Genomic DNA, 59887 nt, shown 5'->3' with positions numbered 1-59887 from the left:
CTCATCTTCTTCGAGGGTTTGCTTTGAACTGCTTTGTCTTCATTCATTTGAGCCTTTGAAACTGCAAGGTCCTTGCTTTGACCTTTTGATACTTGAGCCTCCTTACTTTGAGATTTAGAAACCATGTTTAGAGAGGAATAAAACCTGCAAGTGAAAAAAACGATGGTTAAATAAAAAGAACGACATAATATTATATGGAAGATGTCGATAGAAAAACACAACCGTCGTGCTATTTCTTTTAGCACGGCCGTTGTAAACCATCGTCGTGGTATTCTTAATAAAATGATGTAAACAAGAAAAAACAATTGTCTTATTAAGACTGAATACCCAAAAAAAAAAAAAGGCTCAAATCTCTCTCTCCCACGATCGTTTCTGTATTTACTCGTAATAAGACGACGGCTTTATCTTGTTTATGTCGTATTAATTATCACACCACGATGATGATTAACTACCGTTGTGCTATTTGCAATAGCACGAAGTTAATTACCATCGTGGGGAGTCAATTAAAATGATGTAAACAAGACAAAACCGTCGTCCTAATACGACGTGAGAGTGAGAGACTAGTGAAATTATTCAAACCAATGAAAGATTTCATCATTTTGTAAACGGAGTCTTGTTTCCAGACTCTTTCTTTCATGGTATCTAAATTAGAAAAACCTTTGACAAAAAAAAACTTGAAATGATTTTGACCAAAAAAAAAGTGTGAGAAAAAACCTTTGGCGTGCAGAGAAAGTTTGCTTCCGACGTAAACTTTGGAGATTTGGAGACGAAGACGAGGAAGATGACGAGATTCAATCACGTTGCTTTTGGGAACTGAGATGAAACTGAAATATTTTATCGGTTAGAGAAAGCGTAAAAATTTAGGTCAGGTGATGAAAAAGTTAATATACAATCGCAAAGTTCCATAACACGACGGTTTTTATAAAAACCGGCCTAGTATGTCGTTAAAACGACTCAAAAGTAGTAGAAACCAACGTGTTATTTACAGTTTTACACGACAAAAGTTTACTTTCGTTGACGTGATATTATTAGTTAATATGTCACTTAAACCGACGTGGTTATTTACAATTTTACACGACCAAAGTTTACTTTGGCTGACGTGGTATTATTAGTTAATACGTCGCTTGTTTATAATAAACCGCCGTGGTTATTTACAATTTTATAGGACGAATGAATATTTTTGTCGATGTGGTATATGTGTTAATACGGCACTCTTTACAAAAAAAACCGCCATGGTTAGTGTGAATAACATGCGCTCTTTACGAATAAATCAATGGATGTAAAATTAAATTGGGGCTTTTCTTCAGTTTTACTTTTCTATTAGGGTTCCAACTCTAACTCAAGTAGCATATGCCCTTGGCTCTCTCTACCTCTCTGAATGTCCGGATTTGATTGGGAGGCAATAATTTGGAAGTTAATGTGTTTGTGACTCTCTCACCTCTCTGAAGGTCCAACATATTGATGACACAAGCATCATCTACTTCTAAAATATTGTCTTTCTCATGTTGGTGGTTTGATTGTGATGAGGAACATAGCTCCCACTTGTAAGATTTCATATCTCTTGGGTTTGCATAGAAAACCGTCGTGGTTTTACTCCACACTTGTCATTTTGTTGATCTACCGTCGTAGGCTACTAAAATTCAAAAATTAAATCTAAAAAAGCGATACAAATTTAAGATGACGGTATTCAGAAATAACAGTCGTATAAAAAAAAATTGATGACAATATATTTCACGTAATGATATGGGAATATAATTTTAACAACGCTATAACTAAAGAAATTGACGTGGTTAGTAGACACAACCCACCTAGTATGTCTTTAAAATGATGCTAGGATAGTAGAAACTGACATGGTTGATTACGATTTTACACAACAAAAGTTTACTTCTACTGCCGTGGTAAATTAGGTTAATACAGCGCTTAATAAAAAAATAAGTGCCGCGGATTTTTTTAATATTAGACGATACAATTTATAAAGGGACCGCCATGGTTAGTAAAGATTATTGGTTTAAATTGGGGCTTTTCACGCGTTCTTTCACTTTCAGTTTTCACTTAGGGTTCCAACTTGACATAAAGTCGCATTCTTCTGGCCCTTGGTGGCCAAATTTTCAGTTCAGACCCTTGCCTGCCGTCCTCACTTCAGGCCTTGGCTCCCTCTCACCTCTCTGGAGGCAATAATTTGGATGTTAACGATGTATGTGTTTTGGTGTATCTCAAAGATACCAAAACACACACATCGTTAACTTTCAAAAAATTGTCTTTCTCAAAAAATTATCTTTCTCAAAGCTTGTTGTCGTCAGTTCATTCCTTGGCTCTCTCTCACCTCTCTAAAGGTCCGGGTTTAGTTTATAGGCAAATAGTTTGGATTTTGATGTGTATGTGGCTTTGTGTATCTCAAAGACACATACGTCATCAATGTCTAAAATATTGTCTTTCTCATATTCGTGGTTCGATTATGATGAGGAACATAGCTCCCACTGGTAAGATTTCATATCTCTTGGGATCTCATTTTAATTTCTCTGTGACGACAGTTTTCTATATAAACCATCGAGGTTTTTCTCAATTCTTGTCATTTTGTTGATCTACCATCGTAGGCTACCAAAATCCAAAAATAAAATCTTAAAAAGCAATAAAAATTAAGATGATGGTTTACAGATAAGAGCAGTTGTATAAATTGAATAAATACGACGGTACTTTTCAGTTAATGACGTGGTAAAATAATATTATACGATGCTCATTGAACAAACCAACGTGGTAAAATGATTTAGACGTTGTTATCTACTCTTCTAGTGTCGTGGTTCACTACTACTCTATACGACAGTAGTGTTATAGATATCGTCGTAGTACATTGGGGCGTAATACGCCGATAAATTTATTTTTACCATCGTGGTACATGGCTTTAATGCGGCGCTAATTAGTAATATACCGACGTGGATTCCATTAAAATTATACTACGCTGATTAAGAACAATTGGTCATATTTATCTAGGAGTTAACACGGCGGCTATTTTGGTAAATCTTTGTCTTTACTTTCTACGTCGGTTATGGATGGCAAAAATCCATGCGGGGGCAGGTCCCCGTCAGATCCCCAACCCTAACGATTTCGAGACCAAATGGGTATTGGGTACAAGGAGGGGATGGTATTGGCATCCCCATCCCCGAACCCGACCCGAAAATATATATGTTTATATTTAAATAAATAAATAAATATATATATATATATATATATATATATATATGTATGTATAATTGTAATATTTATGTTTAACCTTAAGTTAACCTTCCTCTCCTAATTCTTCCTAATCTTCTCTGGAATTTCATATTGATGTGATTTTGAATAGTGAGTTGAACTTTATAGTTAATTTGGATGTGTTGAATGATAATTTAATATGAAATTTAATGTTAAAATGTATGATAAATATTTTTTTATGCAAAAAAAAGGGATTCGGGGTGGGTATGGGGGATAGTCCCCCGACGGGGATGGGGACGAGGATTCCCCGAACCTATTAAACGGGGATGGGTTTGAGGACAGAGGCGGGGACGAAAAGCGGGGATGGGGATGGTATTGTCATACTCAGCACCTACTCGACCCGTTGTCATCCCTAATGTCGGTGGCTTCATACCTGCTGTCATTGTTTTTAAGGTGAGAGTTTAAGTCTGAAGAAAACCTATTTAATAAGATGATGCTTTTTAAGTTGGGTGCGTCGTGTTTTAGAAATACCCAAGCGAATCTCAATTTTTTAGGTGTTTAAGTTACTTATCCACGACGGTTTTCTATTACCGTCGTCTTTCTAAACACAACGACGGTATTTTGTTCTACCGTCGTTGTTTTCTGGTCATCTTTTTCCCTTTTTGTAGTAGTGTTGGTACATTAGTTGTTATTTAATTTTCATATTTCCTTTTTATTTTACATTTTAAAATACATATTGACCCTAATAATAGGATATAACTCTAATGATATACTACACCATTAGTTGATCAAAGGTTACAAAATTTTATGTCTTCTGATTCTTTATATCTTCTTTTTTTTTCAATTTGTTTTTTTTTTTAAATATCATCGGCATCGTTCAACAATCAATTTTAATTTCATTTACTTTCTTTAGTATTCTTCCAAAATATTTTCAAATAATAAAGAAAACAATGGTAAGCCACTTAAGATTGAGTATAACAATGGTTAGAGCTAGAGAGATATACAGCTGAGAGGAGAGAAAAATTGATCTGGAAAAAGAAAAATAATAAAAAATATTCAAAGTAACAGCCAAAACGCACAACTTTATCAAAGCCCAACGCTAACCCCACAAATAAAACGACATTTTCTAAGGAAATCAAGGGTTGAGGAAATCTTCTGTCCAAAAAAGAAGGGTTGAGGGAATCAGAGATTGGTTTTTTTAATTTCTTTTTTGGGTAAAAGATGGGTTCTATTTTTAATTTCAAGGTAGTGGTGGTTTTGTTTTGTGAACATTTTTTTTTTAAAATTTGTTTTGTAAAAAGATGAGTTTGCGGAAGGGTAGGGGGTGTTTGTGGATTGATGTCGTTTGGGTTTCGTTTTGGGTTTTGGTGTTTTTGTTTGCACAAGGGTAAAACAGGAAATCTTTTTTTTTTTTGGGTGAAGGGGGGCTAAATGCTCTAGACAGCAAACACTGTTTGGTTCATGGAATGAGTTTGAGGGGAAATCATTTCCCATGTTATTTTCCAAGGGACGGGAAATTGAAGATTTCTTTCTCACGTTTGGTAACACTGGGAAAGTAACCAAGAGATATCACTTTATTTTCTTTCCCATATTTGTTTTGAGTATGAATGGAAAACAAAGTTTGTATAAATTTTCAATTATAACCATATTAAATTAAATAAAAAATAATGCATTTAATGATATATTGTAATTCTAAATTGTTCATGAGGACAAAATGGTCATGAAAAATATTTATTTAATATTGGCTCATTTTCCCAAACTTTCCCATGATGAGGGAAAACAAAACCCAAGTAGGAGGATGGCTTCACTTTCCCCTTACTTTCCCATGGGCTAGACAACAATTTCCCATTCTTGAACTTACCAAACATGAGAAAGCAATTGATTTCTCATCCCTAAATCTCATTTCCCATGAACCAAATGGGGCCAAGTGAATCAGAATACAAAAGAGCTCTGCTAAAGCAACTCATATTTCCAGCACCCCATATTCCATCACAAAACCAACGATAACATGGATTTTTGTGTAAAGATGTGTGTTTTGTTTTTTGCTCTGTTATACCAAATTCAATATTATTTGTTAGCATATTTATAGTTTTGGAAGCAGGAAAAGGCATTTTCTCATTACTTTGGGTTTCTCATTTTCAGTTTCCCATGGTTGCTTCTTGAGAGATTGTAGTGTTCAACGCTCTCTGAGGTGTAGCTTTGAGTACTCTTAATGATCTTGTGATTTATCAGAGCTACAGTAGGTATGTTTCAAAGTATTTGGGACTTTTAGCTTTTATATCTTAAACATATGAACAATCTGTGTTTTTGTTATGTAATTGGTCTTCTTAATGTTATGATGTTTTGTGTGCGTGTGCGTGCGCTATTCTAGCTTAAAATCCAAGTTCTACCCTAAACATGTTAATGATGCTCTGATAATTGAGAGAACATAGAGAAAGTATGAGACATAGAAATGGGATGGACAAATTATGGGAGGTAGAAGGAATTTTTTTTTTTTGTCTGTCACGAGACTCATTTGTGAATAGTAATCCTTACACTACTTATGTATTGCATATCAGATGTCTATTGTCACTCTATTGCTGATATATCTCTTGGATATTGCTTTGATGTTGTTCATTTGGAATTTCCCTATTTTCATAGGTTTAATGTTTTAAATTTTCAATTATTTCAAAATTTTACCTAAATTCCACTTTTGCCAATTTCCCAGCAAGGTATTTTTCCAATTTTCCAATTTTACTGCCTATGAATTGGATGCGATATTTTGGTGTCATGGTGAGCTTAAGAAGAAGAAAACGCTAGATTGTGTTTGATGTCCACCACTTACTTTAATTACACTTATGTACAATGTAGAACACTTTTTGCAAAGTTATATTGTGCTTGTAGAGGAATTGGATAATGGGTTCACCAATTACAAGACTGCTGTGTTCATTCCACTTTAGAATTTCTCTCCAATTCTTATAACCATCCTTGTTTCTCTTTCTAAAATTATGTTTCATTGCTGCAGGTGGTTGCAGGCAAATGCCATAAACCATATCAGTTACCTCTTTTGCAGGGTTCACTTGCAGGCACCTGGAATTTTTTTGTTTTGCTATCTCTTTTGCAGGGTTCACTGTCAGGGTTCATTTTTTTTCATGACAGTTGGACCTAGATTTTTGGCTTTTGGAAGATTGTTGTGATTGAGAACCATCATCAATTTGGCGTGGGACAACATTCCATTGAGTTAAAGGCATGGTCTAAAATATCGGTGATATCGGAAATATCGGTAGTCCAAAAACACGGAAATTTCGATGGAAATATCGGGATATTATCGATATCAATAAAAATTGAATAAAAACCACGGAAATTGTAAGAAAAACTTGGAAATTTTTATTGAAACTTTGGAGGATGCTTATTTAGTCAATTATCTATTAGTTTATCACAAAAAATTGGAAGGAAATGCATTGCATGATGGATTTAACTAATTTAAGTTGATTATATAGCGAGCTGACAAACACCGTGAGTGTAGAAAATATGTAGTAATTAATGAAAAAAGATTAAACACACCACAATCATTTATATATAATGATTTACTACAATATTTTACATTTTATACATTGCATGATAAGATACATAAGTGACTTAGTACCACATAGAGTTCCTATGAGATTCAAATTTTTCACTATCTTCATCATCTCTATGTGTAGAGTAAGTGTATTGTGAAGAGTAGTTATCAAATGATAAATCCCCAAAATAGTTTTGCATGTAATTGTTAACATGCCACCCAAGTATTATATATACTAGATTCCATAGTTTATAATCACAAATTCATGAGCAGCGTGATGGTTAAGTGGCTGCAAAAATTCAGAGTTGGGAGAGGTTCGAACCCCACTGTGAGCTGAGTTTAAATTGTTTAATTTTTTAAAGTTCAAGTCGCGATATTATATATACTAGATTCCATAGTTTATAATCACAAAATCATGAGCAGTGTGGTGGTTAAGTGGCTGCAAAAATTCGGAGTTGGGAGAGGTTCGAACCCCACTGTGCGCTGAGTTTAAATTGTTTAATTTTTGAAAGTTCAAGTCGCGATATATCGCGATATTATGACCATTTAAAGCTCCGAATTGAACGAAAATATCTTACCCGAAATATCGACGAAAATATCGATAAAATGACGATATATACCTGGTACTGTGCTAAAATTTCGCAGCCCCAAAAAAACGATAATTTCGCCGAAATATCGGCAAAATTATCGATTTTTTATACCATGGTTACAGGAAATGTACTGTAATTATGAGGAACTATATATTTCACTCATGTAATTTAGTCCTCATTCAATGAAATTGAGTTCAATTTAGTTGAAATTTTCAGTCTTGAATTTGTTCTTTTTATATATTCGCAAGTTTGTGCAATGGAAAAAAAACCTTTTACTTATATTATACATTGAAGAGAGAATATTATATACGTTGTGTTTTGCTCTGCGTTGCTTGCATAAGATGGACTTTTAGAGTTTTTGTATTGCTACTGTATAGCCTCATATTGTGTTAGTATTGCCACTATATAGCCTCCTATTGTGTTCTTATTGCCACGGTATTGCTCCTAATTGCCTTCGTATAACCTTTTTTTTATTTGCCTTGTTTTTTTTTTTTTTTTTGGCCATTGATAGCCCATTTATTGCCCATGTATCACCTTTTTTTTATTTGTTCAAATGAAATTATAGTGGGAATGTGGAGTTTTGTATTGTCATTGTATTGTTGGCCTATTGCTCTTGTATTGTCATGGTATTGACATTGTAGTGTTGTGGTATTGCATGATTTTTTCTACATATTTTTTACATTAATTGGTTTGAGAGTCCTTGTTTTTGCACAATAAGTAGGCAATACAAGCCATCTATGGGGGCAATACCTACACAATATAAGTCATCTATGGGGGCAATACCTACACAATATAAGCCATATACAGGGGCAATACAAGCACATATATGAGGCCTTGATGGAATCACATCCTTACACCCTTGTACTGTCAAAATTAAGAGTTTATATTAATTTTTCCTCAAAAAATGATAGAAGCTATAATTCGGCAATAAACATACAATACAATGGTAATAAAAGAAAATAAATGGCTATACACAGACAATGAACAAGCAATATACAAACAATAAACAGACAATATACATACAATATACATGCAATATACACTGAATGTGACAAGACCCGACCCAAATTCCACTTTGGAATCCGAGCCAAACCCTGTGTGTGTCCGACACCTGGCGGATGCTGGGCACAAATGACTAAATTGCCCTTCTAGCTAAAATTCAAAGTTTATTACAAGTTCGACTTCTGCCAAAAATTCGGCAGAGTCTCTCTTGTAATTTGATCATTTCCCAAAATTTTCACCTATTAAACAAGCATATATATACATATCCCAACTCCCAGCATGCATTCAATTTACGTCCAAACAGTTCAACCAAACTAAATAGCCTCAGGCCAAATAGAAACCTAGGGCAATATCAGAGCAACTAGTTTAGAATTTACAATAAAACAGTATAATTACAAAGAAATCCTATGTAGTGGAAAGGATGGATGAAGCGGGATATCTGCCCTGTGGTGACTCTCTAATGCACATCTAATGCCCGGGGGTGCAAAACATTGAAAAATGTGAGTAGACAAAAATAAAGTTTTAGGAAATAGTACATGAACATACTAACCCCTCACTACTACAAAAAAGGCAAAAGACGACGGGAATTCACCGTCGTGAATTTGGTTTTCAAACCGTCGTAAAATCGATCGACGTCTTTTGCAAAGTAAAACCACGACGCGAAATCACCGTCATTGTTATAACAAACAACGTCATTAACAAAAAAACAACCGACGTCTGTATACTGAAAAATGAACCAAAAAATTGTCTTGGAGAAGAATAGACGACCTATTTTATACAACCTCCGTCGTGTAAAAGAATACAATACGTCTTTAACTAAATAAAATATGACGTTATTAAATCATACGACGTCCAATGTATTTATATAACCGTCGTGCAATAGTAATGCCACTTCGTTTTTTCCATTAATATTGACGTGGAAATAGCGGTTAGGGTAAATCACCGTCGTTGTTGTAACAAATAACGTCATTTACAAAAACAACCGACGTCTGTACACTGAAAAATGAACCAAAAAATTGTCATGGAGAAGAATAGACGACTTAATTTATACAACATTCGTCGTGTAAAAGAAAACACTACGTCTTTAAATAAATAAAATATGACGTTATTAAATCATACGACGTCGAATATATTTATATAACTGTCGTGAAATAGTATTGTTACTTCAGTTTTTCCATTAATATTGACGTGGAAATAGCGGTTAAGGTAAATCACCGTCGTTGTTGTAATAAACGTCATTTACAAAAACAACCGACGTCTGTATACTGAAAAATGAACCAAAAAATTTTCATTTAGAAGAATAGACGACCTATTTTATACAAACACAGTCGTGTGTATGTATATACTACGTCTTTAAATAAATAAAATACGACGTTATTAATATTTACTACATCTTATATATTTACATAACCGACGTGGAAAATATGTTAGGCTCATGACTTACAACATATTTATTTCTATAAACGACGTAGTATGTGATATACAACGTCGTGATCATGTAAAAGACAGCCGTGTTTCTCTATTTATACGTCGTCTTTAGTAAAATAATAGTCGTCTAATCCATCCAAGACGTCGTCTTTTGTAACGTTCAGGTTCGATATCTGTCCTTTTAGACGTCGGTATTATTGTACTGAAGTCGTGTTATTTGTAATTACATGTCGGCTCTTTATCCTTCTCCGACGTGATATCGTTAATAACTGTTTCACAATAACGTCGTCTTTTTTCACTTTTAGTTCGCTTTTAGACGTCGGTAAATTCAATGCCGTCGTTGAATGCTCCAAAACGTCGTTTTTGATTGACAATTTTATGGCAACAGACGTCTGTTTTTCACAGTTTTATAAGGACCGTCGTTTTATAATACTGAACCAGTATTTTATGTACTGATTGTTTTGTGTCCAAAACCTGCATAATGAAAGTGAAGAAAACACATTACAATTTATTGCAAAATTAATGTCATACAGTAGTGCTATTTAGGGCATAAATAATTTCATAAATTACAAGAGCATCATTCAATCCATATATCTTCACACCCATCTCGAATATTTTGACTCCCAAACTCACCCACTAGTTCATCAAATGTGTCAACATTTGGCATCCCTCTAGTAAATGGCTCACACTCAATTCTCACATCACCTAAGACATCATCACCAATAACATCATCATTATATTCTCTATTAGGCGCTGATAACACTACCGACCAACCATGATGCATCGGGTCGTCAACAAAAAATACTTGTTTGACTTGAGAAGCCAAAACAAATTGGTCATTCCTATGTCCAATTTTACTCAAATCTACAAGGGTAAATCCAAGTTCGTCGACTACAAGACCGGAAGTACTATCTATCCAATCGCACCTAAAGACTGGGATTGTAAACTTTTGGTAGTCAAGGTCCCAAATTTCTTGAATGACACCATAAAAACCCATATTTGAGAGAATTGGGTTTTTATCCTTGGCACTAGCAACTTGCATGGTATGTGCAAGTAAATAAACTCCACTATTTTGAACTGTCCGCACATCATCTTGTGCCTTGATGTTAAATTTAACACCTTTAATAAGATAGCTCCTATATAATGGCACTGCCATGTTTGGACCAGCTGCTAGCCACCTTAAATTTTCTGATACCCCATGATTGCCTCCCTCATCAAGTTCACTTTGAACCTGCAAATTAATCATATCTTAATTCAATCTAACATAGAAAGAAGAAAATTAAAAGTCCAATATGTTATTGAATAACATATACCTTGAAGTGTAGCCATTGAATGAAAGTGCTATTGTGCCTAAACCATAAAATATAAACCATAAATTATATATATATTTTTAAATAATTATAGAAAAGGATTTATGGTTTTAGGGCCTAATATATATTAACCATAAACCCTAAACCCCAAAAATAAACCTTCATCCCCCTAAACCCTAAACCCTAAACCATTAAAGTATAAGTGATGTTGTGACTCATGAAAACATTTTTCTTTTTGGTGGTAATTTTAAATTTGTATAACTCAAACTTAATCTTTTAAAGCTTAAGGGGGAAGAAAATATCTCAATGACTTCATAGGAGTTGACGTTGCATTTTTTGAATTTATTTTAAATTTATTATGAATATTTGAATGAAATGGAATAAAATATTATGAATAAAACCCACAAACCACGTCGGCGTTAATAAATTAACGACGTTTTGAATTATTATAAACGACTTAATTTTAAAACAAAACGTCGTTTAAATTCTAAACCATGACCATTTTTGCACATAAAACGACGTACAAAATATTTTCCACGACCACAACTCTTAACTTCTCGCCGTCTAATATCAAAAAAACAACGTCGTCTATAGAACCAAGAGCGTCGTTTGAACAACCTTTTACGTCGCTTTTTTAAAAACTGTGACGTTGTTATGTGTCTACAACGTCTTTTTGAACAAACTACGGTTTTTCACAACATGAAAACCTCAACAAATTTACAGGGACGTTGATTTCAACAAAAACTTGCGAATTCTAACCAATTTTGTACAAAAACTTGTCTAATTCTAACAAAATTTGTACATTTTATAAAAATGTTTAAGTATGCTAAAATTCCTCTACTCCATATGAACACACACAAACTCTGCCCATTCTTTCCTAACTTCTTCAATGGCAGCTTGGGGGTATGGCGCTTGATCCTTTCCTTTGGCAAACTGCAGTCCATAAACAAAGATTAATCTCACAGACGACGCTATTATTCATTCACCGACGTAGTATATATATTCAACGACAGTATTTTTAATTTACCGTCATTGATAATATAAAAACCCACATAAAAATAAATCTGAAAATTTTCTTCTTACCATCTTCTCAAATTCCAGGGAAGTATCCTTTATGATGTCTCTCATAAAGCGCATGACATAATACCCGCATTCTACACTGCTTGGTTGCTTTGGAGTGCCGGGCAGAGTTTTCCAGAGAGGTGTTTTACGGCCTACTCTGCCTATGTGTGTATTATACATTTTTAGAGCAGAGTTCACAATGTTTTTCCCGTCCTCATCCACAACCCGATTTCCAGGCAGTGGATCCAGAAAATAGACGGTTTCCTTCTTTGCTCTTACAATGATCAAGACCCAATGACGGCTGCACAAAATAAATATAAAGGTTAAATAGTGTTATATGCAGAGCATCATACAAACAAAATCCTGTTTTTTGTTTGGAGACTAACCCTGGATTGTAAGGCATCAGGAAAATCTGTTCACCATCTGTTTTTTGAAGACGATTGGCTACGAGACGTGATCTTTCAGTTAATGAACCAGCGTCGGCACTAACTAGAGCAGGGTCTATAAAGCCAACCATATTCACCATATTTGCAGCTTTCAGATGATCAAACAGGCACCTAAATATATGAATTGAAACCATGAGTGTTTTTTTTTTTTAAACATAAAGGAGAGTGTCAAATGAATATTTGATAAGGACAAACCTCATATATACTGCAACGACAGTAGCCCCAATTTCTTCCATGCTAGCAAATTGGGTAATATCTTCATGCAAGACGAAGGTATGACGATCTATGCCAAACACCTCCTTCTCAATCATAAAGCTCATAGCCTTCTCCTGAGGCTTTAGTGTCGATTCAACATAACTACAAAGGGATTGTAAAGAAGATGGCAACTCCAGCTTTGAATAATCTGGTACTTCAGTACTCTGTTTGAACAAATAAAGCAACATAAAGTGAAGTGGTAAATAAATAACAACGACGGTTTAAATAACAAAACGTCGTCTTAAAATGAGTTACACGACGGTAAAAAAATACCGTCGTAATGAATACTTTATTACGTCGTTTAAATAAAACCGACGTCTAATTCAAATGCAAAATTCATAATTAATGAATTTACCTTTTCAATTTTCTTTTCTCCAACACTGGATTGCTGTTTTAATAAATAAAGAGATATATATATAAGAAAGATTGTACAATAATTTAAACATTCAACTAAATAAAAAAGGGAAATAGCGGTATATACCACCAAAATTATAATCTCAATTAAAAATACCACCGGCTCCCAATTTTTTTACAACTAATATCTATAAATATACAATTATTGTACACTTATTGCTCAGCTAACACTTTTTCTGTAAATCACCTCTCGCGATCAGGTCTCTCTTTGGCTCCGTCTCGCTCCGTCTCTGTTTGGCTCCGTCTCTGTTTGGCTCCGTCTCTGTTTGGCTCCGTCTCTCGCGCTCTCAGTCTCTGGTCGCTGAGGTCTCACTCTCTCTTCTCTCTTCCTCTGCCAGCGGAATCCGTTAATTGAAGATGCATGCCATCGATTACCTGAACCAGGTACTGTTGATCGAGATTTTATTACGGCTTAGGGTTTATGGGTTTGTTTGAAATTGGTTTAGGGTTTAGGGCTTTCTCTGAAATTGGTTTAGTGAGTTCTCTTAAATGGGTATAGGGTTTAGGGGTTTTTCAGGGTTCAGGGTTGCATATTGGATATGGATAAGTTATCTTTGTTTTTCATATTCTGTTGTGATTATTTGGAATTTCAGTTTGGGGATGAATATTGAATGTGTAAACAAAGGGCAAAGAACCATATGCGGGGATGTATATTAGTTTTTGGTGCACAATGGGCTAGTTTAGAAGTTACAGTACCTGCAGATGTGTTGCTTGTGCTATCTTTTAAATGGATTTGAAGAGCCTATACTGAAATAGCAGCTCCTTCCCATTTCCCTTCTCATTCGGGAAGCATTTTCGTGTTAGGCCGTTGGTTTATCAGTGACTTATTTGTTCAAACAATATTGGATGTAACTAGTGTTTCGTATCTAATTGTAGAAACGAATTTGCAGGTTTCTAGTGAGCAGAAGTCACCATAACTTTATCTTTTGGAGAATATTGTAAAGAATAGCGGACGGGACTACATAAAATATTTTGTTGTCAGACTCCCTGAGGTTAGATTTCTGTTTTTTGTGATGCCTCTCATTTCTCAGCATGTTTTTTGTGGTTACGTAATGCAACTTCTTGATTTATTGACATGTAACAATGTCTGAATCAACCTGGAATACACAACATATTTAGTTTGAGGTTTAACTAATGGCAATTGGGATTAAATTATCTTTGATATCCACAGTGTTCACTGCTTATGAATTACATTGTTTGTTTCAAATAAAATGATGTTTTTCTGCACAATGTGTCATTATTACCCCCCTGTGTCAAATTGGACGATAGGCTTTACTTCACTTCACTCCGTAGTTACTTTGTAGTCAAACGTTTTTCCCATTTTTTGCACTTGTAGGTGTATGACATGGGAAAAACTTTTGTAGGAAGCCTTTTGAAGATAAAATATAAGAGAAGGACGTGGGAAAATATAAGAGCACGGCTTGTGGACAGAAAATGTAACATAAGGAAATTGGAAAATATAAGAGAAGGAAATGGGAAAATATAAGAGCAAGACTTGTGGAGAGAAAAGATAAGGGTTGATTCCACAATGAATGTGTATTTTTTCTGTCATGGGCCATTGGTGAACAAACATGAATGCATATAAAGTTCTATTGGGGCTGTATTGTAGGTTTATCACTGATATATCTAGTGCATATTGCCATGAGATGCATCTGTATTGTGTTTTTATTGCTTGTAATTGTGTATATTCAAAAGGCTTGAAATTATTTGTATAATGGTGGTGTGTAGGGAAATATGGTCTCGAAAGCAAAGTTGATGATTGCTGCGGATGAAAAAATCCAGGGAAAGGCGTTGACCCTTTCCCATACAAAAACAGCGATCTGTACAATTACGGACAAATTTAGTGGGCAACAGTTACAAAGGTTCAAGGACAGTTGTTTTGGCCATTTGTTAGTAATTGAGGACCTCAAGTGGACAACACAAATTATCCATGGCTTGTTGTTGAGAAAGGCAGACCCGAGGACAGTTTCTCAAGTCAACGGGATCAAATTCATCGTTGGCAACAAGGTCATACAGTTCACAGCGCAGCAGTTTTGCGTCATCACAGGGCTGCAGTTTGGAAAGCTTCCCTTCATTCCGACTGCAACTAATGACAACTACTCATTGAAGAAGAAGTATTTCTGCAACAATAAAACGGTCAGCCTTTCCGAACTCGAACAAGCCTTCATCGACTGCAGTGATGAGGAGGACGTCTTCAAGTTTGGGCTGTTATATTTCGCTGTTTTTGTGTTGTTGGGCAGTGAAAAGCATGTCAACATTGACATGCGCTACTTGAAATTGGCCGAAGATGTTGAAGACTTCCAGAAGTATCCGTGGGGTGCTGTGTCATATGCCAAGACAAATTCGTCATTGTTGAGGGCACTGTGCGCAGAGTACCAGCGAGTCAAAGTGCCCCAGAAAGCCTTAAAAACCCAAAAATCACCAAAGCAATCCAAGACAATGGCAAGTGGTAGACCAAGGGAGTACCACATAAAAGGATTTGGCTTTGCACTTCAGGTGAGGAAATATCCGTTTATGCATAAGTTCCATTTACTTTGTTTACAGTGATTGATATATTTTTCTTGAAAACAAATATGGGCTTTTGAGGTGTTTCCAGCATTCGCTGCATTGCATATCGTTGTGCGCGAACAGAATGCCCAAGTCCCTCGTATAGTACAATGGAGAATCAATAGTTTGCCTCGTTTTCACGAAGTAATGAGTCAAGTCTTTGAAAATGCAGAGGTTAGTTCTGTTTATAATACTAATGTTATGCTTCTGATTGAAATTATAGGTTTAATAATATGTTTTTTGTCTCTCTAAATTGCAGGTTGATGTGCAACCTCTCCGCCCATCTGTAATTGAGAAGCAGCAGCCGTATTGGAGTTGGGGTGACGATGTCGACGACACTGAAGAAGTTGTTGAGTTGTTTGGCGATGACGAAGAACCGAAAACCAGCACTTCTCCCTCTGTGCAAGAAAAAGACGAGGACATTGCTGAAACTGCTAGCCGTCCATCGTCTTCTAAGGCAAGCATTACATTTTTTCCAATATATACGTCATAATACAATAGGAAAAACACTGCTATTGATGGGAAATATTTTCGAAATATTGTAACATTTGCGTTATAACTTAATGCAGGGTAAAATCGCGTCCACTGATTTACGCCTTTTGAAGCGTGAGTTTGAAAGGACAAAGGATGAATTGGCCAAAGTAGCCGATTCGAATCGAGGACTTCGTAAGAGAGTGCATCAGTTGGAAGAAATTGTACGGACGGAGTCCTTGAAACGTGAAACAGAGTCTGCAAAATATAAAAAGTCAGTGGAGGCTTTTGGCAAGACCCTAGCTTCCATGGAACAGTATTTCAAGGGGGAGATAGAGCAGCTGAAAAAAATGAATAGTGGGTTGAATGAGGGTGGGGAAGGACATGAGGACCTCCGTAGTCCTCATATGAATGAAGGACCATTACATGACTATGGTAGTCCGCATATAGAAGCGGCAGCAATGGAAACAAAAAGCCCCGGTGATGGAGCCGAACCATCCACAGCCTTGGTAGTCGAAGAGGCACAAATGGTGACTTCCGTTCCTCACTTAGAAGTGCATGAAGCAGCTGAGCATGCACTTCTCGAGAAGCTGCCTACCCCGGAAGATGTGGCCGGGTGTGACGAAATTTGCAAAAGACTGATGTTGTTGTTAGAAGATTGGAAAATAAGTGATAGTATGGCATCGGGAGGTCCGATCAATCCTCCAAGTATACCCAAAGTGAGTATGGCTGGTGATGGAGAAGGGTCTAAAAGTGTTGAAACAAAAGAAGAGAAAGGTAAAGGCTGTAGACAGAAGCGTCCGTCCCACACTTTGTGTAGTCCATTTACTGATCCGTTGAGGAAGAAGAGGACGATGAGTGTCACTACAAGGAAAAACCCATTTGGCGACCAAATATATTTGGTCGCCTAATGTATGATTTTGGTCGCTGATTAATATTACCGACAAACATTTCGTCGCAATCAAGTCGTCGTAGAAGGCGCGTCGTAGATACTTGAAACAACGACCAAAAACTATTTTGGTCGCTAATTCTTATAAGAAACCAATAATTCGCGTCGCCCATCCTCACAATTTTGTCGTTGATCCCTTGCCTCATTGGCGCGTAAAATTTGATAAATGGCGCGAAAGTCCAAAGAATTGGCGACCAGATAAACATTTGGTCGCAATTTACCTTTGGCGTCCTAAACTTTTGGTCTCAAAAAGTGTAAATGTTGGTCGCTGAAGATACGTATGAACCTTAATTTATCGGTGACCAAATAAAAATTTGGTCTTGGTTTACATTTAATGTCAATATTTTTGGTCGAGGAAAATCTGTTTACTTCTAAGTTTTTGTCTCAAATACTGAATTATTTGGTCGCTTGTTGATTTTGGTGTTTCTTGAATTGTTTTTAAAAACTGAAAAATATTTTTTGTTGAATATTAATATTATGCATTTTTTCTTTTTCTATAATTAAATTAATATAGTTTTGATAAAACTTGTATTAAATGTCCCAGATAAAATTACCATAAGACTTCCCCAACTAAATTTTTTATAAATTACACAACATATATCAGCATAAAAACATACCATACTCCATGCAACATTTTCTTTTTAAAAGGAAACGGGATTCATAAGCAAAATATAGACATAGCATAATTCACAAAATCACCATAGTCACAATACCTTAGTTCAAAGTCATTTCCACTGAAAGAATGGAGGCCAAGCTCCATATATTCTTGCCTTTGGTAAAACCAAATTATGCGGTCATTATTTCTCCATTCTAAGACTGTTACTAAGCCTGTATACTATTTTGAACCCAAAAAACAAAATGCATGTATACTATTCCTTTTGTATCCCCAAGTTTTGTAGTCATGATCTTTAACACCTGTGGGATAGAGACTGTGACCTAATATCGTGGAATCCCAAACACTGCCAATTGTTTGCTTGATCTTCTCAAACTCATCAATCATCTTCCTTTACAAAAGAAACAAAATAAGGAAATGTCAATGGTCAAGAAGATACCAAAACCAAAAAAAGTAAAATATATATATATATATAGAGAGAGAGAGAGAGAGAGAGAGAGAGAGAGAGAGACCAAAGCTGAAATTCACAATCTTAACTAAATAAGCCATTAAAAAAGAGTTTGGATCTACATAAGAAAACTGATTACTGGTCATCAATATTTAAGAATGTTCAAGAATGGTATTTGAACAGACTTAATAAAATTTGAATTCATTTTTCATACTTCTCAATATCAACTGTCTAAGCATGCCTTTGTGATAATAACAGAAATCAAATCATCAATTACCACAAATGAAGAAGGAAAACAGTTCCGAAAAACCAATGTAAAGACTAATATCATGCGTAGCACAAATCCATTAGAAAATATAAATCACCTTAAATGGGACTGAGTGTAATGAGAAGAGGTTCTTACCTCAAATGGTCCTCTGTCCAAAACCCCAAACCAAATCCTTCCACCTCCTCAAATAAATCTGACATGCAGAAACAGGATATTACCCTAGTAAAGTTAGACTCCTAAATGACATTGTTCTAAACACATTATAAAATAAAGAGAACTGGATTATGACCCAAAAGAAAAGAGATAACGAGAACTGAAGGGTAGATGGTCTGGGGACAGAGAGTGGAAAATAACTTAGGCCATCAGAAATCTTTTGGGAAAGGAAGCATCCCATATCCTATTCAACGTGTTTAGTGAACTAACAACAATAGTGCAGAAGTCCTTGGCAGACCTATGTAGGTATTTTGGTTTAGGACCAGAATTAATTTAAAATATGATTCTTTTTAAGTGTTAAAAATTAATAAAAACACAAGGACAATAATATATCTAATTGCTCAAATAGAAAAAATATGCCGTGGACCAAAGGGGCAGCAACAAGGTAAATGAAAACAAGCTGCAACACCCAAGCACCTTAAGACTTAATTGCACTTCCTACAAACAAAGAACTCTAACTCACCTGCAATGCCAATGCCATATCCTTCTTCGTCTCCAACCACACTTTTTTCCACCCAGAAACATTCGATGGAGCTTTACTGCGAGTGATTACCTAGAAACTCCAATTCACTTGCAATAACAATGCCATTTCCTTCTTCTGTCTCCTGCACTAAACTAATAACCCTCTTAAATATCATCTTGCACATAAATAGAGTAACAGTCTACACTCAAATAGAGAAAAAAAAAATCAAATCCTAAAACTGGTTTGATATATACTACACTTAAAGCCCGAAATAGCATTCTATCTTTCCTTAGGTTAGAAAAAACAAAACAAAAGAAAAGAAAAAAAACACTATCTTATCATTTGTAAGTTAAAACACAAAACACTACCTTATCAAATCAAATCACTATAATCATCATTGTGATTACTAGATTGCTATCATTTTTTAATCAATCACAATCTTAACTGGAACACCTCAGTGCCTAACAAGATTTCTTCTTCTTATTGTACTTCATCCTACACATTTACAAACACATAAATAGGAGCACCACACTACACTGAAATAAAGAGAAAAAGACCAACCATGTTTATCTTCAACTACACACTGTTTAGCTAACAGTTTCATTAGTCATAAGCATATCTATGACAGACCTTGAAATTGAATATATCTTCCATTTCAATCATCACTGTCAAAGTAGCAAATTTGCATAAGTCACAAGCTTAGATTTGCATAAAACCAAGATTACAAAGATTCACAACCTGAGACAACAATACATTAATTCCAAGTGCTAGGATCACCAACACCATATTTATTGATATATCCATCTCTAATTGGTTAAAAACAAACTAGCACCTTCTATTAGTGTTGGCTTTTTTATTCAGCCTTAAGCAGTCAACACACACTTACCTGCTGCTCTTAACTCAAGGATTAAACAGAGTGCTTGAACATTGGTCCCTAGTATTTAACATAAACTGTTGAGTGAATTATCTTAGCTCAAAAATGTCAGATTAGAAAACCATCTTAAAAACAATTTTTGTATCGGAATGTACAACCCAAAATTTCTAAATAATAATAAAGGAAAACACAACCAATTCCAACACTTAACTGAAAAACCACACAAAAAATATAAACACCCCCACCAATTCAATTGCACAAACATAAAAAAATTAAACAGAGAAACAGACCTCAACGGAATGAAATGGAAGGAGATGGGGAAATGGGTGCTTGTTAGATCTGATTCATTCAATTTTAAAAGGATACAGAAGGAATGGTTTGGAGATGCAAGGCAGGCAAAGAATCTACCACCATCCAAGAAGAAGATGACCCATTTCATACTTTTATGTTGTCGGTTTGCATAGCCACTTGCTCTCCAATTAAAATAGCAGAAATTAAATTAAGCACTCTTTGAAATATAAGAGTGGAGAAGGTTAGGTTTTTAGGAAAGAAGAGGCAGAGAGGGAGACAAATGAAACCCAGATTTCTGCAACAATTAAATTAAGCATTGTTTGAAAATATAAGAGTGATAGAGAGAGAAAGAGAGAGGGGGTTACCTTGAAAGTGTTTGGGAATGAAGCACCATCAGTTTTCAGATTGAATTTTTAGGCTAAAATCTTGAAAAAATAAGAGTGCGAGAGACAGGGAGCCTTAAGAGTGTAGGCGTGAGAGGGTTTGGGAACGAGGATGGTTTCTAGATGGGAGAGAAAGCTAGAGGGTTTGGGTTAGAGAGGGCCAGAGAATTTGGGGTCAAAGATGGCGAAAGAAAGATTTGGGGTACACAGAGAGAGAGAGAGAGAGAGAGAGAGAGAGCGTGTTTGGGGTTAGGGACGAGTGAGAGAGGGATTTGGAAAATAATAGTTTGCAGAATGAAAATTTGGTGAAAAATAAAGCGCTCATGCGAAAAAGAGAATAAAAAGTCGGGGCGGGCCACCAAAAATTTGAGCGTACAAAATACTTGGCGACCAAAATTATAGTAATTAGCGACCACTTTTTTTGTCGCATGATTTCCGCGCCCACTCTTACATCTCCCGCCTTGTACTTAGCGACCAAAAATACAAAGTCGTCGTAGGTTTCAACACTGCGACCAAACAATTTGGTCGCCAATTCGTACTTATTTCGTGGGTAATTATCAACTATTGAAATTTGATATTTGGAATTGTCAGGAAACTATTGGCGACCAACTCTGAAAACTTAGTCGCAGAATCATCCTATCAGCGACCACAAATATTTCGTCGCTGATAAGTTTGGTCGCAAAAAGGTAATTTTCTTCTAGTGTGTGTCGGATGCGACTGAAACCCCGCCATGTTTTGATCCATCAAAACCCCTTCCCATTGAACATGTGAAGGCAGTAATGGAGTTTTGCATTGGGTGGAAAAATGAGATCAGGTTAGGATTCTTTACCTTCAAAATCCAATCTTCATGTTATGCTAGTATGTGCTGATATAGAAATGAGAGAATTACCAAGTTCGCTTTAATATACATGTGTATATTTGTGATGAACAAAATTCACACTTTGTTAAAGCAAACAAATATTGACTGCTGCTGTTAAATGTATTTTGTTAAATATAGGTACTAAGAAATGTTGAATTGTAGTTTATTATTATAACATTTAGACTCAAAAGAAGACAATAAAAGAGATTTAGAAGGGGTTGTAATAGCGGCTCCTTCCGCCCATGGCATCTGGTCTTCTCCTCCATGTTATGTTCCTCATGTTCCTCGACTCTGCTAGTGTCTTTCCTCAGTGATATTAATGCAGTCGAGGATCTGGAACATTTGGATGGAGCGCAATCGAAGATTTTGTCAGGGTCAGTTAGGAGTAAGGGCTGAGGAGTTATGGGATAGAGTTAAATTCCGGGCTTCTCTTTGGGCATCGGGTTCTAGGCAGTTGAAGGATTATAATTACTCTATAATCTTGAGAGACATGGCTGCTGTCTTAAGATGATGTTACCTAAAGTCTTGTTTTCTTCCTATAGTTTTATCTTCAGTCATAGCTGCCTAGATTTTCTTTAGTTGTTCTGGAGTTTTCCTTTTCATTATTTAATCGATGTTTTTTCCTCTTCATTATCAATAAAACGTTTCTATTGATAACAAAAAATATTAATGCAGTCGAGGATGTTTTTAAACTGTATATGGCAGTTACCTCTTGGATTATGGTTATGTGTTCAAAGAGTTTCTTAATCTGAAACAAATTATTACTCGAACAAAGAATTGAACTTATGGTCACATTTGAAGTGAAGAAAAACAGAGTTGAAATAGAAGACAAATACAATTGCTTGGTTGTCGTTACAATTTCAAGTAGAGAAACAAATAGAGATAAGTAGTTTACCTAAGAATTCTCAATTCGTGCTCAAGGGGACAAAAATGGAGACAAATAAAGTCAAGATGATTGGCATGGAGATAAAATCTAACAAGTTTTTTGTTTCCTGTTTTATCATGTTTCTTCATATTTATATGTAGAATTTGAAAGTTTTGTTACAATTGAGGCAAAATTATTCCACTCCCCACTGAAGTAGCTTCCTACTTAGCAACAATTCCATATTTGTCTCACCTAATTGCTACATATAAGTTAATTCTATATTTGTCTGACGTAAGGGCCATATATAACTCCCTCATTGTAGCCGGACTGTAGCCGGATTTCAACTTATGCCCGTAGGGCCTCCGCATGACGGGCACGTTATTGATTGCTCACGGCCGAATGTGCTTATAGTATAATTTGACAGCATGTATACGCCTATTATTTTACAATATAAACGATTTGAAATGGGAATTTACGTATTTGCCTAAGTTCTGAAAACTGTTATTTTTAATGGGACAATATTATTTTATATATGTTGTGAAAACTGTTACCACCTAAGTTCTGATCGGGAATTTACGTTTTTGCCTCTTGTAGTGCGGAGGTGCAGCTGGAGTCATGTTCGGTGGGCGCTGATTTTTTCTACAAACTGATCGATGATACAGAATGGATTAGCTCAAGGGTAAGAATACAGAATTCTCTACTTTATTACGAGACTTCAATTGTTTTCTAACCTTTATTAAGTGTAAAGTTGTATGAAATTGGGCTGATATTATATACGTGAACTTTCAGCACTTGGACATGGCAACCTTTCTGATCCGGAAAAGGCAACTCGCGTATCCGTTGGTATTTGGAACTCAGTGGACAACGGCAGATTGTTGCTTGCAGGTAAACATGTTACCATTTAACATTCACTGCTTCATTTTGTTTTGATTGTCATTATGTAATATGGCTTCATTTCAATGTGTGCAGCAATTTCTAGAGCCGGTCAAAGCGACTGGCAAGACACGTCGAGCGAAGAAGGCAGCTGCTGAAAACATCAGTGACCTTACACCCAGCAAGCTGAACAATATACATCACTATGTGCGCGGTACGTGGCAACACGGGTATGGCCAAGCTTGGACAAAAGTTAGGAAGGTCTATTTTCCATATAATCTGCAATTGTCCCACTGGGTTGCAATCGAACTTGATTTCGTCAATCATACTGCAACTGTGTATGACTCGTACTCTGATTTTACCACCACAAAGAAGCTGGTTGGACTGCTTCGCCCTATTTCCAAGACGCTGGCACAAGTGCTGTACAATATGAAGTTTTATGAAGCTTCTGAGCTTCAAGAGGTGAAGCAAAGGGGGCTGCAGATGTCAAGCTTTACGGCATTCTCACTTTGCACCATTGGAGATGTGCCACAACAACGAGATGGGTAAGGTTTGTTAATTTAGTGGAGTTTAGAAACTATTTTACATAAATGCAATTCTAATTTCCCACCTTATTGGCTTGACAGTGCGTCTTGCGGAATCCTGACCGTAAAATTCTTGGAGCATCTGAGTGCTGGGATTTCGTTGCATACAATTGACCCTTTGAAGACCAAATATTACAGACTGAAGCTTGCAATAGAGGGTTTAAGGGGGGAGGCATATGTATGAGGTATATGTCTTCATGTTTGTGAATTTAGTTCAGTGTGGACTTAGGACTTGGGAATTCACTGTGCTCATGAATTATGTCAGGAACTCGTTTATATGAAGATGCAGACGTTGATGCTTTGCTGGAAATTCCTGCCTTTTTGCTACAGCTACTAGGTGTAGTTATTATGTGTAGCAACCCGGGTCTTTGGCCCTGCTGTATATTGTGAGGTGTAATATTGTACAGTCTAGAAGCAGTGGCTAATTGCCTTACATGGCACACACACTGTTTCAATTTTGAAGGTTACCTATTTTGTACACCTCCATATATAAATATTGTTGCTCTTTATGGATGCTTTTGTAGCCATTGTTCACATTTTGTGTCTGTGGTTTTGTTTGCAATTTATGTGATATAGGTCAATTTCATTTCCTGCACTGGGAATCTGTTAGTGGACTTACTGAAGCATACAGCTCTCTTAAGATTTCGCAATTTAGTTTTGACTTAGTTGGTTTTCAATAATGTCGGCAGCAATTCTACTTTTCTGCTTAGCATTATGTTGTTATTGGAATTTGGAACCTCATACTGTGTTTGCTGATCTTAGCTGGAGCAGGTACCAATCACTCGTCGTTCCTCTTGCATATTGGATTAGTTTCCTTCTGTATTTAGCTGTATTCGATCTGAGTGATTGTTCTCTGTGTACAGGGTATACTAGCACCATCCTGCTTAAGATTGGTAAATTATCTGACTTCATCGGTGAACTTCAGGTACTATTTTCATAATTTTTACTCTGCTTTGCTAGTGGAACTCGTACCAAATTTTTATTTCGGTTTTTTTTTTTTTTTATGACTTTGTAAATTTGTAATGCATTTGGTAAACTAGGGTTTTGATCAGTTAGATAGTTTATTTATTTAGGAGCTTGTGTGTTGAAGCTGAAATATTGATGGATTTGTGTTTATTTGTGTTTTGTTTGCAGTCTTTGTTGAATGGAACCGGAGAACAATCACAAGCTGACTTTGATGCGATCGCATGACAGGTATTGAAAAAACTGCTATACATTTAGTGTCGAAGGATGCTTTATCGTGTTCAATTTATGTTTTTTGTAATGGATATAAATTTTCCTGTGTTACTTTCTTTTAGGTGTGCCGTCTGGCAGCTGAAGGGGAATGACAGCCAAATTGGTATCTTACTTTCTCTTATGTGTTCAAATGAATTATTTGCATGCTTTGTGCTTTTTCCTCTTGCTTATTACCACTAAATTAATGCATGGTCCTGCCCTTAGTTTTTGGTTTAGTTCTAAAACTTCTATTCCTTACACGTATGTTTCTCATAATGCAATAGAAACTTTTTATAATTGGTTATCTTTTTTCATTGATTTCTGTAGGCATACGTATGAGATGCCTTAGCTTTAATTGGTTACGTTGTTCCAAATTGTATGTACACAATCTCACAGTCACTGCCGAGTTGTTTTTCATTTCATGTATTTCTCCGTGCTTTTTTTCCCCCATTATTCTGATTATAGAGATGAAGTCAATATTACTGTGGAGCTTATAGCATGTTTACTTTATTTTGTGGGCTTAATTGTGTGAGACATGCCCTTATAATGTCAAACAAACAGTATTGACATCAATATTTTGAAATAATTTAAATCACACCGTTTATTATTATGATTATTTTTGTTTCTTCCTCCGATAACAAGCAAAGTGGTTACAAATATGAAAGATTCTGAATAAGTTTTCTTCTATCAAATTCCGCATGGACCTAGAGTTGTACGGTACCATCCGAGGATACTTCACACTGGTCTTCGAAGGACATGTAAAACGGTTATTGTGCGTTCCATTGTACAAGGTTGAATGGATATTTTTTTCTGTTGTATTTGGCCCAAGCATGCCAAAAATCATCCTGGTTTTGAACGAAGTGGAGACTTATTTGCGCAAATGCCATTGACATACGATATAATAGCAATATGAGGCCAATATACATACACTATAGAAGCAATATTAGGGCAATATAAGGATAATACAATAGCAATAGTATGACAATATACATGTAATAGTGTGCCATTATACATACACTAGCAATACAATACAAAGGCAATATTAAGCAATATATATGCAATATAACAGCAATATTAAGTGATTCTACATACGATACATACACATCCATTACAGACTACATTTGACACATGCAAAACAAATCGCCACCGAAGCTTTAACAATACTATCCCGCGAAGGGAAAACGAAGGGAACAAAAGATCTATGTACTTCGGTATTTTGTTGGTGCATTAAATTGATGGGATTGCAAACTACACCATTAACTCCTTGGCTGTAATTTACAGCAGTAGAGCATTACATTAACAACAATAAATTTGGCTTCCAAATGAAATAACCAAACCTTAATGGGAAATTGGAATTTGTGGATTTCAACCCAAAATAGGACTATGTAACTAAGCATTTATTGGGAATTTCAGAAAATAAAATAGGAAAATAGGAAAATAGCAAAATAGCAAAATAGCAAAACTGCAAACTTGGAAAATGGGAAATAAGGAAACGTGGAAAATTCAAACTTTGGAAATATAGAAGAAAATGAAAATTGGAAAATTGGAAATTCGGAAAAACCAAATAATGGAAACTTGGAAAATTGGAAAATTGGAAAATTGGAAAGAGGAAAGTTGGAAATAGGATAAAAGGACACTTGGAAAATTGGAAAATTGGAAAAAGGAAAAAAGGACACTTGGAAAATAGGAAAATAGGAAATTGGAAATTGAACAAAAGGAAACTTGGATAATTGGAAAAAGGAAAAAAAGGAAACTCTGAAAACATGAAAATTGGAAAAAAGGAAAATTGGAAAATTGGAAAAAGGAAATAGGAAATAGGAAATAGAACAAAAGGAAAGTTAGCAAATTGGAAAATTGGAAAATTGGAAATAGGAAAAAAAGGAAACTTAGAAAATAGGGCAATTGGAAAAAAGAAAATTGGTTAATAGAACAATTGGATAATTGGACAAAAACTGAAAATTGGATAAATGGAAATAGGAAACAGGGACACATGGAAAAGAGGAAAATTGGAAACGAATTGAAATTGTGGAAATGGGAAATAAGACAATTACCATATTGGACAATATTAATTACTTTCTGAATTAGCCAAAGCACGCAACTTTTTTTCATTACATAATGGGAAAATAGGAACATTGAAAAATTGGAAAACTGGAAATAGAACAAAAGGAAACTTGGGAAATATAAGGATGGATAACAATTGTCGTGTCCGTGATTTTTGAAATCAGGATTACTTTGAACGAAGTGGAGTGTTATTAGACCAAATGCCATTGACATACGATCTAATAGCAATATCAGACCAATATACATACACTATAGAGCCAATACGGAAGCAATATATGGTTGATACGGTAGCAATAGTTTAACACTATACATCCAATATTCATACACTATCTATACAATACAAAGTCATTATTAAGCAATATACATGTAATATAACAGCAATATTAAGTAAATGTACATACAATACACACACATCCATTACAGTACATTTCACAGATGCAAAACAAATCGCCCCCGAACCTTAACAATTCTATCCCGCGAAGGGAAAACGAAGGCAACAAAAGATCCATGTACTCGGGTCAGATGAACTGAAGCAGCACTCACCCTTACTACAGGTCCATCAAAAGATCCATGTCTTTGTTCTTTGTCCTCGCTGCACGCACGAGACTATGATGACCCATTCCCTCACCACCTATATTCAACACCTCCCACACACCACCTACATCAATTTCACTCCAATTGTAGTTTGGTGAGATGACTGAAGCATAATCTCGGAACATTTCGAAGCCGTTGTTGAAACATTCAACCATTTCATGGTTATATTCTTCAGATTTTTTTAATTTTTCGACGGCATCTTTCTTTCGCTGTTCCAGTTTCAACTTCAACGACTCTAACTTTTTGCTTCGACTTTTTGCTTTTAGAGTTTGCTTCACTTCTCCAGCAAATGCTTTGTTCAACTTGTTGGCCAAGTTTGCCATCACTTGGCCATCAAGATCACATTTGGTCTCCCACCAAGCTGTTGCCTTAGAGAAATATTGGAGCTCCTGCTTCACGGCACAGATTTTGTCAAGGGGATCAGTGCTGTCGGCCTCACTTCCAGATGAAGTGGGATCATCATTGGGAGTCAGCGGTGGAGATGGAAATGGCACATGCCACGGCATGTCCCCCGGGTAACTCACTTGCTCGTTTGGAGGCCGTACATCAGACATCTTCAAGTATTGAAGTATTGAAGTACTACAATTCACAGCTGCCGACTGCAACAAAACAAATAAACGTAGATTCTGTCTGAAGTTGTAAAGGACAATATGGTTAGCTTTAGTGGAGAATGTTTGCGTTTGAGTAAGACTGATATGAAGTACTGATATGAATGTGGAGAATGCTTGCCTTTGAGTAAGACTGATATGAAGTACTGATATGAATGTTTGCCTTTGCCTTTGAGTTAGACTGATATGAATGTTTGCCTTTGCCTTTGAGTTAGACTGATATGAATGTTTACCTTTCCCGTTAATTAAGCTGCCTATGCTGCAGTTATATATACCAAGGTTCATATATTGGGTATTTTGTTGGTGCATTAAATTGATGGGATTGCAAACTACACCATTAACTCCTTGGCTGTAATTTACAGCAGTACAGCATTAGATTAACAACAATAAAATTGGCTTACAAACGGAAAAAAGCAAACCTTAATGGGAAATTCCAAAATTGCAAAATAGCAAAAGTGCAAAAGTGCAAACTTGGAAATTGGGAAATAAGGAAACTTGGAAAATTGGAAAATTGGAAAATTGAAAATAGAAGAAAAGGAAAATTGGAAAATTGGAAAATCGGAAATACGAAAAAATGGAAACTTTGAAAATTGGAAAATTGGAAAATTGGAAAATTGGAAAATTGGAAAGAGGAAACTAGGAAATAGGATAAAAGGACACTTGGAAAATTTGGATAATTGGAAAAAGGAAAAAAGGACAGTTGGAAAATAGGAAATTGGAAAATTGGGTAATTGGAAAATAAAGCAACTTGGAAAATTGGAAAATTCGAAATTCGAAATTGAACAAAAGGAAACTTGGAAAATAGGAAAAAGGAAAAAAAGGAAACTCTGAAAACATGAAAATTGGAAAAAAGGAAAATTGGAAAATTGGAAATAGGAAATAGGAAATAGGAAAAAAGGACACTTGGAAAATAGGCAAATTCGAAAATTGGAAAATTGGAAAATTGGACTATTCGATACCTGGATAATTGAAAAATAGCAACTAAGGCAACTTGGAAAATAGCAAAATAGGAAATAGAACAAAAGGAAAGTTAGCAAATTGGAAAATTGGAAAATTGGAAAGAGGAAAAAAAGAAAACTTAGAAAATAGAGCAATTGGAAAAAAGAAAATTGGTTAATAGAACAATTGGATAATTGGACAAAAACTGAAAATTGGATAAATGGAAATAGGAAACAGGGACACATGGAAAAAAGTAAAATTGGAAACGAATTGAAATTGTGGAAATGGGAAATAAGACAATGACCATATTGGACCATTTTAATTACTTTCTCAATTAGGCAAAGTAGGCAACTTTTTTTAATTACATAATGGGAAAATAGGAACATTGAAAAATTGGAAAACTGGAAATAGAAGAAAAGGAAACTTGGGAAATTGCAAAATAGGCACAAATAATGAAAAAATGGATAATTTCATAATTGCATTATTTGATGACACATGGAAAATAGGAAAATATGAATAATGGAAAAATGGAAACGAATTGAGATTGCTGAAATGAGACATAAGACAATAACCATATTGGTCAATTTGAATGAGTTGATCAATTATGCAAATAGGCAAATCCCATATTTGGATTACATAATGGGAAAATTACCAACTTCGGAACATCCAAAATAGAAATATATTACAAAAAGGCATACAGTCAACTGGGTAATAACTCCCGCCCAATACTATCCCGCCTAAGACTCCCGCCAATCCCTCCCGCCAATGACTCCCCCTAATCCCTCCCGCCACTAACTGTCTCTGTTACTCTAGGTCATTAAAACCTGCCTATATTAATAAACCCAGCTGTTTGAAATGAAAGCTTCCATCACATTAACTCCTGCTTGCAGCCATTACCTTCCCCACTGATTTCACTCCCATCACATTTAGTCCCCCTTTTTCCCAATTAAGTCATACACCAGCCTACAATAAATATCGAAGACCATGGACCATAACCTCACACCAAACCCAACGCTTTCAATTACTGAAGGAGGGGAGACTGAAACAGAAGCCAAGTCACCCAATTCACTCACTGTAGACTTGGTCCATGGCATGCAGCAGTGTCGAGGCAATACCATGTTTTGGAAAAATCTCCATGCAGACATAGTATCAAAAATTGTGGAGGGCCAAGCTAGATGGGATGACATAAAAAAGTGCACAATTCGCTCTCGTTATCATGCCCGCATGCATCTCGTACATATAAAGGCAATGAAAGGAAAAATTGAAATTGCCCCTACCACTGCAATTATGGTATTCAAGGATTCAGAAGAAATGGCCAAGTTGAAGCAAGAACAAGTGGAAAGGGGATTTGAACTATTTCGTAAGTTTGCAAAAATAGTGGATCCGGCAGGAAACTGGGCCAACATCACTGTGGGCGGGGTCATGAATTTCATGGATCGTGGTCGCCGCACTTGAAGAGTATGCAAACTTCGAATGTGTCAACAGTAGGGAAATGGAACTATGAGGTGGCCTCTTTTTGTATTATGTAACCATGGGGTGGCCTTTTGTTGTATTATGTAAGTTTGGAAATAGGATTTTATGGAATGATCATGCGTCTTTTTGTATTTGTGCGTATACAGTTTAGCGGTGTCCAGTTGAGTGGCGATATAGCAGCAATAAATATACAATAAACAAGCGCATAATGGCAATATTATGTTAATAAGAGTACAATAGAGAGATGATAGAGTTACAATATGATCCTATTACAGTACGTACTGCATCAGAATGTTTTTCAAATTATTTGGTCCTCAACAATGTGGTGAAAAAAAAAAAAAAAAATTACAACCTGGAAAAAGGATGAAGTATACATCCCTTAAAAGACATATGGCCTACATTACAGACCTTCAAAATGAACTCTATATATATAATGCATGCCTTGTGGCACCATCACATCCCCCCCTAAATTACAGAAACATGACACCCCAAAACCTCATGCTCTTTCCTTTTTCAACCCCTAAATTATCCATTGGATGCCCAATACTAGATCACTGCTTGGGGGGTGGGATACCCTGCAACTCCATAACAGAATTGGTAGGGGAGAGTGGTTCCGGGAAGATGCAGCTTTGTCTCCAACTTACGGTACGAGCTCAGCTCCCACCCTCACATGGCGGACTAGGGGGCTCCTCCGTCTACATATTCACAGAATTTAGCTTCTCATTTCGTCGATTGCAACAACTAGGCAACCTTTATCATGCATCATACCCCAACTTAATAAGGTTGGAGCCATTGGAAGACATATATGTTCGTGGTGTTCATGATGCTCAAGAACTCATCCATGTCCTTGGAGACATAGAAGCATTTATTGTCATTGATCACACCCGCCTACCTGTCAAACTCATTGTCATTGATTCCATTGCTGCATTGTTCCGATCACAGTATCAGACAACACCGGCCGATTTGAAACGGCGGTCTGAAATGTTCTTCAACATATCTGGGACATTGAAGGGTTTAGCAAATAAGTTTGGGTTGGCGGTGGTTGTCACCAACCAAGTGGTGGATTTTATTGGGCCACATGATGGAGTGAATGGGGTGAGGTTGGGAAAGTTGGAGTCCCTGGACACATCAGGCAGACGGGTGAGTCCAGGTTTGGGACTGGCTTGGGCACATTGCATAAATTCAAGAGTGTTCTTGGCAAGACATGAGCAATCTATTGGGGTTAACATTCGTAATGCTCCTTCAACAACTATATGTAGTCAAACACATAGGACATTTCACCTTGTATTTGCCCCACATCTGGCCTATGCATCCGCCGAATTTGTAATCAGAAAAGAAGGTTTAGTCGGAGTATCAGGGTAACTGTGTAATAAAGGAATTGTAAGAACTTTAATGTTTTGGATCCTTTTGGAATTACATTCCAGGCCCTTCAATTTCGCACTCAAATTATAATAGCAATCTGGAAGCAATACCAGTGCAATAAAAGTACAATAAAATAGCAATCTGGAAGCAATACAGCATGCTGTAGCAATGCAACCCAAATTATGCAAATTTAAAACAATTCCCATTCAACATAACACGAAACCACCACAAATAAAAGTAAAGTTTACATGACCTACCAAAGCAACACAAATCATATTGTCTAAGATACATTGCGCAATGGAATATTGTTTTTACAGGTGCTTTTATTGTGGCCTCCGGAACCACACCTTGAGCACTTTCTTCTAATGGTGCCCTCTCCTTGCGAGGGAATTATTAACTTCTTTCGTCTGCCTGGCATGACCCTTGCAATGGGAGGCAGCACAACTTGACTTCGAACATCTTCAGGAATATCCCACCTTCCGTGAGGCTGTACCGGGTAGATGCTATCCGAATAAGCATCCATCCAAGTTTTCCGAGTGTAATACCGAGAAGCCTTTGAGTATACATTTACTTTCAAGAAGCGGCAAACTGCAACTACATGCTTGCAAGGTAGCTGCTCAAGCTGAAACTTTCTACAACTACAACTGTTGTTCGTCAAATCTACGAGGCCGTCCATATAACCGTCCAAAACATTATACTGCGCATTATTTAGTTTAACCACATTCATCCTTGCAGCATCCTCCAACCTGTTCCTCAACTTCTTCTCTCCAAAATTGGGGCACAATGTTGTTGTGCAATTCAAAGCCAAGTCACGACGTTCGGTGAACCATTTCACAAGGAGATTCATAATTTCCCCTATCAAATGAACCACTGGCATCATCCTTGCAAACCTAAGGACTGAGTTGATTGACTCCGCAATATTTGTTGTCATTACATTGTAGCGGCGTCCATCCATGTGAGCTCTAGACCACTTATGTAAACCTGCCTCTTCAAGATATTGAGCAACATGTTCCTTTCGCTTGATCTTGCGAAAATGACAATCAAATTCAGCAATGGAATAAGATTTCGCAGCCTTCTCAAAGTGCATAAGTATGTGATCATGCTTTTTCAACTTGCAAGTGCGTTTCATGTTCCCCTTCATATGATAAAAGCATATGCCATGTTGCGCTGTTGGAAAAACTTTGTTCCACACATTCTCTATGCTAACATTGCGATCAGAAATAATAACAAGATTGGGACACTCACCAATGGCTTCATGAAGTTTAGTGAAAAACCAATGCCATGATGCATCCGTCTCCAAATCCCCGATCCCAAAAGCAAGAGGATATATATTTCGATTACCATCAAATGCATTTGCTACAAACATAACACCCTTGTACTTGGATTTTAAATGAGTGGCATCCACGGCTATCACTGGGCGCATGGAAGAACGAAACCCTCTAATACATGCGCCAACCGCCATAAAGAAATACACAAAGTGATTGTTCTCATCAGTTTGGATGTGTGTTTTTGTGCCGGGATTCATACGCTCCAATTCATAGCAATAAGCTGGAAGGATATAATATGCCTCCTCCGCTGATCCTCTAATGGACAATAGAGCTAACTCCCTTGCTTTCCAAGCTTTCGAATAATGGATGTTGAAACCAAAGTTGTGTTTCACATCTCTCATAATGTCACTTGGTGTGTATATTGTCCGAGAATCCTTAAACTTCCTTTTAAATGAAGTGGCTACAAGTGCTGCAGTTGCTTGACGATGGTTGTCACTTACAACCCTCAAATCACATTCATGGACAGTTGTACACCTCACAATCATGAAGCTGTTATCTCCAAATCTCGATGCTCGGACTCGCCATGGGCATGGACGTTGACAACAAACCACAACCAACCTCTTAGTGCAAGACAATTGCACCTTAAATTCAAAGTGGCCTCTTAATGCCATAAACTGTAACTCCGTCAACAATGCTTTCTTAGTAGAGAAAATTTGCCCAACTGTAATTTTCGGATTCCAATCACTTCGCGAAAACCCCCCATCCAAATAAGCTTCTCCATCATTTACACCGGCTTCATTGTACCGGTTCTGTTCACCTATTTCATTCGAATAATGTTCACGAATGGGTTCAGATTCTCCTCCTAAACGCATTATTGGCAGTTGGGCAGATGTGTTCAAGCAGCCCAAAATAGGAGGGGCAGAGTACACTGACACTTCATTTCTTTCAGTACCATTATCACCACCATGCATCTGATCCACCTCGCTAAAATCAATCATATCCATAAAATCTGTCCCTACTTCACCTCCCACATCAGTGCCATTTGTATTATTCCAAGTTACTTCATTGCTTTCAACAATGGCAACTGAAGAACGACCCATCCGACTACTATCTGTCGTGATATGCATACTATCAACTACATCATTTGTCAGTCCTTTATCTTCTATACTCACGAGTAAGGGAGCTAGTTTTGAAGGTGTTACCTCAGAATTGTACTTCATAAAAAAATTTACATCATCATCGTCCTCAATCTTTATGTGCTTCCACTCATTCGAGGCCACCAAAACTGAGAATTTTAAGCTAACCTTTTCTTCGCTGCTGTTTGTATTACCAATCTGATGCACACGGTCCAACAGTTCAGCAAATTTGATGGTCCGTGGAACTATTAAGCCTTTTGACTCACCCCCTTCGTATTTGCACATCTTCTTCGAGGTGACCCATTTTCCATTGTAGCACACGAGAATAACAATTGTCTCCATTTCTGACCATGACAAAACAACATTTCATTAACACAATATAACCACAATAAACACACAATACAATAGCAATATAACTACAATATAAAAACAATATAATAGCAATATAACGTCAACATAACAGCAATACGACAGTGAAATAAGAGGAACGCAACAGCAGTACACCAGTAACACATCAGCAATCACACTATACAGATATACTACATCAAATGGAAAATCCCAAGTCTCAAGATTCACATATCCAGACCAATCTAAGTGCAATTGGTACAAACCCAGATGACTGAGCATGAATATTCAACAAAACCTAACCCAAAGCAATTAAACCCAAAACGAATTTAACACAAACCCAAACAATCAAATTATAACCCATTTCACATAATCCCACTAATTTTAAGAAAATAACCATCAACACTACCTTTTCGAGGTCGGCAATCCACTAAAGCTTCAAGGTTGCAAGCAGCTATTCAGAAGACATACCTAAAGGGAGGGGTTTCGATTCCAAACAGAGAGCAAGAGACCGAATACAGGGAGAAAGAGAGAGAGAAAGAGCTGCGCTATGGGAAAGAGAGCAAAGAGAGAGACACAGAGTTGCGCTACAGAGAGAGAGAGCCAAGAGAGACACAGAGAGCTGCGTTAGACAGAAACCTAAGAGAAAGAGAGATGTGCCAGAGAGAGAGAGAGAGCTGAGTGACCTAAGAGAGACCAAACTTTCTGAACTTGTGAAAATTCAGCAATAAGTGGACAATAATTTTATATTTATAGGTGATAGTTGTACAAAAATTGGGGAGCAGTGGTATTTTTAATTGAGATTATAAAATCAGTGGCATATACCGCTATTTCCCAATAAAAAATGGCGTGGAAATTTAAAACAAACGATGGTTGAAAGAAAATATAGACGTCTGAAAATTGAAAAAGAAATGAAAAAGGCAAAGTTAAGAGAATTTACCTTTTCATCTTTCTTTTCTTCAATCTTTTCACGATCCCCAGATTTCTGTTATAAGAAATAAAGAAATATATATAAGACATAGTACAAAAAGGGCAAAAAAAAAAAAGTAAAAAAATTAAATTAAACCGTCGTGGTAATAATAACAAACGACGGTATTTAAGAATTACAGACGTGTATATTTAATCAAACGACGGTAAATAATAAACGTCGTGGTATTTCATATACTACGACGGTATCTAAGCTTGTTCAACAATTTAAACATTCAATTAAATAATTGCAGACGTGTAACATTCATTAAACGTCGTGGTAATTCCTTTATTGAAAAAAAATATTGAAAAAAGCAAAGTTATGAGAATTTACTTGTTCAACTATCTCAAGTATCTTTCCTTCTACTCTCTTTTCAACTTCCCCTGATTTCTGTTATAAGAAATAAAGAAATATATAAATGACATTGTAGAAAAATTAAAACAAATAAATAAACCGTCGTGGTAAACATTAACAGACGACGGTATGAAATAATTACAGACGTCTGAATAACATCAAACGACGGTTTAATAAAGAGCGTCGTGGTATAACTTTAACACGGCGGTAAATATAAACAGAGAAACAGAGAATTCAAAGTTCAAAGACGTTACCATTTCCTCCTGCTGTTCCCCATTCTTGGCAGTATCCTCCTCAAATTGTAGGGCTCTAACATCAAGTGCCCCAGAACAGCTTGCTTTGTCAGACATTGGATTTTTGGGACTTTGCCCTTGGATTTGGGACAATGTATTCAGTTTCAGCAGGCTTGGATCAAAATTGGGGATGATTTTTGAAAGCTGACTCAGCAAATTTTCCCTCTCAGCTTCTACCAATTGCTTCGTCCTAGCCTCCATCTTTAAACTCTCTTCCCTTGATCTAGCCTCCATTTTCAAAGTCTCTTCTTGAAGGACAAGTCTTACACTTTCCTTCAATTGATCAGCAAACCTAACCTTCTGTTGTCTAGGTAAATTGAAGTATTGCTTAGGGGAAACCCCAGCCCCTACACCTCTAACTCTTCCTGGATGCTCAGGACCCAAAGCTAATGTCAAAACATCATTGGATCCTGACAGAGAAATTGTGCCTTCAGAGACTTGCTTTTGCAAATCATCCTAACAAAAAGACATAATAAAAAGTCAGAATAAGGAAACAAACGACGGTTATTTATAAAAAATAGACGTAATATAATATTTCACACGACTCAATAACATAACAATCGACGTAATATAATATTTAAGACGACGCTAACTAAATACCGACGTTATTAATATATTAACACGACGTCAATAATAATCCACCGACGTCTTATGATATAATTACAAAAAACAGAGCATGGATTCCAGATTCAGACCTTTAACGTCGCCTTTTAAAATATTTCGACGTAGTAAAACTTTTCACACGACGGAAAAATATAACAGCAGACGTAATAAAATTTTTAAAACAGAGTGAGTAGGCTTACAATTAATTTTGCTTTCTCTGCAGTCTTTGGATCCGGGATGTTACCATGTTTGTCTTCTCTTGCTTTTTTCCATAAGGTAGATCGATCAATATCTACCCCAGGCATGATTTCCTTCAAGTCCTCCTTAAAACCAACATATCCTTTTCGAGACAATCGATGATTGTACTCGAGTTTCTCCCTCCTCTGTGATTGTTCTTCAAGCACAGCCTCAAATTCTTTAGATAACCTTGAAGCTACAAAGGCATCCCATTGAGCTTTCTCTATGAATTTGTATGTTTCAGGGGGCTGCCTTAATCTATCCTGCTCCTTGATGAATGGAAGGATATGAAACCTCGTTAGTGTAGACTTGAAATCTTTCCATTTCTTGGCGGCAGAAGATAGCACCATTTGCTTGCCCCCTTTACCAACCACAAAAGCCATGTCAACGGCTTCCCAAATCTGCTCTTTTATATCCTAGAATATTTGAACCCATTTCTTGTCCACAAGTGGGACTCTGGAGCGTGCCAACACACCAATGTAGGACTGCATCTCATTATGTGCACGGCCATAAGGTTTCCCTTCTTCATTGTACTCAACAACAGGCTTGATTTTCTGAATTTTTCTCTGCACAACACGGGGCATTGTGCTCATACCCCGACCTGACTTTGCCTCCTCAGAAATAGTTGCCGTGCTGGCTGGTTTTGTCTCAGAAGATGAAACAAACTTCATCTTCTTCGAGGCCTTGGTTTGAGGATTTACAACTCTAAGCTCCTTCTTCGAGGATTCATTTTTTTTCAAGCCAGACTCCTTACTTTGGGATTGAGAAACCATGGTTACAGACAAATTAAACCTGCAAGTGAAAATATATCAGTGAAATTAAGAAAAACCACGACGATTATTTATAAACTACGACGTATTATAATATTTCAAACGACGTAAGAACAAAACAAACGACGTAATAATAAATTTACACGACGGTAATTAATCACCGACGTGATAAAATATTACAACGACATCAATAATAAACAACCGACGTCTTATGATATAATAAAAACAGAGTATTAAATATTACAACGACGTTAATAATAAACATTCGCCGTGGTATTGAAAATAAAACGACGTAAATATTAATATACCGTCGTCTATACCACAAAAACAAATTAGGAACAACGTAAAATATTTTCAGCAGAAAAATAATTAAAAAGATTTTCGAAACAAAAACCATTGTTCAGAGAAATCAAACATGCGATGAATATATCCTTAAAAATCAAAAACAAAAAAAGGATATCATTTTAAAAAACAACGACGAACACTTTCACACGACGCTAGGGTGACTGACGAACCGTCGTGGTCTATAAATCTAACCACGTAAATAACAAGCCACCGTCGTCTTATTTAGTTGAAGTAAAAGAACCAGAGTAGTGTTCAAACTTGGAAACTTTTCGTCTTTGTCTGCAAATTTTATCAAACTTGGAAAGAAAAAATGTAAAAAGATTTAAAAAAACGAAAATGATATGCGTATGCAAAACAGGAACAAAAATCCTTCCAGAAATGCTTACCCTTTGCTTGCGATGAAAGCTTTCTTCTGGAGTTTGGTGTTTCAGTTCAGAGATGAAGACGAAGAGGAGATAAGCTTGAAAGTTTGAAACAGTTCTTGGAGAATGAAAAATGAGAAAAGCTTGAAAGTTTTTCTCGGGTTTGGAACCAATGCAAGTATGGGTCAGGAAGGCGAAAAGTTTAAAATAATAAAAAACCTTTTCATAACAACGACGCTATTAATAGTATGCGCCCTAGTATGATACATTATACGGCGCTATTGTTAACACTGCCCTATAATATTACTTTAAACGACGGTATGTTTTAATGAAACGACGTTTTGAAATCGAATTACACGACGCATGTTTCTTCAAAAAAGATGAATCGTCATTTTCCAATTTACCCAACGACCTTATATTCAATAATAACGACGTTAAAAATTAATACCACGTCGTTTTAATTACTCATACCGACGTGTAATTTTTTTAATTACACAATAAATTAATTTTCCAAAAAATTACAACGTCGTTTTTATATAGCGTCGTTGTTAAATAATTTATACGACCTTATTTTAAATTTAAACGACGTGTATGTTATATATAAACGTCAATATTTTAAAAACCGACGTGGTATATAAGATTTGTTTATAAATAATGGGTTTTCTGTCTTTCTGTCGTCTTCATTTTTCAATTAGGGTTTCAACTTTTTCTCAATTCTCTGGAGGCACATCACCTATCTGTCTCATCTCGCTTTCATTTTTCAGTTTGGATGTTGATGTGTGTGCGCGTTTGTGTATCTGAAAGACACAAACACGCACACATCATCTAAAAAATTGTCTTTCTGCACAGAAGGAGAACAAGGTCTGCATCAGCCCTCTTTCTCAGCTCCTCCATGATGGGGTTCTCTGGGTTGATCTCCATGGTCTTCTTGCTCGACATGTACACAGCCGCTCTGTTATCCCTCAAGGCCTGAGCCTTCATGATTCTTTCCATGTTGGCAGTCCAGCACGGTCAGACGGTCAGACACCACAACCTTCTCCACTCTGTCACCCAAAACATCCTTCACAACCTTGCAGAGTCCCTCAAACTTCTCCTTCAACTCTTCCTTCTTCTTTGCCTCGTCTTCACTCTCATCAAGCTTGAGACCTTCCTTGGCGGCTGAGACAAGCTTCTTGCCCTCAAACTCCTTGTGAGAGTAATTGGCACATCATCCACTTCTAAAACATTGCCTTTGTTCATTCTGGTTCAATTATGATGAGGAACAGAGTTCATTCTGGTAATGATAGACGAATAATGGCATAAAATTTGTACGTCGTTAATTTAACAAACCGTCGTGGTTAGTACAATTATGCGACAGTAGAGTTATGGATACCGTCGTAGTATATTATAATTAAAAAGTCGATAAATTTATATTTACAGTCGTGGTAACTTAATTTAAAGCGGCGATTTTTTTTGTAATTAACCGTCGTAGATTCCTTTGAATTTATGCGTCGCTGACTAAGAAAATTGGGTCGTGTTTATTAATTAATTAACACGGCGTCTTATTTTTATATCGTTGTCTTTACTTTCTACGGCGGTGATTTCATAGATGCAGTCGTTGTTTTTAGGTTCAGATTTTAACTCTGAAAATACCTTTGTAATAAGACGACGCTTTTTTAATTTGGTGCGTCGTGGTTTCAAAATATCTATACGTGTGCCGTTTTTTAGGTGTTTAAAGTATGTTTCTACGACGGGTTTCTATTACCGTCGTCTTTTAAAAAACAACGACGGTTTTTTGATCTACCGTCGTTGTTTACTGGTCATCTTTTGCCCTTTTTGTAGTAGTGCCTCCGTAAAAACAGTTAGAAAACTCAATTGTTTCAAGATTCTATATTCGTACAAAAATAAAGCATGCATATATATATATAAACATACCATCATTCAACATTTTAACATATATATATATATAAACATCCCGTCATTCAACATTTCAACAAACCAAAGGAAAACATCGAAAAAGAAATAATTTCCTTCCACCTAGGTGTACCCATTACATTTCCGTCAATTCCTTTATTTTCCATCAATTCCTCGTGCCACCGAAGCGACACGTCCTCGCAGGCCTCAGGAACACAAAGTCACCTGAGCTGCAATCCTCGCTGGACTCAGGAGACATTTGGTCAACCTGTTCAGCATTTCTCGCTCCACACGGTTCGGATATCCCTAAGACTCGTGGGGCAAAAGTCAAGCACGCTAACTATACCGAAGGCAACAATTTTTATCTGAGGCAACATTCATTCCGAGACAACTTTTATACCGAGGCAACATTTTTATAATTCCTGGGTACCTATGGTGGTTTAAAATAAATATATAATTCTAAAAAATATTAGAATTTATAAAACTATTTCTTAATTATCCTTAAATCCTGCTTCCATTCAATCCGATAATTATCTCAATTCTTACTTTCCAAACCCTTTTAGCATTTTCAACTTGGCAACATATAAATATAAATATTTAAATCCAACAAATCATGCTAGGAAAGCCATAGCCAATAAAACTTATTCAAGATCAAATAATGAAATTCAATTGCATAAAATCATTTATAATACAAAAGTCCACTCACTAAGCGTCCGACCTAGCCTGACCCTTTGAGGGTCCCTCCTGCGAGTCTGATGGAGCCCGAGTACCTATTTAAACCATTACAAATGTTTAATTAATAAAATAGATCCACATAATCATTTAATTGAAAAGACTGACTCCCGACTTCAAAAAGCACGTGCACCTAGTTTAAGATCATTCCTATGCCCACATATACATTTCCAATGATTGAAACATTCTAAAAAGACCCGAGAATCGTTAAAGAGATAATTTCCATATTGGTCAACCTGGGAACCCGTGGGGTCCACGACCTCTAACTGACAATCCGAGAGTTTCTATAGGTTCTACATATTTTAATAACCATACCCTGCAAGTTTGGTCCGAATCGGATGGTCGGATTGATCATGATCGTACGATCGGACGGTTATGGTTAATTTCACCGTAGGGTTCCCGATTTCGGAGTATCTAGGACTCCGATTCACGATCCGTCGAATCCTACATGATCCTAAAAATATGAGGTACAACATACGTGAGTTTGAGTTCGATCCAATGGTTTGAACATATTGAACCTAGACATCGCACAATAGGCGAAACCCGTTCGAGGCTCAAATGGTATCGAATTGGAATCTGAGCACACCTGCGCGCTCGTGACAACTAGGGGACCACATCGGGACACAATGCCTCTCTGCGACAGTACCCACGAGCCGCCACACGCGCCAGTAGTGCGTGAGTATCCTAAGCAATAGTGGCTGCCTGAAAAACCTCAAAATCTAGGGCCAAGATTCCTACCACAGGTTCAGGACATCGATTGGAGTCACTTTTGTTCTTGGACAACCTACCCCGAAAAATAACCGGAAGTGGCCAGAATTTCAACTCGAAATCTGGCCAAACTTTGAGTTACAAATCGAACCACCTAGGCTAGAAATTGATCAAATCCTACTCAACCATCAGCTAGAGCTCGAAAAAAAAAAGGTGAGAAAGCATACCTCACTCGTCGGAAACGGTGGCCGGAGGACCGAGAACGAAGCCGGCGAAATCTCTGTCAAAAACCAGGTGGTTTTTCACGTTTTCCGGCGAGAAATGTGGTAGCTGGTGGCGGGAGAAGGCTGGGGTTTGACTGCAGTGTAGGGCCGGTCCTTTTGGCACTGGTCTTGTGGCTTGCCATGGGTGGTTGGCCGGAATTCGAAGAGAGAGAGTGAGAGAGGGAGTCGTCAGGGAGAGAGAGAGAGAGAGAGAGAGAGAGAGAGAGAGAGGAGAGAGAGTGTCACATGGAAGAGAGAGAAAGAGGGGTTTTAAAAAAATCTGATTTCTTGCAAAATTACGGTTTTGCCCTTTTTAGTATTTTAATCGTATTTTACTCAATACAACTCGGATTTGAGCCCACTATGTGTCTACGAACTCACTTTGACGTGATCTACGCAGTGGTACAATTGAAATTCCCAAATTCCTTCCCGGTCAAAAAATCAACTTTAAACCTAATAAATTATTTGCGGGGTAAAATAGTCTTTTACTTGAATAAATTAATAATTAAAAATTATTTAAGGTTCGGGTTGTTACAGAATGTATATAACGTGTTTTCTAAACAAAGGACGTGACGTCCTTGATGAAATCACATTCTTACACCCATATACCGCCAATTTCCCAATTTCCCTACTATGGAAGCAATACAATAGGAATACAAAAGCAAAAAAAGGCGATACAATGGCAATACACAAACTTCATACTCCCCTATAAATTTATTCAAACACAAACTTGAAAAGAAAAAAAAGATATATAGTAGCAATACAGTAGCAATACACAAGCAATAAAGGGTTATACAATGGCAATACACAAACTCCATACTCCCCCTATAAATTTATTTTAACATAAACTTGAAAAAAAAAGGATATACGAGGCAATTCAGTAGCAATACACAATAAAGGGCTATACAATGACAATCACTACAAGAAAATGGGCCTTAGTTGACACTTCATGGTTACGCTTTTTGTAAAACCATCACCTATTCTATGAAGCTTTGACGCTTTTTAAAAAGCATCAACTATATAGTAGGTTTTCATGACGTTTTACAAGAAACATCAACTATATATCACTTTCCTTGACATTTAATAAAGAACGTCAACTCTATATCACTTTTTCTTGACATTTTATAAAAAACGTCAATTAAAATCATTGTATACTTGACACACTCTAAAAAACACCCTTAGGAAAAAGAGAAAAAGAGAAAAAGAGAGAAAACAAAAGCTGACACTTTAAACAATCTAGTCTCAGACCAAAAATAAATAAATATAAAAAATAAAAAATGAAGATAGCATTAAGTTATAGCAGAGGAAACGCTATAAGAGAAAAAAGAAGCGATTGTGGGCGGGCGCTAAAAATAAAAGCGGGATCTGATTTTTCACCAGTGAAACCCCAATTTTTCAAAAGCCCTCTCTCTCGTTCTCATTCGCACTCTCGCTCTCTCACTTTCATTTTCATTATCGCTCTCTCTCTCTCTTCTCTCGTTCCTTCTCACTCTCACGATTTCTCTCTTCTCTTTCGCTCTTTCTTTCTCACTCTTGCTCTGCCTTTCTTTCTCTATCGCTATGGCTAGCTCGTGCTCTCTCAGTGGCTCGCTCACCCCTCACTCAGTCTCTCTTCCTCCATTGTAAGCCCTAATTATGTTTTTTGTAATATCTATTTTCGAATTATATAGAAATTGGGGAAGTTTTTAAAAAAAGAATTTCTAGGTCTTTTTCTGGGAATATGATTTGTTTTTTAGGTTTAATTTTTTAATTTTTATGGATTTGAAGTTGAAGAGTGTGGTAATGGTGATGCTTGTGATTCTTTTCTCGGTCATCCAGTTTTAGATGAAGCCATTTACACTTATCTAGCCTTTGCTCTATCTTTTACTTATATGAATTTGTATACATCCAGTTCTTTGCATAATTTCTACTGTTTGAGGACTCTTATACCCAATTGGAAGAGCACTTGAAATGTTTGGTCTGCTTTCATTCACTGATATGAATTCGATGTTTATAGGTGTTCAATTTTTTTATGTATCCAGGGTTCTATTGCTTGCAAAAGGGACTGCTGTTCAAATCATTTATAAAACTAATTTTTCATTTTGATGCATGTCTCTTCTTGATTCTCTGTGTTTTGGACAGAATTGGGGGTTAGATTCTTCTTTTCATGCTGGGTAGTATTGTTGTTGATATATTTTTCACGAATTTCAGTTTTGTTTTTTATTTTTTTAATTTCCAAGGTCTTGCTGGGAAGGCAACAAATCAATATTATGGAAATGATTTGAGGTAATCCCTAATGCATTACAGGAAACTTATTTATTTCTCACAATTTATTATGTTTTAGATTTGGTTCCATTTCCTCTTTTAATTTTAGTTCTCATTCTTTTTTTTTCTTTTTTCTTTTTTCAAAGTTTTCATTATTTGTTGGGTCCAACAAGTATATGGCTGAGAATTGAAATTGTTTAAGTTTGGTAAGTGATTTTGCATTTTGTCCTATAATAGGAATAGGGTCATGAGAGAGAATCGTAGACATAAGATGGTGTGGGCTACATATAATTTCCCTCACTCTCAAATTAAGTTGTAAAGCAACCGAAGCCTTGGGTATCACAGATGAAGATGCATTTTCATGTTTATTACGGTTGGTCTTGTTTGCTCTTTTTAGAAAATGCAAAAGTAGCTGTTTTGGGATTTTTTTCAATGAGCTGTTAATTTTCTTTCAGAAATAAGTTTTCCACTTTTGATTTTTTATTCTAATAATGCAAGAATTTTTTCACTTTTGTTTTTTTTGCAGATTTTAGATGATGCGAATGTTGTAGCTGACATTCATGCAGATGCTAATCTAGGTATCACTCAGGGTAATGCTTTAATATTTTATATGCCTCAAGACAGGAAAATCTTGAAGAGTGACTATATGAGATGGAGAAATTGAATAATCCCTTTCTCTTTTTTTTTTGGTAACAAGGGGGGCTAAAAGCCCAGCACAGCAACACCTAAGCAGCAACAAAACAATGCCTGGACACACCCATGGCATCAGCATACAAAATATCTTTCAGGAAGTCAGGAACTGTCTCATAGAGATGAATCCCAGGACCAAAATCAATGTTCCTAGCAGATAAAGCATCAGCAGCAAAATTCTGCTCACGATAGATATGGTTTATAGAACAACGCCAATCCTTCTTGATCTTTGACTTGCAACAAACTATGATGCTGAAGAGGGGATGAGTGGGACTAATCCCTTTCTTTTCACTTCAGCAGTATCTAATTGCTTCCAAATCACCAACAAGCTCAAGTGTAAAAACTCTGTTCAGTTTCAATGACGATTGTGTTGTTGAGGCTTGAGAGTTATATTGTTTCTAAGCAGATTAAATGATATTATGTGTTGGTTTTGGGATTTCTCAATAGGATCGTTTCTTGTAACTTGGCATTCTCTTCTACTGAGAAACATTCATGCATTTGCATAAATGAATGCTTTAATGTAGAGGTTATTGTTGTTATAATTCTCTATGAATGCTTTAATGTAGAGGTTATTGTTGTTATAATACTCTCTGTGCCAATATTTAAATTGGCTTTTAATTTTCCAGTCCTTGCTGGTACCCAACTTTTGCATGAAGAAGAAAGCTCAGGGAATTGGACTTATGCTTTTTTTGCTAATTGTGTTGATAATTTTTCTCGCTGGTAAGAATTTTGAGTTTCCTCTCATTATAGAATTCCAAATAACTTTCTAAACAACACAAATTGGAGTTTCCTCTTAAGTTCTTCTCTACATTTGAATCAAAAGAAGTGGGCATTTATATTTGGTAATGAATATGTGCATGACATGAGACTATTGGTGTTGGACAAGGTTGATGTGTTCATTGGTTGTATCTCTTAATTCTTTAAATTTATGTCTTACCTATACTGGCAGATTGATGTGTACATGGAGGCTTAAACTACAAAGACAAGTGCTACAGAAAGTCAAGCTTCAAAGTTAGAAAATTTATTATTCATTCAAACATTTAAAGAACATATTGGGACAACATAAGATTTTTGGAGCACATCTTAAGTATATGATATATATTGTATGTATAATGTAGCATTGATTATGGAATTTCCTTCTGTGCTTGCGGGTGTTCAGAGAAGTCTTGAGGAATGAACTTCAATATTTTATCTGGGTGACACTTACACCAGCCCCCAACGCATGAGCATTTGCCGCATACAATAGATGTTTCGCACCGATAACGAACAATTGGACCCCTTGCTAAAAAAATTAACGTATCGAACTGTAATGGTAAATAAATTGGCATAATAAGATTGCGATTTGATTCCTTATATAATTAGTGGCTTAAAATTATTGAAGCAATATAACTTAATTTCTAAGTTACCAGTGCTTTCCAAACCGACGATTATATACATGTAACTTATTTTTCACAAGTACATGCGTACATAAGTATAAATCCAATGCATTGTGTATTTATGAAAGGATTTTTTTAAGAGAGTAATTTGTTGAACAAAACTGTAACTAATTGGCATATTATGTTTCATGCCATAAATAACTTGGCAACCTTAACGAGTACGACCTGCAATTAAAGTATATATGACTCCAATATCGGCGTTGTTTGTTGGTACATACGTATGAATTTTAGTAAATCTATGATGAAACCACGGTAGATTGGAATTTTGATTTCTCAATATTATCTGACTGAAACTAAGGTCATAATCAAATCCCAATATGTTATCGAATTAATGGACCTGGATGGTACATTTTTTAAAATACAATAACGCTACATGGCCGAACTTGTTTACCAACTTTTTTGTATGCGAAAGAGATACTGGTTTTTTTAAAAACAGAGTTACGTGGCGATAAAATAAAATAAAAATGACAACCAAAGAGATACTGGTTTTTCTAAAATTTAGGTCTTTCGTGTAATTCGGTGGATCGAACACTAAACTAGTAAGAAATAATAATATTTAGCACGCACTAAATAAATTAGTAATATTTACTTGTTTTGAGATTCAGAACTACGTGCTTGAGACTAAAACATACAATAACTTCATATTATTTATTTACCTTTTTTGTAATCCACATATGTACAACTTTATCTGTTTTTCAAGTGATTAAAAGAGGTCAATTAGAACCACCACTTATATTTACTATATTTACTACAACAATTTGAGAATAGAAGGCTATTTGTTATAAAGTTTAGAATTTCATGTTGGCGCCTAATTAGCGAAAATTATTAGGTGTTACACTATTTCAATTACTTTTTTTTGTTGTGTTGGGTAATTTAGAATCACTTCACTTTTTGCTCGGGTACCACACTTTTATCGTCACAGTATTATGACAAGAAATTCAAACCAAGCAAACTATAAGTAAGAAGGCGAAGTTATTTATTATTCATTCAAACATTTGAAGAACATATTGGGAGAACATAAGATTTTTGGAGCACATCTTAAGTATATGATATATATATTGTATGTATAACGTAGCATTGATTATGGCATTTCCTTCTGTGCTTGCGGGTGTGCAGAGAAGTCTTGAGGAATGAACTTCAATGTTTTATCTGGGTGACACTTACACCAGCCCCCGACGCATGAGCATTTGCCGCATACAATAGATGTTTCGCACCGATAACGAACAATTGGACCCCTTGCTTCGACTCCAAATTGCACACCTACCACAATTAAGATTTCAATAATTCATAATAAAACTGGTTTTTCTCTTCATTGTGAACATACTGCTTTATGCATAAGTTGACGTTACAAAAATATATACTTAAACTCGAGTTTATGGCTGAAAATATCGACAATTGTTAGGTCAAAGTATATAATTTTAACGATGTATCAACGACATATCCACATTTAAAAAAAAAGTGAAGTCAACCACGTCGGAGGAAAAAAAAATTCCTATATGCAGTTGTATTGTTCAAAGAAGTCAGCCCTTGGGGTTAGTCTAGGTTGTTAGGTTTAACGTTAGGATTATAGTATGTCAAGAATAAATTTCTCTTTCATTGTAACAAAAATAAAAATTGAGAGAAGTATTTTACCATCGTATGAAACAAGAAAGAGCACAATGAGGAAAGCTGACTTGAATGAACCCTTCTCCATATATATTCAATTTGTTGAAAGCTAGGAAGGATTATATGTTTCTACGTGCTATAAAACTTGAATTCGGAGTCACTAGTTTTTCAAAAGAATACAATATATATAGGCGAATTTGAAAAATATTTTCTATGATTGCACATTTCGGTGAGGTTGGATTCAACGAATTGTTCATGCATGGATTTTGTAAACAAATCAATTTATCGTACTATAATGGTAAATGAGTTAGTATAATAAGATTGCGATTTGATGCCTAGTATAATCAGGTGCATATTCAAGCTATATAGCTTAATTTCTTAGTTATTAGTGCTCTCCAAACCTACGATTATAAGTAACTTCTTTTCTGTAAATGCATGTGTAGAAAAGGATATATTAAATAAATTGTGTATCCATGAAAGGAATATTTTTTTTAAGAGATGAATTTGTTGGACCAGAATGGTAACTAAATTAGCAGATTAGGTTTCAAGCCAGAACAAGTACGACCTAAATTCAAAGTATATATATATTCTATTATTGGCGTTGTTTGTTGGTACAAAAGTATGACTTTTAGCAACTCCGTGATGAACGCATTGGATTCAAAGAATTGTTCATGTATGGCTTTTCTAAAAAAATTAACGTATCGAACTGTAATGGTAAATAAATTGGCATAATAAGATTGCGATTTGATTCCTTATATAATTAGTGGCTTAAAATTATTGAAGCAATATAACTTAATTTCTAAGTTACCAGTGCTTTCCAAACCGACGATTATATACATGTAACTTATTTTTCACAAGTACATGCGTACATAAGTATAAATCCAATGCATTGTGTATTTATGAAAGGATTTTTTTAAGAGAGTAATTTGTTGAACAAAACTGTAACTAATTGGCATATTATGTTTCATGCCATAAATAACTTGGCAACCTTAACGAGTACGACCTGCAATTAAAGTATATATGACTCCAATATCGGCGTTGTTTGTTGGTACATACGTATGAATTTTAGTAAATCTATGATGAAACCACGGTAGATTGGAATTTTGATTTCTCAATATTATCTGACTGAAACTAAGGTCATAATCAAATCCCAATATGTTATCGAATTAATGGACCTGGATGGTACATTTTTTAAAATACAATAACGCTACATGGCCGAACTTGTTTACCAACTTTTTTGTATGCGAAAGAGATACTGGTTTTTTTAAAAACAGAGTTACGTGGCGATAAAATAAAATAAAAATGACAACCAAAGAGATACTGGTTTTTCTAAAATTTAGGTCTTTCGTGTAATTCGGTGGATCGAACACTAAACTAGTAAGAAATAATAATATTTAGCACGCACTAAATAAATTAGTAATATTTACTTGTTTTGAGATTCAGAACTACGTGCTTGAGACTAAAACATACAATAACTTCATATTATTTATTTACCTTTTTTGTAATCCACATATGTACAACTTTATCTGTTTTTCAAGTGATTAAAAGAGGTCAATTAGAACCACCACTTATATTTACTATATTTACTACAACAGTTTGAGAATAGAAGGCTATTTGTTATAAAGTTTAGAATTTCATGTTGGCGCCTAATTAGCGAAAATTGTTAGGTGTTACACTATTTCAATTACTTTTTTTTGTTGTGTTGGGTAATTTAGAATCACTTCACTTTTTGCTCGGGTACCACACTTTTATCGTCACAGTATTATGACAAGAAATTCAAACCAAGCAAACTATAAGTAAGAAGGCGAAGTTATTTATTATTCATTCAAACATTTGAAGAACATATTGGGAGAACATAAGATTTTTGGAGCACATCTTAAGTATATGATATATATTGTATGTATAACGTAGCATTGATTATGGCATTTCCTTCTGTGCTTGCGGGTGTGCAGAGAAGTCTTGAGGAATGAACTTCAATGTTTTATCTGGGTGACACTTACACCAGCCCCCGACGCATGAGCATTTGCCGCATACAATAGATGTTTCGCACCGATAACGAACAATTGGACCCCTTGCTTCGACTCCAAATTGCACACCTACCACAATTAAGATTTCAATAATTCATAATAAAACTGGTTTTTCTCTTCATTGTGAACATACTGCTTTATGCATAAGTTGACGTTACAAAAATATATACTTAAACTCGAGTTTATGGCTGAAAATATCGACAATTGTTAGGTCAAAGTATATAATTTTAACGATGTATCAACGACATATCCACATTTAAAAAAAAAGTGAAGTCAACCACGTCGGAGGAAAAAAAAATTCCTATATGCAGTTGTATTGTTCAAAGAAGTCAGCCCTTGGGGTTAGTCTAGGTTGTTAGGTTTAACGTTAGGATTATAGTATGTCAAGAATAAATTTCTCTTTCATTGTAACAAAAATAAAAATTGAGAGAAGTATTTTACCATCATATGAAACAAGAAAGAGCACAATGAGGAAAGCTGACTTGAATGAACCCTTCTCCATATATATTCAATTTGTTGAAAGCTAGGAAGGATTATATGTTTCTACGTGCTATAAAACTTGAATTCGGAGTCACTAGTTTTTCAAAAGAATACAATATATATAGGCGAATTTGAAAAATATTTTCTATGATTGCACATTTCGGTGAGGTTGGATTCAACGAATTGTTCATGCATGGATTTTGTAAACAAATCAATTTATCGAACTATAATGGTAAATGAGTTAGTATAATAAGATTGCGATTTGATGCCTAGTATAATCAGGTGCATATTCAAGCTATATAGCTTCATTACTTAGTTATTAGTGCTCTCCAAACCTACGATTATAAGTAACTTCTTTTATGTAAATGCATGTGTAGAAAAGGATAAATTATATAAATTGTGTATCCATGAAAGGAATACTTTTTTTAAGAGATGAATTTGTTGGACCAGAATAATTCATAATAAAACTGGTTTTTCTCTTCATTGTGAACATACTGCGAAACCATGTCTCGAGTTACTTGGGACTCTATCGTTTTTAAGTCCCGAGTTACTTCTAAACCATGTCCACTGAGAGGAAAGTTAGTGTGGGCATAGGAATGACCTTTATTAGGATGCACGCACTTTTAGGAGCTGGGAGTTAGGGTATTTAATATAATACTATAGTATTGAGCAGATTTATTAATGAATTACTATAATGATTATTCAGGCACCCGAGCATTAGGTGACCCGCAGGAGGTACCCTCGAAAGGTCCAGCTAGCTCAGATCACCAGTGAGTGGACTTTTTGTTTTCATAAATGAATTTATGCAATTTAATCTCATTATTTGATCTTTAATGAGTTTGTTCATTGATCAGAGTTTTATTAGCTTGATTTATCGCTTTTCTATGTTTTATTTTGTATGCTGCCGAGTTGAGAGTGCCTAGAGATTATGGCATACTAGAGTTTTAGATAATTAACAGATCAAATGGCAGCAGAGTTCAGAGATAAATAAGAATTCATTTTATTTCTCATTAACTTTCTGAAATTATATTTTCTTAGAAACCACCATAGGTACCCAAGAATAATAAGGTTGCCTCCGGTTTTACCGGTTACCTTCGGTTTTACCAGTTGCCCCATGGGATTCGGGGACGCCCGAACCGTGAGGTGCGAGATTGCGAATCAGGTGGACCCAGTGTCTCCTGAATCCTGCGACACTGCTGTTCGGCTGACCTTGAGTCACCGAGACCTGCGAGAATGTGTCACTCCGATGGCACAAGGATGGAATTGACGTTTTATAAGGAAATGACAAAATAATAGATGGGTACACCTAGGTGGTAGATTAAAGTTGATTTCAATGCTTTCAAGATTTAATGTTTGATTAAGTGTATGAATGATTCTATAGATATAAATATGAATGCATTGATTTCAGTACGAGTATATATATATAAGAAATGATTTAGTCCATAACTGATTTTACAGTGGGGTTAGTATGTTCCTATACTATTTTCTGAAACTTTGTTTTTGGTCCACTCACCTTTTCAATGTTTTGCGCCCCCAAGCTGTAGTCGTGTGTCAGCGTGCCACCACCGGGCCGAGACCACCTTCTGCCACATCCTTTGCCAATGTAGGGTTTCGTATAATTAAATTATACTTGTAATCTTCTGATTAGATGCTCTGATATTGCCCTAGAATGCTTGTATAACTATTAGAATGTAAATTTTTGCATGCTGGCAGTTGGTGTATATTTTTATGCTTGTTGACAGGTGTAAATTTGGGTTTGGTCCAATTTCAGGGGAGACTCTGCTGAATTTTTGGCAGAAGTCAAACCCCAGTTTTGGTTGAAATTTGACTAGAAGGGCAATAAGGTCAATTGTGTCCGGCACCTGCCAAGTATCGGACACGCACAGGGTCCGGCTCAGATTTCAAAGTGGAATTTGGGTCGGGTCCTCTCATAACTAATATGGAAATTTATCGCTTATCGAGCCTCGGGTCTTTTCAGACCATTCTAATCATTGGAAATGCTTAAGTGGGCATAGAAATGGTCTTAAACTAAGTGCACGCACTTTTAGAAGCCGGGGGTCAGGGTTTTGGATTAAATGATTATATTGAGCTATTTTATTAATTAAATATTTGTAATGGTTTAAATAGGTACTCGGGCTCCATTGGACCCGCAAGAGGAACCCTCGAAGGGTCAGGCTAGCTCGGAAGCCCAGTGAGTGGACTTTTGTTTTTATAAATGTTTTTATACAATTAAGTTTTGTTATTTGATCTTGAATAAGTTATTATTGACTATGGCTTTCCAAGCATGTTTAATTAGATTTAAATATTTTATTTATACACTGCTATGTGGAAACGCAAAGGGCTTGAAAAGTAGGAAATGAGGTGATTACCGAATTGAATGGTTTGATGAGAAATAAAATTATAGTTTTCATGAATGGCAGCAGGATTTAAGGATAATTGCGAAATAGTTTTATAATCTTTAATCTTTTTCAGAAATATATTTATTTTAAAAACCACCATAGGTACCCAAGGTTGCCTTTAGAATAAATGTTGCCTTCGGATTAAATGTAGCCTTCAGAATAAATGTTGCCTACGGAATAAATAGTTGCCTTAAGATAAGTCAACGCACTTGACATTTGCCCCACGAGTCCTAGGGGTACCTGGACCGTGCGGAGCGAGGAATGCGAACCGAAGCAATTGACCAAAGTCAAATAGTTCGACCGGGTCAATTAAGTAAAATTATAATTATAATTTAATAGTTAAATTATAATTAAAAGATTAATTATGGAATTAATATTGACATATAAAAGTATTGGATTGGGCTTTTAAATATGATTTAAAGGGAAAGGGACAAAATAGCCCAAAAGGCTATTGGGCCCAAGGGATAAGTGGCATAAAATGACATGACCCATGGACCAAATGGAGCCCCAAATACCCACCCATTGCCTTTTTGTGTTGTCCTATATAAGCTAAGTGTTGGAGAAAACCTAGATAGGGCTTTTGGTTTCCTACTTTGGTTGATGAATGATCATCATCTTTGTATCTCATCTTCCATAAACCAAAAATTGGTCCAATCAAGAAGTACACTAGCATCAATACTTCTTGATTGCCTTCTCTTCATCTCTAGGATCATTTGGTGTGGTGAGGTAGAGGACTCTAATCTTGAAGCCTTAAGGTGAAAGAGTCAAAATCAAGAGAAAGAAAAGGTCATTTCAACAAAGGTGTTCATTCTATAGAAATCAAGAAAAGGTAATCAAGGGTAAAGATCTATTCCCTTTTTCCCTTTTCTTTTTGTGTTCAAAGAGACTAGGCTAAGATACTTGGGTTAAAATGAAAAAGGTTTAGCTCAACTAGTATAAACAAAATGAATCCGTCATTTAGAATGTTTTTGTTGTATAGGTTGTGGCTAAAGTATTAGATGCATGTTTCCTTCTTCAAGTGGTATCAAGAGCCAAGGTCTAGTCTCTTTGAGCCTTTTATTTTGGTTATTGATTTTAATATGGGCTTGTTTTCAAAATTACGTGATATATGTGTTATATTTTCTTTTTCATGTCACTTGTTCATAGGATATGGGATATAGGATGAATGAGTAGGAGTATTAAAGAAAAGGGAAATTTGCATAAATACCATCTGAACTTTTAGGCATGTGCGCCATTACCACCTGAACTTTTAATTTTTATTTTTAACCACCTGAACTTTGTTAAGTGTTGTAATCCACCACCTAAGTCTAACTCCGTTAAAGTTTCCGTTAAATATAAGAGCATTTTCGACAATTCAATAGAACTAAAAAATAAAAAATAGAATTTAAAACAAAATAAATAAATAAATAAAAGTTAACCTAATTATACCACGCCTTCCCCTACCCTTAGCCCTACCATTTTCCAAAGCCACTTCTCCCCAAATCCCCCACCCTCTGCATACACCCCTAACTTCTCTTTGTCTTTGTCTTTGGCCGTCTCTTGGAGTGGGTTGTTGAAATTGAAGGGGCGTGCCTTAAATGAAATGGATCATAACTTCATATATTTACTGGGGAGGCACCAAATTGTGACAGCAACAACCTCATGCTAATCCAAACAAAGTTGCAAGTATGCATAAGGAAGATTTGCAATTCCTATTTTATAGAATATAGGTATAAAATGACTTATATGTATATAAAGGGTGTTTTGGAGGGGAGTGGTGTTGGAAAATGGGAGGATGGGGTGGGGGTGAGTGGCGTTGGAAAAGGGAAGGGTGGGGGAAGTGGCGTAGGTTAACTCTCTTTTTTACTTTATTTTTTATTTTTTATTTTTTAGTTCTATTGAATTGTCGAAAATGCCCTCATATTTAACGGAAACTTTAACGGAGTTAGACTTAGGTGGTGGTTTACAACACTTAACAAAGTTCAGGTGGTTAAAAATAAAAATTAAAAGTTCAGGTGGTAATGGTGCACATGCCTAAAAGTTCAAGAGATGACACAACTGGGAGTGGCTGCAAGGATGGGCCTTTTTGGGTCTTGTGTGTGTCCATGTGTGAAATGTTTACATAGCTGCGTTAGTCTTGAAATTCTAAGTATGGATATGATTTTTGCATGAATTTAGGATTTTTGTGTGATTTATAAAGAGTCATAAAGTTTTGAAGAAGGTTCTTGAAATGTTCTTGGTGTTCATGATATGTTCATAGGAGTTCTTGTCAAGCATGATTTTTTATCTTATTTAATACTTGACATCTGTATGTTGAATGTTAGTAAAAAATATTTTATGACATCCTTTGACATTTTCATTCGGTATATAGTTTTTGTCCCCTAAAGTTTTAAAAAGAAACCAATGAAAATGAAGATGCTTTTTGGGTAAAAAAGATGGTACCACCTTGTGGTCTCAAAATCACACCATCTTTTTTTAAATATTAACACACACACTCTCTCTCCTACATGGTCGGTGTAATAACCTAGAAAAAAAAAAAAAAAGGGTAGAAAACAGCCCCCCTTTATTATTTTCTTCTCCAGCCGCCACCTCAAAACCCCCATAACCATCGCCATCGATGCTGGCCAGACCTAGACCGGACTGGCTTGACTTGCCACACCCTCCCCGCCTCAACCCGACATCACCCGCCGGAAAACGAGCTCGAAATCGCCGGTTTTGACAAAAAATTCTCGGTCGTCGTTCTCCCTCCTCCGGCCACCAAATTTGATGAATAATGTATGGATTTCCACCTATTTTTCATGTTCTAGCTGATGGTTGGGTAGGAATTGATCAATTTGTTCCGTAGGCAACTCGATTTTCGAGTTGAATTTTGGCTATTTTCAAATCGAGATTCCGGCCACTTCCGGTCATTTTTCGGAGTAGGTCCAAAAACAAAAGTGGTTCCAAATGGTGTTTTACACCTAGGGTAGGAATCTTGACTGGCGGTTTGGAGTTTTTCCAGCTCCCGGAAATTACTCACGGCAACCACGTGCTGCTGGCACGTGCGGCGGTGCATGGGCCAGGATTTGGACCGGCTTTAGGTTCCAGAATGATCCCCTGGTCCTCACGTGCGCGTAAGTACTTTCAGACTTCAATTCGGACAACGTTTGAACCTCGAACGGATCTCGCCTATTGTGCGATTTCCGGGTTCAATATGTTTGAACCATTGGATCGTAGTCAATTTCATTTATGTTGATCTAGATAATTCCAGGATCGTATAGGATTCGATGGATTGTGAATCGGAGTCCCTGATACGTCGAAAATGCCAACCCTAGGGCTAGGGTTACCGTAACCGACCGATCGTGCGATCGTGAGCAATCTGATTGTCCGATCGAGACCAAACTCTCGGGACATATGCCCTAGGCATGTTAGAACCACTAGGAACTCTCGGATCGGAATTTTGAGGTTGTGGACCCCATGGGGTCCCGGGTTGACTTTTTGGGACTTTATCGCTTTTTGAGTCCCGAAGCACTTTTAGACCGTTCTAAACCTTGGAAAAACTAATGTGGGCATAGGAATAACCTTAAAAGTAATGCACGTACTTCTAGGAGCCGGGGGTCAAGGTTTTTAATTAAATATTCATATTGAGCAATTTTATTAATAAAATATTCATGATGGTTTAATTAGGCACACGGGCTCAGCCAGACCCGCAAGAGGGACCTTCAAAAGGTCCAGCTAGCTCGGACCAGCTGTGAGTGGACTTTTAGTTTTCTAAATGATTTTATGCAATTAAATTTCATTATTTGATCTTGAATAAGTAGTTAATGACTTGTGTTTTTCCTAGCATGATTTGTTGATTTTAAATATATTTATTTATGTGCTGCCAAGTGGGAAAATACTAAATGAATATAGAAAGCAAGGATTGGAATATTTATCAGATTAAGTGGCAGCAAGGTTTAAAGATAATTTAGGAATCATTTTAAAATTAATCTTACAGGAATATAAATATCTATTTCAAACCACCCTAGGTAACAATATGTTGCCTTCAAAAAAATTGGTTGCCTTCGGAATAATAATGTTGCCTTCGGGAATATATTTACCGTGATTATCATTGTTGCCTTCGGATATGTCGGCATGCTTGACTAGTCTTAAGGATATCCGGACCGTATGAGCGAGGAATGCAGATTAAGCCGACTAGACGTCCCCTGAATCCTGCGAGGATTGCGGCTCAGGTGACTTTGTGTTTCCCAAGGCCTACGAAGACATGTCGCTACGGTGGCACGAGGAATTGACGGAAAATTAAGGAATTGACGGAAATGTAATGGGTACACCTAGGTGGAAGAGAATCTTTATTTCTTTTTAATAATTAAATTGGTTTGACGATTCCTGTAAGCATGTGATTAATGTATAAATATAAATATGCATGTGTGTTTTCTGTACGAGAATAGTATGCAACCTAACCGAGTTTTCTAACTGTTTTTATAGAGGGGTTAGTATGTTCATATGCTATTTTCTTACAACTTTGTTTTTGTTCCACTCACATTTTTAATATTTTGCCCCCCCAGGCAGTAGATGTGCGCCAGTGAGCCACCACAGGGCAGTTCCACTTCCCACACTTTATCCTTATCTGAAGTAGGATTTCTTTTGGAAACAGATTGTTTTCCTCTATAAATTCTTAGTTGTTGCTCTGATAACTTGCCCTAGGATTCAAATTTAACTGTTGGTTTGTAATTGTATACATGCTGGCAATTGGGTTGTGTATGTTTGTGCTTGTCTGACAGGTGTAAATTTTGGGATTGGTCAATTTACAGGGGAGACTCTACCGAATTTTCGGCAGAAGTCGAACCTAAAGTTTATGTGAATTTTGATTAGAAGGGCAATTTGGGCATTTGTGCTCGACACCCGCCAGGTGTTGGACACGCACAAGGTTCGGCTCGGATTCCAAAATGGAATTTGGGTCAGGTCCTGTCAGTCAGCCCCACCCTAGGATCCATTTTGGGGTCCTCATGCAATTTTTGTAAATTAGGGGCTGTTTATGCAATTGCTGAAAAATTACAGTTTTTCCCGAAACTTTAATTAATTGCGGTTTTTGCCCCGTTTCACTAAATGACAAAGTGTTTTCATCCTTTTGTGAAAATTGTTTATTTGTTTGAAATAAATGTTTTATTGAAATTAAGCCCATATTATCCAATAACAAATTTTAGAATTAGATTCTAAGTTAATTATCTAATGAGATTAAATAATCAAAGAGATGATTATGGATTTCTGAACACAAATACATGACACAATGTGATTGGCCGATTATTCATTAGATGAATGGAATAGGTTTGATTTATTGGTTTGTAAATTAAATAGGGGCTTGCATGCCTCTCCTCTCTCTTAATCTCAAATGTAATTCCCTTAAAGTCCATTGGGCTTTAAGTTCTCTATCTCGAGTTCTCTATTCTCAAATAGTTATAGGGAAGAAGGAAGGTTAAGAGAAGGAATAATCAAGCTAAGATTACTTGAATTATTCATGGGTCCAACGCCCAATAACAACCATGAATGTTTTAAGTAGTTAAGACACGTAATAAAATCAACCTCCTTCCAAAGGCCTTAGATCCGACATCTTGGCTACATGTTAGATCAAAATCAAGTCCATAATCATCCATAAGCCTATAGATGACTATTTATCTAAACTTAAGGAAATGCAAAGGCTTTCCGTTAGTAGTAGTGCATATTCCCAAATCTCAAATAAAAGAATTTTATGAAATTGATTTGATTTACAAAACAAATAGTGGGAGTATCGTACAACTACTAATATGATTTAGAATAATAGTTGTCATAGGCCAAGTAGTTTAATTGGATTAAGGATGTTTATAATGAGACCTTAAAATCCTCAATTAATTAAATTAAGTAGAAAAAACGATAGACTTTTTGAAAGCCTAGTCGTGACCTTCTACCATGGTGAATTCCGAATAGGCTTGACCCTTGTGAAGGCTTTGCCTCAGATATGAGGGGCTAACAACAAGATGTTGTTGCTTAGGAAGAATTCATTTATACATTGGATGTTGCAAGGATAAGCTCAAACATGGACCAACATTCTATTAAGATGAGGTTCATGATTGTATCACTATACTTTGCAAGAATGGTGGGTTAATACTTAACTAGTACAATGGTGCCTCACGATAATATTTGGTGGTATACATTTGCTAGAGGCCAAATTATATGGGAACTCACATCATGATGTGAATGAGTAGAAGGACTCTCTCTTTATTATTTGTGTTATCCCTAGATCCTATTATGGTGTGGTGATCCAAATAATAAGGAGCCTCCCATCCTGCTAAGAGACATCTTACAGAAGTCTCTCGTATTCCATTTTTGAGGGATTATGGAAATCGTTTAAAATAGTGGGAGGAGCCATAGAATTTAAAGACCCTAAATCTATGGCCTTAACCAAAACAATCTAATTTTATTTATGTTATGTTTGTAGATACTTCTGTAGAACCTCATTCATAACACATTACACAAAGCAAGCCTCAAATGAATCATATAATGTCGAAAGGGATTAGCTTCCATAAGGATGCTATAAGGAAGAAGAGA

The 59887-nt window shown here is 36.1% G+C and overlaps 4 protein-coding genes, 2 long non-coding RNA genes and 1 pseudogene across 8 annotated transcripts; 4 read left to right on the top strand and 3 right to left on the bottom strand.

Annotated features, from left to right (window-relative positions):
• Positions 1-14971: 14971 nt before the first annotated feature.
• On the top strand, positions 14972-16277 carry LOC148292793 (uncharacterized). Its single transcript, XM_088244015.1, is given in 3 exon segments — positions 14972-15733; positions 15782-15958; positions 16044-16277. Coding segments are annotated over 3 exon segments (1173 nt in total).
• A 499-nt stretch (positions 16278-16776) lies between these two features.
• Positions 16777-24122, top strand: LOC148292792 (uncharacterized). The gene is made up of 6 exons (XM_088256007.1): positions 16777-17115; positions 21459-21571; positions 23076-23160; positions 23271-23366; positions 23451-23899; positions 23981-24122. The coding sequence occupies exons 1-6, from the start codon at positions 16783-16785 to the stop codon at positions 24120-24122; spliced, it is 1218 nt and encodes a 405-aa protein (XP_088112133.1). The 5' UTR covers positions 16777-16782.
• LOC110773964 (uncharacterized) lies at positions 17866-21034 on the bottom strand. 2 transcript variants are annotated; one of them, XR_015837067.1, is made up of 4 exons: positions 20740-21034; positions 19210-19356; positions 18669-18726; positions 17866-18208 (listed from the first exon to the last, which is right to left on the bottom strand). It is a non-coding gene; the product is annotated as an uncharacterized LOC110773964 (long non-coding RNA). The 2 variants fall into 2 exon arrangements; XR_015837066.1 differs by having other exon boundaries at positions 19210-19351; positions 20740-21030.
• A 3640-nt stretch (positions 24123-27762) lies between the features above and the next one.
• Positions 27763-28362, bottom strand: LOC148292791 (uncharacterized). The gene has a single exon (XM_088243879.1). It carries the CDS (start codon positions 28360-28362, stop codon positions 27763-27765), a length of 600 nt encoding a protein of 199 aa, XP_088100005.1.
• Positions 28363-31275: 2913 nt separating this feature from the next.
• Positions 31276-32190, top strand: LOC148292790 (DNA repair protein XRCC3 homolog pseudogene; annotated as a pseudogene).
• A 71-nt stretch (positions 32191-32261) lies between these two features.
• On the bottom strand, positions 32262-34973 carry LOC148292789 (uncharacterized). Its single transcript, XM_088244454.1, has one exon. The coding sequence runs from the start codon at positions 34934-34936 to the stop codon at positions 32471-32473; it is 2466 nt and encodes an 821-aa protein (XP_088100580.1). The 5' UTR covers positions 34937-34973; the 3' UTR covers positions 32262-32470.
• Positions 34974-43792: 8819 nt separating this feature from the next.
• Positions 43793-45942, top strand: LOC148292788 (uncharacterized). 2 transcript variants are annotated; one of them, XR_015837142.1, is made up of 4 exons: positions 43793-44088; positions 44686-44731; positions 45237-45300; positions 45408-45942. It is a non-coding gene; the product is annotated as an uncharacterized LOC148292788 (long non-coding RNA). The 2 variants fall into 2 exon arrangements; XR_015837143.1 differs by having other exon boundaries at positions 43794-44088; positions 45237-45288.
• Positions 45943-59887: the final 13945 nt, after the last annotated feature.

Source organism: Prunus avium, chromosome 7, assembly GCF_965620075.1.
Source record: "Prunus avium chromosome 7, drPruAviu1.hap1.1, whole genome shotgun sequence".
Taxonomy (NCBI): Eukaryota; Viridiplantae; Streptophyta; class Magnoliopsida; order Rosales; family Rosaceae; genus Prunus; species Prunus avium.
Note: the sequence above shows the minus strand (reverse complement) of the source record. Positions and strands in the feature narration are given on the sequence as shown.

Excerpts from the sequence above, each read along its gene's own strand:
- LOC148292792 (XM_088256007.1), top strand. The coding sequence starts at position 16,783 with ATGGTGACTTCCGTTCCTCACTTAGAAGTGCATGAAGCAGCTGAGCAT. Across the intron at positions 21,572-23,075 it reads GGGTGGAAAAATGAGATCAG|TGCGGAGGTGCAGCTGGAGT; the intron begins GTTAGGATTCTT and ends TGCCTCTTGTAG. Across the intron at positions 23,367-23,450 it reads CGGCAGATTGTTGCTTGCAG|CAATTTCTAGAGCCGGTCAA; the intron begins GTAAACATGTTA and ends CAATGTGTGCAG.
- LOC148292791 (XM_088243879.1), bottom strand. The coding sequence starts at position 28,362 with ATGTCTGATGTACGGCCTCCAAACGAGCAAGTGAGTTACCCGGGGGAC.
- LOC148292789 (XM_088244454.1), bottom strand. The coding sequence starts at position 34,936 with ATGGAGACAATTGTTATTCTCGTGTGCTACAATGGAAAATGGGTCACC.